This window comes from Arvicanthis niloticus, chromosome 9 (assembly GCF_011762505.2).
Source record: "Arvicanthis niloticus isolate mArvNil1 chromosome 9, mArvNil1.pat.X, whole genome shotgun sequence".
In the NCBI taxonomy this organism is placed as follows: Eukaryota; Metazoa; Chordata; class Mammalia; order Rodentia; family Muridae; genus Arvicanthis; species Arvicanthis niloticus.
Window position 1 is genome coordinate 14,353,010 of NC_047666.1, and position 72,089 is coordinate 14,425,098.

The following is a 72,089-nucleotide window of genomic DNA, read 5'->3' on the forward strand; positions in this document are numbered from 1 at the left end:
TTTGTTCAGTCATATGGCAACACATGCTAATGCAGGGAAATATTAAAAATTAATGACCCTCAGAGTCAAGGTGAATAAATTGAACTCATCCTGTTGGCCATCAAATCTGTTCTTCCCTCATTCCATCTAACAGTAACAACACTTTGCTGTCATCTAGAGTTCCATGTAGTCTTTAAGTCCCTCTCTTCTCTCTCTTTTAAAGAAAACAACAGAACAATCATAATCAGACATAACTTGATTCAAAATCTAGATTTGCTTTTATCTAGCAGATTTTGACATAGCCATATCCTCTCTGCTTTAAGTATTCTCATTTTAAAAACATGTGATGAAGAAACTCTCCTTTTCATGGAATTATTGATGGAGCCAGATGATTAAATAATTATATATAGCTAACAGTAGATGTCCTATAAATGTTACCAGAATTTCTATTATTATGACCAATACTAAATACTTCTGTTCCTCCTTTTAAACTATCATTGCTGCTTTTTATTTTAATTCACACTACTACTATCCTAATGTAGGATTGTCTTTTGCTGATACCCTGGCTTCTTGCAGATAAAATCCACTTATGATCCACAACTACTTTCCCCAAGGATCATGTTTTTATTTTATCTCATTCTCTATTAAAACAACAATAATAAATTCAACAAAAACCTTCAATGATTGTTACCCAGAAAAAAATGAATTGGAATAGTTTTAACTTGGCTTTTTAAGGTCCTCCTTTGAAGTGAATCTGCCTTTTCAACTTCTCTTTGGTTTAATCCTGCATTATTTACTGGTGATGCTATCTTGCATCAGTTGCTAGTATTGGACCACTATTAGGCTTATAAAAAAGATTGCATTATTTAACGCCCCCAAACCCTGCTCTTTGAAAGCTATCTTTGAAATGATAAACAAGCATAGTAACAATTGGAAAAATAAGTTGTTTGCTTTGGGCTTTAACATGGTTGCATATTGAATGATTCTTAGTTGCTAATGGATATAAGAAACACCTAGAGAACCTGTGGATCATGTAGAGTCTACACTGTGTTTCTTAATATCTGATAATCTCTTCATTTAAAAAATAGTGTAATGTATGAAAGGTATATTGTCCAGACCAGCTGGACAATCAAGTGGGACCCTTAGACCCTGTGGAGGACTGAGATGTGAGAGAAAATAAAAAGGCACAGCACGTCAAGAAGTCTGATCAAGCTGGCAAAGATTTTATTGTTCACACAGGTTATATACTCTGAAAGCAGGATATTGGGAGGGGTAGGAAAGGAAAGAGGGCTTTGCAGGTGGAGGAAGCTAGCTGTAGCTGTGGGGTCTAACTAAATTATTCTTACAAAGCCTTGCCATTACTAAAAACATCTATCTAACAGGATGTTGTCTAAATCTAGAGATCAGGAGGAAGGGTTACTAAGGTGTTTGTTTGAAGGCTTTGTTTGAAGTTCTGAGAACTGACAAATGAATCATGGAAGGTAAGCAGAAAGAAGAATAGTAGATAGGAGAGCCAAGGATGAGTAAGGCCTTGCCATGGCCTTCTACAGTATATAAAGTACATTAATAGCAGATGAATATCCTTACTTTGTACATAGGTATAAGAGTTTGAACAGCACCTAGGGCAAAATATAAAACACTTCTAGAAACCACACATCTTCACTGTCTTCCCAGTGGAAAACATTCTCTTTGCATCATGGTTCTCCCCACCCCGACCCCTTCTTTCCTATCCTAGGTACTGGGCTCTCTAACCTCTGGTTCTTGGTCATCCAGACATGCTTTCTTTTAAACAGTTTGCTCCAGCTCTGTTTTTCTTCAGTTCCAGAGAAAATTCAGAAGAAACAGATTGAAGAAATCCATATTGTTGTACTAATTTAGATATTCTCTGGAAACACGTCTCTTTCTCCATTCCCATTCTCCTTTCAAACCAGCAGCACTGGAAAGTCTTCCTTTTGCTTTGCATCCTCACGTCTCCAGACATCATATTCTTCCCAGAATGACCCCTTTCAAGGAAGGCTAGACACACAGAGCACTAACAAGACATCAAGTGTTCTTACCTCCCTTACCTGCTGCCATTTGTTGTAACCAGGAGTATTTTATTCCCAAAGCAATTCTCATAACTCAGACATGACTATAGATATGTCACTATTGGCCATTTCTCTTCATTATAATATATCTCTAACACATTCTGTTGAGGAATTGACAGTCAGTAACCTTGAAGATGAACAAATCCTTTAATATGTTCAGAAATATATATGAAGCTATGTTAAGTATTGATGCAGTTAATCACAAGATTAAATCTTTATTTAGTCTCCTGTTTTATGTTTGTAAGGTACAATTTGAAACAGGTAACTAAGAACAGACAAAGACTGTTTTGACTCAGATATGCTAGATAGGTACTAGCCTTCAAACCAGTCTGAGATCTGTTAAATATGACATTTAATAGGCTTATACTTACTATCATAGATGGAGACTCCAAAATCCTAGTTATGACTTCCCAAGATCTCCAAGAAGAGAAGGGCACAACAATAAAGGACACCATGTGAATTGTTGTACGCTAACCACTGAGCTAACTGCCCAATGTTTTCACCTGTTACCAGGGCCTGGTCTAAACCATGAACAAACAGAGGACACATGGAGAATTGACATGTTGCTTAAGACAAAATGAGATCATCTCTCCCAAGTTCTCCTCCTCAGGAAGGACTCTCAGATTTGTCAGGCCTGGCAGCTGTAGATTGATCCTGACATCAATGGAGCCTGTATCACCAATGGAGCCATCGACATCACAGGAACCTAATGGCCAACATCACAAGCCATCTGGGTAACAGGTATGTCTGTCATTTTAATTGACTTGGGCTATTTAGATTATGACTTATCCTTCTCAGATCTCTGATCATTTTGACAGTTAAGCTAACTATAGCTTAACAACTAGACAACAGGCAACTATGTCCTTACTTCAAGGTAATCCACCATGATGTTAGTTCATTGGTAAATTCATTAGTTAAATAAAACTACTAGGTGTCTTATTTAAAAGAGAAAACAGGTTTGTCTTGCTCACAGTCTTCATATTAAATAACTGTTCTCAATAATCAGCCACCTGTGTTCATTGGTAAAAAAAATTAAATAAAAATGTTTATGTAAGGTCTGAGGATATAAAAGCTTCTAAAGAATATCTAAAAGTCTAGAAAAGTAAGTGATGTTGGTAGTATAGATGATACATGTTAGAGGATATAAAAATAATTTCAGATGGAAGATGTTTTAGAGTTGGTAAATTCAAATTATAAATTTTGAAGAGTCTAAAAAGATGTTTAAGGTTGATAATTCAAGTTTTTAAGACTGGAATGTCTAAGGAGGCATTTTAAAACATATAAATACAAATTATAAAAATATAAGAAATGATTTAATATATATATATATATATATGGGAGATGTTTCATATTTCACTCATGCTATTGTTATATTAAGATTTCAAAAGTTTAAAATTTTAACTTTGACCACTGAAATTCTGATAAGTTACTTGAGTACTGGCTGCTTACAATTCAGTCACAAGCTCAAGATTTTTAATTCTCTTCAGTTGTCTTCTAAATATAGGCTTAAAGATACTTCTCATCATGCCAAAACCATTCCTGTTTAATTTGTGTACCTAACCATCTGGACTGAAGAAAGAATGTTCTATGCCTTCTAACCCAAACCTACAGCACTTACTAATCTCAAAGGCATGAGTCTACTCCTCTTGTCCTACAGATACCTGTTAACTGCTTTTTCTAAAATATGAATTTCATTAATACTAGTGTACATCCTTTTGTAAACTAAAGTTCACATAAGCTTCAGGAAATCAAAAAGTCATAAGATTTGCATCCACCTGGCACAAATCAAATAACATTTACAGCAGTATACCTGCCTGTTCTTGAAAATGGGAGTTTTTCCTTTGGTCTTGTGATTTCTTATCTTCCTCAGTTACTAGACAATTTTAACTTCTGTCCCTAGTCTACATTTGTCTCATCAGATTTTCACCTGGCTGACAGACTCTGTCCAGGTATCACCTGAAGACTGCAAGCTGCTAAATTCTGACAGCTGATGATTAACCAGCCCAGTTGATATGAGGTTTCCTTCCTGTCTTTCAGCTGGCTCACCTAATCAGATGCTTCTGATACATGGCCCATTGTCCAGCCTCTGGGTAGCACTTCAGCCTTCTTGGGCTCCTAAGACAGTGTTCTAATGCCATCAGAAAGCAGTTACAGAAGAAAAGTACAACATCTGTTGTTCCACTTTATGTGGGGAGCCGGCAGAAGGCGGCTATCATCCTTGCAGCCATCTTGAGCCATATACCCTGACAAGAGACTTGATTACATTAGCCTGCAACAGCTGAACATACTCTGATAACATCTTGTTTTAGTTACCCAGGATCTTCCCTTGGGTGTGTGAGACTTAAAGGTGTGTGACTTAAGGGCTTGACTTGGAGATCAGATTTAGAGACAAGACCTAAGGGCATGATTAAAGGTGTGACTTGAAGGCGTGGCTTAGAAGTGAGGCATATAAAGGGCAGAGGCAGAACAGAGAATCAGACACTTCAGAGAGTACAACTTAGAGAACAACTTGGAGTTAGTTATTAGACATTAATACAACTTGGAGTACAACTTAGAGTCAGTAGGAATTAGGTACGTGGAAGAAATAACTTGGAACTTGGAGGCACTAGGGACTAGGAACTCAAGACTTGGGACTTGGAGAAGAAGAGAGACTGAAGAATAAACGGGATTGAACCACACTCTGTCTGGTCTCCATTTTTCACATCCATCCTCACTCTCTCTCGATGAACCCTGACCTGCATACTGGAGCAGCTTGGGGCAGTGTGGGCTAACAAGTTAGTCCCCAAAACTTTTGGCAGTGCGGGTTTCAATATCGACAGAACGGTCCAAGACATTTTGGCCCCCAAACGTGGGGTAGTGCAGTTCTCAACATTTCTGGCCACCAAGCGTGGGGCAGCTGGGGCCACAACAACTTTACAGGCTGAAATACTAAGTAAAAAATTCCTGCACTTCAGCAATAAGACTTAGGTCCCAATTTATCCCTCGGCCAATGACTTGGACCTAGGAAAAAAAAAATCACGAATCAAAGACTTGTTTCAGTTACAATTCAGAGAAGGGCATGAGAGACTCAAAAAAAATTTGTAATAAAACTCTTCAGTTCTCTAGGAAGCATACTGGGCTCCTTAGAAGGAGCCACTGACAATGGGCAAACGTTCAGTCAACAATGGCCCTAACTCAGGGAAGAAAAGTCTGGAGCTGAGACAGTTCCTGAGACACCTAGCTGGAGGGGATAATAAGGCCAGAACTGAGCTGGTTTCAAAAATTCTTCAATGTCTCACCAAATATAACAAGACTAACATAGCAGCCAATCAAAACTGTACTAATGTCACAGCGTTGCCCCTACCAATCATATTAAAGGTTACCTAACCCTTCTGGAAATTTCCCCAAGCCCTGCATAAAAAGGGTCTATCAGCCCTTCAGGTTGTCACATTTTTTGATGAGTGGTTGACCCCTGCATGCTAGTAATTTCTGCAGAATAAACACTCTTTGCTGTTGTATGCTATTGGAATTTGGGGTCTTCCTTCAGTGATTCTTGGACCCTAACAATTTTGGTTTTTTTAACTTCCACTTTTCAAAACTCACTCACAGTTGCTCTACGGTTTTCTTCTGTAGTCCTTGGAGTCAGAATTCTTTATGTTTCAGCAGCTCAGCAACCTGGCTTAGAAGGATACACTGCAGTTGAGAATCAGGAGTAGGGGAATTTACACTACATATGTTAGGTCAACATCTGGAACAGCAATACATATTCCATTCTATGAGAACATATAGAATAGTGTCCTTGTTCACAGAACCAGCTTCCTGAACATGCAGCCTGTATTATTTCACTAGACTTGTAGTCACACAGCCCCATACTTGGCTTGTTGCTTTATTGTTGCTATCCTAAAAGTTTTAATATTTTTTAAACATTCTGATGGGGTTAGATAAAGAAGGAATCCTAGTTTTGACTTTCTCATTGTATTGTACTAATACAATACCTCGATTTAAATTATCTTCACTGACACTCCCAATATATAGCTTTAAGGCTATGTTACATTTAATACTCTTTATAAGTATATGTATATCTGTAAGATTATATAATATTTAATGTATATAATCTAGATCAATAGAACCGCAAACATAATTTTTTTTTATCACACACGTTTTAGAAACAAACCATCTAGTGTTTATAGGAACTACGTGAATTGACAAGTTTCTGTCACTCATTAGGAATGAATCTGGGCCAACCCATGTCTTCAGAGTTCAATACTTGTTACATAAAATTGCCCTTGTTTTCCTCTGGAAAGTTCTGTGCCTCAGATTCTCAGGGTTCAAGTTAAATGGTCCAGCAATATTAACTTCTTCGGTTCCTGTAGTTTCTCTTAGTCCAGTTTCTAGGAGCTGTGGTTCAACAGGATACCCATTTTGCTGACTCATATTTAGTGAGAGTTCCCTCTATTTTCTCCTCAGGTCATTTACTCATAATTGCTCTGTCTGCTTTTAACTGATAATTGCAGCACTTTTTTTTTTCCTACTTAAAGTGAATTATCCTGAGCTTGCATTTTTTTTTTTTAAAGTCATCTCAGGTTAAATTTGAGAGAATTCCAATGCAATCTCATTTTTTCCTCTCTCTCTCGATTATGATTCTGATCTACAGCTAATCTTCAGATCATTAAGGATGTTTCAGTAATTGGAAAGAAATCTCCGTGTTTTTTTCATTAAGTGCTTCTACAACTTGCCAAGGATGCTAAACTAACTTAAGTTGCTGAGACTTGCCTTATTTGACCAAAAGAAATTTAAAGCAATTCTATGAAAATGTGGCTTCATTTGCAATTATATTAGTCAGGGGGAAGGAAATGGAGAGTATAATGTAACAAGGTCATAATGACCCTCTTCATATGGGAAGGCAGATAGTGGCATGGAACTTCATCATTGGCTTTCCCCCATACACTGCAGAATTTAACCCCATGGTTCATCTCGGTCACGAGAAACTGTGCAGTCAATGCCTATCTTCAAGTTAAGATGCTGATGCAGGCTCTTCTTCTTAGAGAACCAAGTCTTAGATATACTCATTCCATGCTATTTGATATAGTCTACTGAAGTTTCCTAACTTCTGGGAATAAAACAAAAGGGCTTGGTTATGATAATTGAATTCCCTTTTATCTGCTTAACATTTACAAGTGAGGTCCAGCCTGGCTATTTTTAAAAAGCAGATACCACTAACCTAGAAATACACTTAACCAGTTGTTCAATCTTTGTAAATGCCCTACCACCTTCCCCACTTACAAATTTAAAAAGCTCATCACTTCCTTCCTACTTATCATTTGTTTAGTTAATAATTCTAAGTCCTGTGTATTTTTATCTCTCAATATACACAACAGTTACATCTCTACACTATGTATTAAACACACGCTGCATGCACATACTACAATTATAAACTATAGCTCAGTTCAACACCTATTCTCAACTGTCATTATAACTGATCCCTCTATAACATTCTCTATGACATTTTTCTTTTAAGTAATATAAATCAGATCATGCAATCATTCGATTATAGTTCACTCTTTTATTCTACTTTTCAAGATAGTACTTAACATTTTATATCTTTTTTTATTTACATAGTTTGCCGCCTCTGCTTCCTTCCATCGCAACGTGAAAAGAACAAAGAAGAATCCTTTTCTGTCTTGCATCGTTTATTATGCTGTACTTAGGATAGTGATGTTATCTAGGGCTGGCAAGAATGTCCAGTGGATAAGGCACTTGCTACCAAACCTGACAATCTGAGTTCAGTCTCATGAACGCACACTTGGTGGAAGGACAGAACTAAATACCGTAAGTTGTTCTCTGACCTGTACATGTTTGTGTATATGTGTGCATACAAACACCATAATCTATATTTTTTACAAAAGAGTAATGACACCTAGCAGATGTTCAAAATTGTTTGTTGAATAAATAATTGAGCCTGTAAGACAAGGCTGACATACAGCTCGACTTTATTTTTGACCCTTCTTCCAACATCCCATCTTTAACTCAAGCCTTAGTAAACTGTTGACCTCTATAGCTGGGGTAAAGTTCAATCTCTTCTTGACTGCTTTATTTAGTGGTAGCTAGATTCTTAATTTAGTCCTGCTTCCTGTCTCTTTGTCTTCTCTTGCTTTCTCAGCATCTCATTAGTGGTATAGCTATAGCAGAAATTATTCTTTTTGTCAGAGTTTAGAACAACAAACTTTCTGTCTGTCCTTTTGCTATAGCCAAGGTCACTTGTCCATCTTGAACAGGATGCTATTCCACTTTGCCCCGCTATCGAACCCTCTTTGAGCCAAGTGGTGTTTGCAAAACATCACATGCACTTTAAATCCTGCAAGGTTCAGGGGCTCCCAGGAAGAACGTGCTTGGTGTGACTAAGCCAGATGAGTGCATTCTTTGAACACAAACTCAGATAAATGTTTCCTTTAAGCTGAGGCTTGCTAGGCTTCAGTGTATAAAGATAAGCATGTGTTTCATTAGAAATGGCAGGTATATTTGTGCTCACTGGGTCTGCCTATGAATCTGTGGCAAGAACACTACTGCTTAACCCCCAGAGAAAAATGGAGCTGAACTTGAATTATTACTCACTGTTCTCTCATCTTAAAACACAACCATTCACTTAACAGTTAAGAAGGATTGCAAGAAGCAGCTGGCAAAGGAGTCCTAATGACAGTGATGGGATGTTGAGCACCACGGCTGACATTTTCAGTGTTTTTAAATGCTTGGTTGCAACTGTCACTTCCATAAGGATTTCATGAAGACTGATAATGCAAGAAAAGGCCATCTTTCAAGTAACTGAACACAGGAACTGTGAGTACAAAATACAAGGGAAAAATCTTTTCCTTGTGTGACTATTTCCCCACAGAAGTGTCTCAGGGAAAGGCAAGTTGTGAGTTGATTAGAGGTAAGGAAACTCTTGAGAAAGCTGTAGTGATGTCTTTTGTAGGAAAAAAAAAAACATTGACATATAGATAAGAGAAGAAAAGATGATTCTTTTCCTTGTGTGACTATTTCCCCACAGAAGTGTCTCAGGGAAAGGCAAATTGTGAGTTGATTAGAGGTAAGGAAACTCTTGAGAAAGCTGTAGTGATGTCTTTTGTAGGAAAAAAATATTGAGATATAGATAAGAGAAAAAAGATGATTTTTGTTATCTAAAACAACCTTTAAGTGAAGGTGGAAAATTGTGTGTGTGTGTGTGTGTGTGTGTGTGTGTGTGTATTTGTTTTTTTGTGTGTTTTTGTTTTTTTGTTTTCTGAGACATGGTCTTGCATTGTTAGAGGGTTATCTAAAACTTGCTATTCCCCTCCTCAACTCTCCAAGTCTTGGGATTACAAGCATTTAGGGTGATATTTTGATGAAGTAAAGACAAAATTCTAAGAACAAAGCAAAAGGGTTAAATTGTGATCTTAGAAACTTAGAAATTGATTCTTATAGTGGTGGGAAAGACTGCAGAGCCAGAGGGGACGAGAACACCACAGGAACATGGCCCACAGAATCAACTAAGCCAAACTCACAGGGGCTCAAAGAGACTGAAGCTACAATCAAGGATCCTGTATGGGTCCGAGCTGTGTCCTTTCCATATATGTTATGCTTATGCAGCTGAGTGTTCTTGTGGGATAGCTCTGACTGTTTTTTGCCTGTTCTTGGGACTCTTCCTCCTATTGGGTTGTATAGTCCAGCCTTGATATAAGGGTTTGTGCCTAGTCTTATTATAACTTGTTATGCCATGTTCAGTTGGTATCCCTGTGAAGCCTCTTCTTCTTTTTTTTAAGGAAAATGGAGGAGGAGTGGGATATGGGGGAGAGGAAAGCAGGGGAGGACTGGGAGGAATAGAGGGAGGGAAACTGCAGTCAGAGTGTAATATATGAGAAAAAAGTAAAAGAAAAATGCAGAAAAGAGAAATTTATTCTTCTAAAAGAAACAAAGTAGAAGCAATAAAATGAAAAATAAATCAAATTTCATTAAACATAAAGTGTCATTTTTTAAAAAGATATAATCAAGAATTTGTGAAGAAAATCTGTAAGATAGTAGAAAGAGGTTATACAAATTATATATTAGATGAGAGTCTAAAATCAAAAATACATAAAGAACAGACAATGTAAAAGCAATCACACTAAAAGGATCAAATTGGATTCCTTTCTTGGATTCCTAAATTCATGAATTAGGCAGGAGAAAAAGATTTAGATGTGTTAGTCCTCACATGGGCTAGAGACTATTGTTCTCATGTTCTACCTCTCCCCATCCCCTAGCTAGTGAGACCATTGGGAGTGGTTTCATAGACAAGGTGTGACATCCCTGGAAGTCCAGCTGTTGCAAGGAATTTTGTGGAAAGAAACAGTAGCCAGTGACACTGGATTATTTCACAAGGAACTGCCTTTGAATTTCAGTTTTCTGTTCTATAAAATGAATGTGAGAAAATTGTTCAGGACCCCTAGAATACTTACTGTTGAACACTAGTCACCAAGAAAGCATGCCTCTATTTCCATGTCAGCCACTGAGGGCTGAGAGCAGATGGTTCCTGAACACTTCCAAGGGAGTTTTATTAGTAACTGACGTGTGTGTCATAGTTTGAATGTGAAATGTCTCCTATAGGATCCTGTTTGGATCCTTACCTGGTGGTGCTGTGTGGGAAGACCATGGAGCCCTTTGGGGGTGCACTCTCTGAGGGGCATGCTTCCAGCTTTATAGCCAGGCTCCAGTTCCTTCTCACTCTCTGCTCCTTTCTTGTGGCTACAGTGTGGTCAGCCAGCCTCCTGGTTCTGCCACCATGCTTTCTGTTTGCTCCTGGATCTGGTCTGTCCCACCATTTAAAGTTTTTCTTTCAAGTTGCTTTGGTCAGGTTATTTTATCACAGCAATGAGAAAGTCACTAAGACATAATGATACCCAAGGTGACAGTCCCATGTTTACAATCAGGATGCACAGCCAAGTTAGCCTTGCCCAAGCGTGCCAGAGAGAAGCAGAAAGGATGGCTCTATGATCCTCTAAAGGATTAGTTCTACACAGCTTTATTAAGAGTTTCCTTCCTCAGATGTGGTTTTTCCTGAAGATTTGCATATCATATGGTTCCTGGGGTTTAGGGAAAGGAAAGAGCTGGCACAACAGTGTGCATTTTTATGTCAACAAAGAAAAGAAATGTGCTGTTTATCCCTTTCCGGCTGAGTTCTTAATTCTGTCTTCTCTCTTACTGTGCTGGCTACTTCTCTGCCTCCTGTGGCATGATCCCCAGGAAGCAACTTCAAGGAGGGGGTTCACAGACAGAGGGCATCACACTATGATGGTGAGGAAATCCGGGAAGGAGTAAGGAGACAGGGCCACACTGTACATTCAGTCGGGAAGCAGAGTAAACAGTGTGTGGGATTGGACTATGAAGCCGCAAGATTACCCCCCACCCTCACTCTCCTTCTAGATCTACTTCCTTTAGCAAGACTCATCCTTGTAAATGTGCAGCAAACACTGTGGACAGTGCCGTCATTGGAGAACAAGTGATGAAGCCCAAGAGCTTGGGTGGAGTACTTTGCATCCAAACCACACCAGCCTTATAATTCTGCTTCCTAAGTTAAATGGCACATTCTCTTTTTCTAACACACTTAGCCTCAGTGAGTAGCAACATGATAACATTTGTGAACATGGTTTGAAAACTGTAAACATTATTTGTCATAGCCATAGACATACTCAGCTTCCATTTTCTTCATTGTAATGACATGTAGATCACTAAACACTGAGACCCTTTGAAAGGGATCCTCTTTCCAGCCCCCACCCCCACCCCTGCCATGCACACACCACACACACAAGGGTATTTTGGCAATCAGGAGCCACAAAGTCACACCCTGCAATAAACCTCACACAAAAGATTTATTGGGAAGAACAGAATACCACATGCCTCTGAACACGGTGGAAGAGTAGCAACCAGAGTAGACACATGGGTGGGGTTTGATAGGGTGTTTGGAGCACACACGGTGAGGTAGTTGGAAGGTACAATGCAACCAGAAGTATTGCTTGACCATTAACTCTCTAACATGATTTAGCTTTTAACTCTGAATTGCTAGGGCACGAATATTCAAGTCTGAGAGTCTGGGGTCAGGCCAGTGGCAGGGTGTTTTTCCACTTGCCTGTTACATTACACACACTCTTCAACTGTCACGTAACTGATTTTTTTTTTTTTTTTGGGGGGGAGACTCAACATACATGTCTACTCTACCCCAGATACGGAGCCCATAACAGACCAAAGTACGGATACCACCAAATTTCAACTTGGTGAACTGGTGAGTTTTATTAGGGTTATTTACAAGAATATGGTTGAGGAGTTACTTATTATAGGAGCAGAAACGATTCAGAGACAGTTGCATCACCAAATCCCACCTCAGCATATGTGACAGAGAGCTTACAAAGCTGGGAACCTGGAACATACTGCATGACCTGCAGGCAACTCAAGAGGGAGAGTGTCCTTTCCATGTGCCTTGGTTGGTCTAAGCCTCATCTTGGCAGCTGGTCTGGTCTCAGAGTGTTCTTTGGAGACTGCTGCTTCTTTTCTGAGAGTGAGACTCACAGCTTTTTATTGCTTACTCTGGCAAGGAGGGGCATAATGAATCTGGTCAGTTTCAGGGACTTCCTGGAGCTCATTTGGGGTTTACCTTCCAGCTTTAAGAGCTCCCCTGCAGGATAGAATACTTCAATATGGAGGGAAACTGTTATACAGTAGCTTCCTTGAGAGCTTTCTGTGCATAGAGAGATATGTGTACATATAGGTAAGTGTATGTGTGTATGTCTGTGTCATTGAGTATATATGTATGTATATATAGTATATATATGTATGTATATATGTATATATAGTATATATATGTATGTATATGTGTGTATATGAGATTGTGTGTATGTATAATATGCACATGTCCATGTGTTTGTGAGTGCTCACATTCATATATATGAATGTGATTGTGTATGTATGTGTGTACATGTGTTTGTATTCATATGTGCCCATGTATGTAGGTGACTGGTTTCTATATTAGTGTGTATATGTGAATGCGTGTATATGTTCGTATTGTAAGGAGACAGCCGTCAGTGCCCAACTTTCTTGAGAGCAATTTTCCCATTTTGCTTTCTCATTTTGATAACAGTGTCAAACTAGGTTTACATTCCCAGGCTCAGAGACCTGTTCTTACTTTGACCCTCCAGATATTGTCTTAATTGTCTCTTAAACTGGTAAAAGAATGTAGAACTTGCTGTAATCTTGACTAAGATGCCTGAGTAGTAAAACCATATAACCAGTTACCTGCCAAGCCCTCATTGACTGCATGCAGCTGATGCACTCCCTTGTTTCCTTATCATCTTGAGCTCCTGCCTAAATGTCTAGGAGGATGAAATAAGGGTGTTGGATTCTGACTAGAGAGCCTAAGGGAATGAGTTAAGGGCCTAGAGGCCAAGTCTGGAAAAGGCCTGGTCTCCAACAGATACTCTTTTGCTTTACCCTTAATGTCAAAATACAATTGGGTTACCCTGCAGCTTACCCAAACCCACCTCATTATGCACTTTCACCCTTTAAATATGCAATATGGCTTCCCCTTGGGGACAGGGTTCAAATGTGAGCTGACTGCCTCCCTCCCGGAGCGCTCAGAAAAATAAAGCTTTCCTTTTTAAGCTTTTCAGTTTCTATCTCAAATCCAACATGCCCAACAATGGTTTTGTGTAATGTGTGTGATTGTGTGTCTATGTGAGTGTGTGCACATAGATCTGAGTATGCATGAGTATATGTTTGTGTGTATGTGTTTGTGTGCCTATGTGTATTTGTGTGTATGCTATGACTCTCTCTGTGTGTGCACACACAGAAGAAAATATTCTTGTGCCCTGAGTATCATCACAGGGCTGGCAACAGTTAAGTGGCAAACTGTCCTCTATTCATACTTTTTAAATCTTCCCAATAAACTTTTCCATCTGACCATGTGGATGGTAATGTTTTGCAAATCCCGCTGCTCCCAGTGATGGCCCCCTACCTTCCACTTTTACTTCAAGATTGCCTGCATGACGCCTCCGTTCTGAAGGGTACAGTGGGAGGATTCCACTGGTGGGGCCATCCTCTGCAAGCCTTCCAGTGGCTTCTCTCTCACATCACACTGAGTTAATTTTGTCGTTAGCATTTCAGGAAACACCCAGTGGCGTTTTAAGTGGAATACAAATTAGAAAACTCTGCTGTTTTAGTTACTCTTTTCTCCAAAATTTGAAAAGAAATCACTACCAAATTACCAAGTCACATTTTCCTTTTGAAACTCCCAAAGCTGCTGTTGTTAGTCTTTAAAACCCTGTTTCTCGCACTTAGACAGAAATGATGCCTTCTTTGGAGCAACAATGCAGAAAACCTAAAGCACTGTGCATTTAAAGAAGAAAGATTTCCTACAAAGCACAGAGGAGGGCTTTGTTTGGTTTGTGGCACAAACTTCTGCCATGCTACTTTCTGTAGATCTCAATGTGCAAATTCACGCTGTACCTGCATTGTTTTACTCATAAGAAGCAATCAGTCAGGTTCAGTGGGCTCACTGGTGGAGGACCATTCAACTAAAATCATGCATAAGAGATAGATCATAAATAGACCCTTTGTGTTTATGCTTAAAACTTCTTGCATTTAGTGCTAATGCACACATGTGTTTGTGTTTATGAACCTGTATATACACAGTCACACACACAATGTTGCGTATGTAAAGATTACAGGGCAAGTAGGAGTAATAGTTTTTTTTATTCCACCATGCAGCTTCCAGGGACTTAACTCATGTCATTATATTTGGGAGCAATCATCTTTATCCTCCGAGCCCCCTAACAGGTCCCCTTTTCTTCATTTAAAAAGGTAATCAATTTATTGATTCTTAAATATGTACTATGCTAAGTATGTTAAACACATTATTTACATCCATTCTATTATTTCACTCTATTATTCCAGGAGTAGTGGCCTTTACAACAGCTAATTTACCAGAAAAGGAACTTACTGGACTATGTTAAGAAGTAGTTAGGGTTCCACACAAAGAGTGAATCCCATAAACTATTAATTAATTTAGTCTTAATTGATTAATTAATTAATGGAATACATTAGTACATATGGTTTATTTCACCTGGGAGATCTTCCCAGCATGAAAACAAGCAGCAAATCCAGTGCCTTTAGAGTATGCCAAGTACTAAGATACAATTACATTAATTATTGAATTCGATTCTAACAACTGGCACATTCAGCAATTTATTACTGAGTACCCACCATAGAAGATGTAAACACTGAAGCTAAGAATATCGAAGGAGTAGATGTTAGATTAGAGAGCCCATGGCCAAACAGTCTCCGCAGTCAGACGAGGGTGAAGCCCCTGTGGTTCCACATTTCACACCGATAGAATAACTGCAAAGGAATCCGAAACACTGACAAAGCATCACCTTCAAACAGCCAACAACACGGAACTTGTCTTGTCTCTGCATGAAGAAGAAGATATGTTGTTGTCACCAGACCACAGTGGCCCATATGACTTGTGTGGCCATGGGACGGGAAGAGTCTCCTAGAGGAAACCAGTCACAAAGTATCATGGTAACCTATATCTTTTCTCACTTTACATTGCAACAGAAATGTCCTTTAAGTCACTAAAACCACAGTAGGCCTATCTTTAATTGCTACTTAATTAGTACCACATGGATGGATTATGACTTAGCACTTGTTTCTCTAGTACTTACTAGGTACTTTGTTATATATATATGTAGTAAATACTGGTTCACATGGAATTACACAGTTCCACACCACATTTGCCGCCTTCATATGCCTTACATGTGAAAGGTCGCTGAAAGTGAATTGTAGGTTTTCAATATTTAAAAATACTATGATGCTTGTTGTCAACCTATTTTCCAAGCACTCTACCATTTTCTCCCACTAATACCAGGCTCACCAGTCTTTAAAGTCAAGTAGACTACGGTCAATGATTACATCAGAGTAGTAACATTTCCCTCACAAATAGTTAAAAAAAATCTTTTGATTGACACAGTAATACATGCATATGTATATATGACATGCATATATCTTACTATTTATATATAATATATTTATTAATTATATTTATTATTTATAGTATTTACATATGTGTGGACTTTTTTTAGTTGTTTGAAGACAGGCTAACTCTTTACAGTCTAGCTGGTCTGGAGTTCTCTGTGTAGCCCCAAACTGGAACTAATGGTCCTTCTGCTGCAGTCTCCCAAGTGTTGGGATTCCAGGCATGCACCATGGTACCTGCCCTGGTATGATTTAATATGTACTGACTAAATCACAGTAATTAATGTTCCCCCTTTTTTAAATTCATCACTTTGTGGTTAGCTCCACATTGTGTGTTATTGTGAACTATTATCACTTCAAAATTCTATAGAATATGAGACCTTGTTATTTCTAGCTATGTCTTTGTACATTTAATCTCACCTCCTGCAATCTCTCCTTTCCCTTCTCAGACTCTAGTAATTTGGTTATATATTTTAATCAACATTAAAATATCTATATATGAAAGAGAATAGGTGTTAGTTAGTCATCTTTCTGTCCTAGTTTACTTAAAATAAGGACCTGCAATTCATTCCATTTTGCTGCAAATGAAAGCTGAGGTGTGGACCAAAACTGTTCTTCCAAGATCTGTGTATCAGAACTTTCTCAGACCTTTAAAAGATAGGACATAATGGGAAATCTCCAGGTAGGTGGAGCTGTGTCTTTAAGAGAACTTTCAGCTCCTTTTTGTTGTCCTTTGCTTTCAGGACGTGAGGTGAGTGGAGCTACCCCACTCTATGTGCTATCCTGATATACCACCATAGGTCCAAAGCATTGAGTCCAATTCAGCATGACTACCATTTACATAAATGTCAGCCCACATGGACCTTTGATATTCAGAGATAGTCTTGAGGTGTGCACACAGAAGGATAGCTCATTTCTGTGCTTCTTCCACTTTGAATTTTTAAGAGAATCTTGTTTTCCGTATTTCTATAATGGCATTGTTAATTTATGTCTGTACCAACAGTTAGGGACATGTCTACACACTTCTCAGCATTTGTATTTGTCAAGTTTTAAATGTCTATAAGCTTGGTAGTGGCCTTTCTAACAAATATCTCACTGTGGTTCACATCATACTTCCCTGAGGGCTAGTGAGGTTGAATATCTTTATTTTATTTATTTATTTGTATGGATCCGTTTGTCATTTGAATTTCTTGTTTTGAGAAAACCCTTGTTATTGTTTTGTGTTTGTTGAGATTATAATGTTGTTACAACACGTTTTTCTTCCTTTTTCTCTCTTTAGAACCTCTTATATATCTCTCTGTGCTCTTTTAAGTTCATGGCCTCTGATTTTTATTAATTGTTATGACATATGTGTATGCACATACAAATGGTCCTAAATATAATGTGCTCAGTTTGTGTAATGTCACTCATATGCATGTTGACAGGGCTGACTATTTGGTATTGGATAACCACATTGTGTGTTATTCCCTGGAGAAGATTTTTTCTCATATTCTCAGCATTCCTCGGTTGCCTGTAGATCTTTATGTCAGGTTGAGACAACATGGAATTTCCCCTATCCACTTTGACATGTCATCCTTGTTCAGCTCATGCTTAGCCGGAGTTGACCCTAATGCCTAGCTTTCACATTACCAGAAATCACCATGAAAGAGTCCATAGGAAGGAGGCCACCAACAGCCCTGCCCAGTTATAACACCTAAAAACTAAAACAGTACAATGTCTATAAAGGTACAAATCTCCCCAGGGTCAAATAGTGGCATACATAACTTAGCAGCAACCAAAAGCTCTTTAACTGGACTTAAGGCACGCTCAACATGACACTAAAAACTTAGACAATTATTTAGAGTCGTGGATCGTGAAGGAGGATATATTATTACTATTTTACTAAAACAGCATAATCTCTAACAATAATCTAAACACTAATTCTTACACGCACAGATAAATGACAATGTTTAGATGGCTACAGATTTGTAATATATTTTGAAATCAGACAATGTGATTCTTCCAGTTTTGTTTATTTAAGATTGCTTTGGGTGTTTGATTCTTCTATAGTTCCATATGGATTTAGAATTATGTATTTTAGGATACACGCATACACGCATGCATACACACACACACACACACACACACACACACACACACACACAAACACCAGAGTTAAATGTCCAGAAACAAGCATATGCATGGGTAGCCAACTGATTCTTAACAAAGGAGTCAAAAACATATTGGAAAAAAGGTGACTACTTCAACAAAACTGAAACTTCACATTGAAAAATAATAAAATCTGACCCAGTTTCTCACTTGTATTAAAAGCAGTGCAAAAGGGAGAAGTCTTAGGAGAGTTTTTATTACAAAGCCATGCTATATTTTACTGGCTGCCTTTCCTGAATTAATTACAAAATCATGATTTTGTCCATCCTGTTCATGTGCTGTTACATATATTTAAAAATTTCTTTTACTTTATTTTCAGTAAGAAGAGTTGAACACAAGGTTTCACAATGTTGTGCAAGAGCTTTATCACTTAGCTATAGCCCAGACTCATATTTTCTTGACTGTGTTCCTTTTGTGTTGTTGGACAGTGTTTGCATCCTTGGAATAAGCTCTACCTGCTCATGATGGATAATTGTTTTATTGAAAGTTTTTCACTTGCATATAATGTGTTTGATCAAATCTTCCCCCATTCTTCTCCAATGCCCCTCTCTCCTCTCCACTGTTTTCCCTCCAAGGTTCATGTGCTTTCCCCCTCTTTTTAAAAAAGACCAGTAAATCCACTTAGTGCTAATATGTTCTCAATCAGGACACACATCTACTGTGAGTACAGGCACAAGATCTGAGATGATGATCAATTATAACTGCTAATATTTTGTTGAGAGTTTTGCATCTGTATTCTTTAAAGATAACAGTATAACCTTTGTTGTTGTTTCATTGGTTGGTTTTAGTATGTATATAATCCTGGCTTTGCAGAATAAGTTTGAAAGTTGTATTCATTTTCATTTTTTTGGTATTTCTTAGCCTTTTTTTCCTACTTTTGAGAACTTTCTGTTTACATCTAAAGCCCACATCTTTATTTTTAAAAATAAAGATGAGTTGTTTATTTTCTGCTGCTTTTTGTTTTTGAAATGTAATAATTTTTTAATCATTTGAAAACTTCATATATCCATATAATATATTTTGATCATATCACCCCAAACATTGTTTCTTTTCATTTCTATTACAAAATAATTCATGGACCCTAATGTTAGCTTCCTGTGTAGTCACAGGTATGGAATCCACTGAAGCATGATCAACCTACCAGGGGCCACACACTTAAAGAAAACTGACTCTCCATACCCAGGAGTTATCAACTGTCAACAGCTCTTCAAGCATGGTGGTGTCCTTTCCCAAAGCGAGGAAGTTGGATCTATAAGAGCTAAAGGCCATTCTTTTTTCAAAAACATAGTTTGACTGGCATCTAGTTTTAGCTTTTCCATATGAATGAAGTTGAATTTGGTGACCAAGCCATATAGTTCTGAACTTTACATTTGTATTACGGACTTACTCTCATTACTTATGTACACTTTCTGTGTCTCTACAGTTAAGTTCTAATAGATTATACCTGAACAGAAGCTTGTACACTTTGTCTGAGTTTTCCAATTTCTTTACATTTAATTTTTATTAGTTTTAAAGGATACTTTCTTATTTCTATGTTATTAATTTTATTATCTTCTTTTCCCATCTACAGTGTTATTTATTTATGTTTTTTCCTCTCCCTGGAGCCACAAATAGATGGAACACTCTAATAACCCATGTGCGTATGTTATACATCATGGTGAAATGGAACAATCATCCCAACCATGAAGATGTTTTTACCTGCGTCTTGGGTGAATATAAGTCAGGCACCTCTGGCCTTGACTGCTCTAGGAGGGATGAAATATTTACAATATTTTCCCTCAGCTGGCATATGACATGGGCTTGCATGTGATTTGATTCAGGGAGAAGCAGTGGTTGGTAATTCCTTTACCTACTCACATATATTGGATAGAATCTGTCTGTGTTTTCAGGGAACCTCAGAATCCTGGTGGGAGTCCAGGCCCATTAACTGCCTAGGATGGGGTAGGTAGAAACAAGGTTTCCTAGCATCTGTCTCTCATTTTCAGATCTGCTAGTAGTACGGCCACCCAAGGGAGTGGGCTGTAGTAAGACAGAACAGTGATAGTATATTTTTTTCTCAGCCCTAGACTTGATTGTGCTAAAAAGTTACATTCAGATGACTGTAGAGGTGGGATGTGGCATCAGATAACTATACCATGCACACTCACAGTTGTGTCAGTGTTGGTTAAAGCCTGCTGCAAGATGCTTAATGCTGGCAGTGCTGGCCGTGAAACCATCTTTATCTTATGCAATGGGTCATGGTGCTTTAGGTCTGAGAGTATACACACCTTTACATCTCAGTTTCCATGTATGCTAAGCCTTGCCATGGTAAAACACCTATAGTGCTGGGAGCCAACTTTTAGCCGATAGGGGCTATCAGCTTTGCAGCCATCTTGAGCCATATACCCTGACGTGAGACTTGGTTTTCAACAGCCTACAACAGCTGAAACACACTTTGATATCCCACATATTTTGTTTTGCTGTTTACTGCCCCCAGATGCAAGGTGCACGTGATATCCATGCCTGTAAGGCATGCAGTTCACGTGCTGTCCACGTGCTATCCAGGCCATACATGCCTGTAAGGCGCCCGTGGTATTCACGCCTGTAAGGCTTATGTCATATCAACACCTGCAAGGCACGTGGTATCCACGCGCCTACAAGGCACGTGGCAAAAGCATATAATACCCCAGATTTCCCTTCAATAAAGGAGACTTGAGACTTGATCAGAACCTCTGTCTTGTCTCCATTCTTCGAGTCTCTTCCCCTTTATCCCCACTGTCTCTCCCGCTAGACCCTGACTCGAAGACCGGACTGGCAGCTTGGGCCGGGAAACAGTGGCCGCCAAGCATGGAGTGGAGAGGGCCGCAACACTATAGTTAGTACAAAGGTCTGTACAAGCTTGGGCTTCCTGGTGGCATTCGCCCTGCTGTACCAAGGTGGGGTTATTGGTTTACAGTGCCTTATGCAAGGATAATGGGATATTGCTGAGATCTCAGGGATTGGGGTCTGTAGAATTTTCTGGCTCCTGTAACAGTATAAACTTGGGTAATAGCTCCTTTCTCAAGATGAGACTAAGATTTTAGCTGCCTTCACTCTGGGGCTTATTGGAAGTGACAGTGTATATTACTTTATTACTTTTATTAAGCAAAGCACTTTTCAGATTCCTATTATCTCTTAATTGTGCAAGCTTCTTGGGCCTGTGAATGTTTCCATGGACATGGGTTACCAGTGTCTTTGTTGAGTTTTCTGGGACTCTCTTCTTTGCTGGTGATGAGGAGTCCTGGTTTAGTTGAGGAGGAGGGAAGACAGATACTGACACACTGTGTTCTTTTGGTTGCCATTTCAAGTCTGAGTCTTACAAGCTTTCTACTTCTCTTTCTGGATTCCAGCATCTTTCTGTGGTTACTCACCTCAAAATATAGCTAGCTAAAGTGCTGCTCTGGTTATTTCTTTTGAAAGAGGAAATACGCCCTTGGAACTTCAACAGAAACATCTGACTATATGCCCATTGCAACATGCCTAAATTCACCCACCGTTATTCCTTACTTACTGAGAAGTTCAAGCTTTTGCAGAATTGACTATGTCACTTTTACAGGTGATATTTCTTCCTGATGCAGAAACAAATGTGTTCCTGAAATAATAAATATAATATTTTAATTCCAATGGAGGACAATTATCTAATCCCACAATGAACTCTTGGTCTGTGAAAATAGCCCTTATCACCTATGACAAGTAACAAACTTTATTCCTTGCTATCTTTAGAGAAGATAGGTGAGAATTACTTAATTCATTACTGAAAAACAGCATATTAGAGATCAAGTAACAAATAAATTAGAGTAACACATATTTAATATACCGTAGTAAGAAATTGCAGTTGCTGCTCAATTTACCCAATACATATGTGGAAATGGAAGTTTCAGAAAAAGATGACTCTTGGCAATGAATAAATTTTACAATTTAATTTAAAAAAATTAAAACAAGTTAGCAGGTTTCAACTCTCTGTGAATATATGACATTTGTTGCTTGCTCAGAAGAAATAAGAGAACTATATTTGCCTAAAACAATAGCAAAATAAGATGATGGTGGTGGTGGTGGTGATGATGGTGGTGGTGATGATGGTGGTGGTGGTGGTGATGATGGTGGTGATGGTGATGGTGATGATGATGGTGGTGATGCATGTCTTGGTGCATTAGCCAGGATTTTAAAAAAAAAGCACAAAAGACAGATCATGTATAGAGATTAAGTTTTTAATTTTAATTTTCACAAAAAGTTTGTTCTAAAAATTGTTTTAAAGCATAATTTTCATTTATTTGAGAATTTCTTACACATATAAAATGCGTTTTCACCAAATTCACTATTTCCTCCTTTATGACTCCCCACACCCAACATCCCATGCCTCTTCTCTCTCCCAGCTTGATGTACCTATAGAAGCATTAGGTAGACACCATGGGTTAGAGTGAGTTATTTTAAGAAATTAACTAACAATTATGGAGGCTTGGAAAGTTTAAATTCTGCAGGGCAAGTAGCAAATGGAGACCCAGGAAATGGAATTGCTGGTATAATTCCTTGGTGCTCAGAGGAGATCATTTTTCCATCTCCTAAGGCCTTTGTCTGATTGCATAAAGCAATCTTGCTGTACGGATTTGTTTTACTCAGACCCCACTAATTTAAATGTTAATCTCATCCAAAATAGAAACATCCATAATAGTTTGAATAGTGTTTTGGGCCGCGAACCTGGGCAACACAGTTAAATAAATTTGACTCATGAAGTTGGTCATTACATTATGGGAACAAGCCTAAACAAAGTTTGTGGATAGAGAGGTGAATCCGTGGATAAGGGCTTTTGCATTACAATTGTGGAGGACCTAAGTTTAGATCCGAGAATTTATATTAAAAAGTAGGGTGTAACTTCATGTACCATCTGAAACCCCAGTGTGATGCGAGGCAGAGACAGGAAGATTGCTGAGGCTTCCTGCCCCCCCCCCCCCCAGCAAAGCTCTAGGTTCAGTGAGAGGCTCTGTCTCAAAGAAATAAGATGGAGAGTGACAGGGCAGTACACATGGTGTCTTCCTCTGTCCTCAGTTTTCTGTGAATGCACATAGGCATACACAAACACCTACTGTAACTAGGCATACATCACACACACACACACACACACACACACACACACACACACACTATAACATTTAATTAAAAATAAGTAAAATCACCTAACTTTAGCAATGGTTGTCAGTTGAGAGTTTTCCTATGATACATGTCATTCAGACATCTTCTCTCCTTTCTCCCTGTCTCCTTTTTTGTTGACTTTAGCATGACTGCTCTCCATCTTCCTACCTTGACTTGACCAAGATGAGAAGCATAGGCTATGAAGCCAGAGGGGTTTGCTGCCTGTCTCCCACAAAGACGTAATGTTCCCCTTCTCTTCCTCACTTGGGGCTTTCTTACACTTTATTTCTAGTTCAGCAGCTATGGTGAGATGAAGCTGATGGATACGGCAGGGAGATTTTCTGGTTCAGATAAGATTATACCCTTTCATTGGCTTATTTTTTTATTTTAGTAAATATTCATTTAGCAGCCTCACATAGCAGAACTAATGATTATAATTTTGTCTCAAACAAAGGAGGCGACAAATACTGTAATTATATAAAGAAGAAATCAAATCACCTAATTAAATAGAGAAAGAAAATCTGCAATAATCATCAAGGTATAGGCCAGTTAACAATGTACAATAAAATAGCCCACAATTTTAAGACACACACAGTGCTGCCTGATTTATCAAGAGGAAAATGCAATAAACAGGTACATTTTTACTTGAAAATACACAGGCTTCATCTATACTAAATTAACCTCAAATGGCACCTCAAGTGCCATTGATTATAGTCTTTATATTTCTTTGAAGAATAGAAAGATATTAATTTAGAGAATAAGAAGATATTTTTTATTTTAGGTAAAAGGAATATTAATACTTATTCATGGGAATTTAAATACTTTTATCTTTATATCCCAAATTACAGAAAGCATTTACAATTGCAGCCAGTTCATGGTATCTACAGCACATTGAAGAAACTTGTCTCTCAGATTCTTGGCTCATGTTAGTTTCTCTTAGCACAGAGTCTCAACCTTTGCATCACCACTTCCCTTAGGGTTGCATATCAGATATCCTATATATCAAATATTCATATTACAGGAATAAGAATTTCAAGAGAAATAAGAGATAGTTTATTCTGGAGCCATTTTGAGTTATCATAGCCTGAGAACACAGATTAGATTTCCTCAAATTCCATGTTCCAATGGAGGCAGTTTTATGGTTTTACATAACAAACAGATCAAGGCAAGTTTAGAATAGATTGGTAGGTACACCAGAGAGGCAGGTACAGAAAGATGGGGAAAGATTTTCTACAGCCCTAAGATGCTATCTAATTACATTCTTAGGTTTTGGATACTTGTAGTCCATTAAGTTGATAAATTCCAAAAGGTCCCTATGTATTAGTCACTATTCTAGTATTGAAGGCACAGGGGTTATTCAGCTTGTCTAGGGTTAGTCTTAGTCCTCTGGAACAGACGTTTCTTGTCTACTTCTATGTTGCAACTGGAAGCGATCACATTCCAATCTCTCTCAAGTACTGAAATTCTTTTGTTTGTTTGTTTTTGTTTTTGTAAACTTGTAATTTTTAATGGAGCCTACCATGAAAAGCAGTTAACATACCCATTGAGACACATTTTTTTTTGTTTGTTTTTTGTTTTTCGAGACAGGGTTTCTCTGTGTAGCCCTGGCTGTCCTGGAACTCACTCTGTAGACCAGGCTGGCCTTGAACTCAGAAATCCACCTGCCTCTGCCTCCCAAGTGCTGAGATTATAGGCGTGCACCACCACTGCCTGGCTCAGACACATTTTTAAAGGAGTTTTCATTCACACTGCCACAGGGAAACTCCTTCTATAAGTCTTAGATTCTCAGATATTAGCTTTTGGGTTGGTGAAAGTTAGGGTTCTGTTCATACATTTCAGGGGATTTTTAGGATGTTAGGTCACTTACACCTTGATAACAAATGGATATTAAAGGTGTTAAAGATGGATAAAGACAGTTTGACACTAGATCTGCAACATTCCAACCTCTTATATCACTGTAGTTCTGTTCAGTCAGTAGGCTTTGAGAGGTACAGCTTCTTTTGGGTACTTTCATTCACAGGTTCCATTTTTCTGGGTTAGGTGAGATAATATTTTGAAACAGTTTGCACACAATACTTGAATACATTTATTAATTTTTAACTCTGTGATACTGAGCAAATGACAAAATTTATTTTACTTTAAGTGGAGACTTGATCACAGTCTCATTCAGATGTAGTAATGAACTGTTTTCTTTTTTTAAAATTTTTTTATTGGATATTTTATCTACATTTTGATCTAATCCCCTTCCCCCTACCCAGAAACCCCCTATATCATCCCCCTTTTCCTGCTTCTATGAGACTATGCTTTCACCCACCCTCCCACTCTCACCTCCCCACCCAAGATTTCCCCCACACTGGGGTGTCCAGCCTTCACTGGGCCAAGGACTTCTTCTCTTCCCCTATGCCTAACACTGTCATCCTCCCCTACATATACAGATGGAGCCATGGGCCTCTCCTTATATGCTCCCAGGCTGGTGGTTTAGACCCTGGGAGCCCTGGTTGGTTGGTATTGTTGCTCTCCTCATGAAGCCCCTTTCAGCTCCTTTAGTCTTCTCTCTCACTCTTCCATTGGGAACCCTATGATCAGCTCAATGGTTAGCTGTGAGCTTCTGCCTCTGTATATTTCAGGCTTTGACAAACCTCTAAGGAGACAGCTATATCAGGCTTCTGTCAGCATGTACTTCCTGGCATCCACATCAGTGTCTACTTTTGGTGAATGCACAAGGAATGAATAGCCAGGTAGAGCAGTCTCTGGACAGCCCCTCTTTCAGTTTCTGTCCCACACTTTGTCTCTATATTTGCTCCCATGAATATTTTGTTACCCCTTCTAAGAAGGGCCAAAGCACACACACTTTGGTCTTCCTTGTTCATGAGCTTCATGAGGTCTGTGAGTTGTATCTTGGGTATTGCGAGCTTTTGGGCTAATATCCAATTATCAGTGAGTACATACCATGTGTGTTCTTTTGTGATTGGGTTACCTCACTCAGGATGATATATATATATATATATATTTTTTAGTTCTATCCACTTACCTAAGAATTTCTTGAATTCATTGTGTTTAATAGCTGAGAAATATTCCATTGTATAAATGCACCACATTTTCTGTATCCATTCCTCTGTTGAAGGACATCTGGGTTCTTTCCAGCTTCTGGCTATTATAAATAAGGCTGCTATGAACAAAGGTTCCTGAATAGAACACCAATGGCTTATGCTCTAAGATCAAGAATTGACAAATGGGACCTCATTAAATTGCAAAGCTTCTGTAAGGCAAAGGACACTGTCAATAGGACAAAACGGCAACCAACAGATTGGGAAAAGATTTTTACCAATCCTACATCGGATAGAGGGCTAATATCCAATATATACAAAGAACTCAAGAAATTAGACTCCAGAAAACCAAATAACCCTATTAATAATGGAGTATAGAGTTAAACAAAAGTTCTCAACTGAGAAAACTCGAATGGTCAAGAAGCACCTAAAGAAATGTTCAGCATCCTTAGTCATCCGGGAAATGCAAATCAAAACAACTCTGAGATTCCACCTCACACCAGTCAGAATGGCCAAGATCAAACACTCAGGTGACAGCAGATGCTGGTGAGGATGTGGATGTCTTTATTGTTGGTGGGATTGCAAGCTGTTACAATCACTCTGGAAATCAGTCTGGCGGTTCCTCAGAAAATTGGACATAGCATTACCTGAGGATCCAGCTATATCACTCCTGGGCATATAACCAGAAGATGCTCCAACATATAACAATGATCTGTTTCCTGATGACTTATTTTTCAAACTGAAGACGTAGCAAACTGGATCAATTGGTAGGCAGGAGGCAGGGAAAAGCATTCAGTTTATTAGTCTACAAAGACTACTAATCTTGCATTTAAAAATTGTGTGAGTGAGAAGGAAGTTACTGCTTTGTTTTAATTAGAGCTCCTTGAAATATCACAGAGGTCTCTGAAAGCAACAGATGTCAACTTTTTGAATGCCTAATCACAAAAGCTCCACTCAGAAAGCAGAAAAGGTCACACTTTCTCTATCCAGAAAAGTTTTCTATTTTAGATCCCATCACTCTGTCTGGGAAGGTAATACTTAAGATTGCTCCTGTAGTTATTCACCCTACAAATTATATATATATATATATATATATATAACATAACTCAAATCTCAAGCTAAGCCATTCAATGCCTCTGGAATTCCCCAGCAAGCAGGTGTGTCACAGTCAGCCACGCAGTGGCGCCAGCTCTCCTGATATGCCATGGCTACTTTTAAAGGGACTTTGGCTCTTGATGGGCATTTCAATAGGAATGACAAAGACCTTGAAGGTTACTGCTCCTGTTGGCACCTTCCTTGAGTGTTTTTCTTCACAGTGGCTGCTAACCTTGACTCCAGTGCTAGCCATGTTCACAAACAATGTCACATCACTTATATGTGTCTGATGACCCTACAGTGATAACTAAGGTTATGGCTGAATTTTAAACTCCCTTTCCCCTTTAAAGCTCTTCTGCTGTCGCATGAAGTTTTCTGGGGAGGGAGGGGAAACTACTTATTCACTTCAGATAGGGCTTTGATAATAGACCAAGAGGAGGAGACAGAAGGGAACAGAAGAAAAGAGAAAAGGTGGGAGAGGAAAAGGAAGGGTAGGAGAGGGAGACTAGAGAAGAGAAGGAGATAAAAAGATGAGACAAGACAGGGAGGAAATAAAAAAAGAGAGATGAGAGGTGAGAAATTCTATCTATCTCCATCTTTATTTCTATTCCTATCTCTATCTATCCAATCATTTATCTATCTATCTATCTATCTATCTATCTATCATCTATCTATCTATCTATCTATCTATCTATCTATCTATCTATCTATCCATTGATAAGATAGGAAAGATGAGAATAGAATCAGTGGAAATTGAGAGGCATGATAAAGACAGAATATTGAACAGTAGATGAGAGATGGGGGAGCTGAGAGAGTTGTAGAAGATAGGGATGGAGAGAGAGAGAGAGAGAGAGAGAGAGAGAGAGAGAGAGAGAGAGACAGAGACAGAGACAGAGACAGAGACAGAGACAGAGAAAGAGACAGACAGAGAGAATTAAAGAAGCAATGGCACAGAGATAAGAAGTTCACCTTAAACTTAATTTGAATTCCCAGATCCAGGTGCGTGATCATTTCTGAATACTACCTGAAAAGAGAACTATATATTTAGTTTAACAATACTGCTTTTTTTTTTTTATCTAAAACCTCCCAACCATCTGTAAAGTCCCTTCCTGCTTTTACCTAGGTTATTACAGAAAATAAATTCCCAGCTTATCTGATCACACACACACACACACACACACACACACACACACACACACACACACAGAGAGAGAGAGAGAGAGAGAGAGAGAGAGAGAGAGAGAGAGAGAGAGAGAGAGTAAATCTTTATTTCATTTTGCTCTGAGACAATTTCCCCTCCATGCACCAAAACCTATCAGTGGAATTTTACAGCACAGGAATCTGATAGCATTTTAATTAAGTCCACTCAGCCTTCCTATTACACCCAGGCTTGGGAGTTTGCAGGTTAATATAGTCTCCTTAATTATAATGATAAGGCATTATAAAAAAATCTGATCTAGTAACAACTTAGCAACTTCATGCTTAATTACCCAGGATTCTGCTTGCTGACCTCCATATCATTAAGGACAATCTGGGAGTGATGCTTGTCTCTGCACCTAGAAAATGTGCTCTTTTGCCATTTTGAACAATGGGTGAACTTTAACTCATGAGATTGGCTTTAGATACAGGAAGACACTAGACCCACAATAAAGCCACAAGCACGTTATTGATAGAAAATCTGTGAATCCTCTGGTTAAAGGGAAGCAAAAAACATGACTAGTTCTCACTTACTGATTAAACTGCTTTTTCGTGGGACATCCACTGTACTCAAGGAATGGGAGTGTGGTGCAGAGATTCTCACCTTTGGCACCATGAATGAACACAGGCTTGAAATAGTCTCTACTTTGTGAAGTTTTCTTGGACATTACGTGGTGTTTCTCAGCATCCTTGCCTCTTTCTCTGTAGATGCCAGCAGAAGCCCCATCTCTACTGTGACGATGGGAATTGTCTCCAGATGCTGACAAAAGGTAATATTTACTGAGAACTGCTACTGTAAGGGAAAGATGTGTGTCTTTAGAGTAGACCCTGCTTCCCTCTAGCAGATGTAACTTTGGGGATACTCTTTGAGCTCTTGCTACATTTTAGTGTGTGTGTGTGTGTGTGTGTGTGTGTGTGTGTGTGTGTGTGTACACATGCATGGTAAAAGTGTGGAGGACAGCTAGCAGGAGTACATTTTTCTTCATGCCATGCGCAGCTCAGGGATTTAACTCAGGTAGTCAGGCTTGGCAGAAGGCGCCTCTACCTATTGAGTCATTTCTCCAGCCCCGTTTGACATCTTATTTTCCATATTTACCAAACCAGACCACAACTCACAGTACATGGTGGTGCTGTGCAAATGATGACTCCTAGAACATAGGAAGCATTCAAAAATATGAACTATTATTAATATTAGTTGTTTTCTTTAACAAAATCTACATTTTATAGATTGTTTTATGTAGGTACAGAATAAAGAGATAAACAAACTAGGACCAGGCTGCTGTCTACAGTTATTAATATCAAATATTCTTAAGGACTGATCCACTATGGGTCATAGATACAAATGCAATTTCTCGTTTTTTTTCTTATTTGGGGGGGGGGCAGGAGAAAGGTTTCTCTTTGTTCTATGACATTCTCCTCTAAAGAACATAAGGCCACGTTTTAAAGATGTACCAACTCATACAAACTTGTAAAACAAATCAAACTCAGACTAGGTCAATTCTTGCTTATTTGCTTCCCTCCCTTATACTAACCTCTAACCTTCACACGCACACACGGACAAGCAAACATACCTAGGGATATGTGTGCATCCACACAAGCACACCCACACAAGCCACACACAAGTAAAAACCAAAAAAGGATTCCAGATCTTTGGATAGCGACATAATGAACTAATACATGGCCCTGCCTATACTGAGTTAATATAGAGTTTGACTGGAGGTTTAGCAAGGAATTTGAGAACAGTTTTTTTTTTTTTTATGTAGAAAATTTAGGAGATTTTATGATTACGTGAACTGAAAGTTAAACCCCTTGGAGCTGCCAGAGACTGTGCTACCAACAAAAGAGCATACACAGGCTGGTCTGCATCCCTTGGTTCATGGGTAGCAGAGGGCTGCTTTACTTGACCTCAGTGGGAGAGGACATGACTAATCCTGAAGAGACATGATGCACCAGGGTGGGAGGGATACTGGTGGGGGGAAGAGCACCCTCTCAGAGGTGAAGGGGAAGAGTGAGGGGGGAGAAACCCTGGGAGGCAGGATCCGGAAAGGGGTAGCATTTGGAATGTCAACAAACAAACAAACAAACAAACAAACTTTTAAAAACCAAAAAAATATAAGTTTTAAGACACCAGATAAATGCATGATTAATTCAATACACTTGGGAAAGATAGTCCTCAGGATTTGGTAGTTGAGGCAGTTTTGGTATGATGCAGTCTATAAGAGAGGGCCATAGGGTCCTTTTATGCTTATAGAACATGCACTGATAATGGAAATTCTGAATGGGCCAGAAGGCTAATACTGGACGTATAGGGTCCATGAGTTAACACAATATGATTGACACCTGATGTTTGGGCAAGAAAAAAGCAAATGGTGATGCAATCTGCTATTTTCTTGGCAGAATTCCACTTTTGTTTGCTTTTTATGTAAATAGACTTGACATTAGAAATACTTAAGTATCTTTGCCTTTGGTAAAATCTCTCTCTCTCTCTCTCTCTCTCTCTCTCTCTCTCTCTCTCTCTCTCTGTGTGTGTGTGTGTGTGTGTGTGTGTGTGTGTGTAAAAGTCTAAACAGGTGGCCACAGCTGTAATGAATGATCATGATGTCCTATGGTACAATGAGCCTGGGCACACAGCTCAGGAGGTTGTAGGCCTATGGGGTAGGGAATCTACAACTACTGATTTGTTAAATTAGCATATTGTCGAGTTGCCTTTTAGGTATTCATATTTATAAACATAAGCTACTGTTACTTTTGGCCTTGGTTTTGGAGTAGGTGTAGACTAATAGAGAGACTCATAACTAGTGAAAGTGCCACGAACAAGTGACTGTGGTTCCCTCAGCCCTTAAAGAGACTGACATCATGCCTTGGAGACTTTGTGGAAAGGAGAGTAATAAGAATTTAAGAGCCAGAGAATGGGGAGATGTGCTGTAAATCTCTGTCTTCTGGACATGCCATAGCTGAATGATAGATTTCTCAAAGAAAAAAGATCTCCCCTCTCCCTCTCCCTCTCCCTCTCCCTCTCCCTCTCCCTCTCCCTCTCCCTCTCCCTCTCCCTCTCCCTCTCCCTCTCCCTCTCCCTCTCCCTCTCCCTCTCCCTCTCCCTCTCCCTCTCCCTCTCCCTCTCCCTCTCCCTCTCCCTCTCCCTCTCCCTCCCCCTCCCCCTCCCCCTCCCCCTCCCCCTCCCCCTCCCCCTCCCCCTCCCCCTCCCCCTCCCCCTCCCCCTCCCCCTCCCCCTCCCCCTCCCCCTCCCCCTCCCCTCCCCCTCCCCCTCCCCCTCCCCCTCCCCTCCCCCTCCCCCTCCCCCTCCCCCTCCCCTCCCCCTCCCCCTGTCTCTCCCTCTCCCTCTGTCTCTCCCTCTCCCTCTGTCTCTGTCTCTCCCTCTGTCTCTCCCTCTGTCTCTCCCTCTGTCTCTCCCTCTGTCTCTCCCTCTGTCTCTCTCTCTGCCTTCCTAAGGGACTAATTTTAAATTCCATAATTATTGCATTAAAATGAGGTGGATATTTTGAAAAACATAGAACTTACTAGTCACATACATATGTCAAGAGATGTTCATATGTTTATGCAGCAGTATTCAAATTACCAGTTGTATAGGCAGAAACTCTAAGCCTCAGGGAGAATATCTAGCTGTCTAGGGTCACAGAGCTAGAACAGGGATGAAGATTCCTTAATTTCTTATCCAGGGTTCTTTGGTAGAGGGATTTAGATCTTGTGATGCTGAGTTCTCACATGTCATGCATGCTCTCATAGGTGCTGAGCACACATAACAGAGCTGCTTCAGATGAGGCCGTGCTGAGATTGTACTTCCAACCTCACACCTTCATCAGTTCTTCAGTTTCTTCTTTTTCCAGATGCAGTTCTGAGGTTTCCCATGGCTCCCAATTGGAAAATGACTGCTCTGGGAAAGGTATTAACAGCTGGAGTCCAATCTGTTGGACTTCTCTACTTCTTTCCTCTGTAGGTAAAGTTGGCAGGCTTTATAAATACAACCCCTGTGAGAAATTTTTAGCTTTTACTTCACCTTATCCAATGCAATTGAAACAGTGTGACATTTGCTGGCAGATTAGTGGAATATTGAATGAATATTTTATCGCACAAGTAAATTTGAATTGATTATATACTAAATACTTTAGGTATACATAGTTATCTTTTTTTTGATGACATTGCCATGCTTGTGTAAACATTTTTATACAGAAAAATAACATAAAATCCAATTGTGTATTTTGTGAATAAGAATCATCACTAACTTTTCAGTATAATTATTTGCAAGAAGTGCATGCACATTACTGACTTTTATGCAGCTACTTAAACATCGCTTTCTCAGGCTAACTTGAAAATGTCTGTTTTATCAATAGTCTTTATTTTCCCTTCAGTTCACTAAAGCATATTATTTATAGCAGTTGTGTAATATAAACATAAATATATATCTGATATATATGAGTTAAAAATAATATCAAAACCAAGTTAAACATGTATTCTTATTCCTTTTCAGCAAATAAAATAAATTCTCCTGATTACAGAAGCACCACATTTTAAAAGGTACCAATAATAGTTAAAATGTCCCCTTGCTCAGTCCAATGTTTGGCTGTGTACATCCACATCTGTATTGATCCAGCTCTGGCAGAGCCTCTCAGGGGACAGCGATACTGGGCTCCTGTCAGTAAACACTGGGCATCAGCAATAGTGTCTGGATTTGGTGTCTGCAGATGGGATGGACCCCTAGGTGGGGCAGTCTCTGGATGGCGTTTCCTTCAGTCTCTGCTCCACTCTTTGTCCTTGCATTTCCTTTTGACAGGAGAAATTCTGGATTAATATTTTTGAGGTGGGTGGGTGGCCCCATCCCTCAACTGGGGACCATGCCTATCCACTGGATATGGTCTCTACAGGTTCTATCTCCTCTTTGTTGTGTATTTTAGTTAATATTCTCCCTGTTGGGTCCTGAGAACCTCTTGGGTCCATGACATCTGGGACTTTCTAGTGGCCACCCCCAGTTTCCCCTCCCCCAATGCCACACACCTATTTTCAAAATTTTCACCCTCTGTACTTCTCCCCCATCTCCTCCCATATCTAAACTGCCCCCCCTTTCCCTCTCCCTCCTCTCTTCTTCCAAGATTTCTCTCTCCCTCTACTTCCCAGAGATTATTCTCTTCCCCCTACTGTGTAGGACTGTATCGCAGGGACCCCAATTGGAGGTTAGGACAAGGACTGTAGGAGCTGAAGGGGTTTGCAACCTCATAGGAAGAACAATATCAACCAATCAGGTCTCCCAAAGCTCCCAGGGACTAAACCACCATCCAAAGAGTACATGGCGCCAGCTGAAAATGTAGCAGAGGATTGACTTATCTGGCATCACTTCTTGGTCCTGTGGAGGCTAGATGACCCAGGATAGGAGAACGCTAGGGTGGGGCAACACCCTCATAGAGTCAGAGGTAGGGAGGAGTGGATAGGAGGCTTGTCTTGTCGAGGGGAAACTGGGAAGAGGGATAACATTTGAAGTGTAAATAAATAAAATAACCAATAAAAAATGAAAATAAAATAGTCAAAATGCCAAAACTAGAAGGATGGCATTGATGTTTCAGATTGTTGTTCCCACAACACGACAGACACAAATCTTATCAGGCGTTGGGATAACTAGCCTCCCTTTTAGAGGGAGGAAATCCTCCACGGTCACCTTTTAGCATGTTCGTAGATTGACCAATGAGAAAATTAGCATCTTAATAGTCTGCTTAAAATTAGTATCTTCAAAACACAACTGTTCTAAAATAACATTTGAAACCTGAAAACAATCTATGTATTCTCCTGTATTTTTGAGTTACAGATATGAGCAAAAATGTTTAACAAATATCAGGAAGAATATGAAAGTGGATTTTTTTTTAAAAAAAAATTATGTGAATGTTTTACCTATACAAATGTGTGTGTATCACTTGCATGTCTGGTGCCTGCAGAAGCCAAAACAAACATCAAATACCTTGGAACTGGAGTTAAGGAAAGGTGTTTTTTGGTTGTTGTTTTTGTTGTTGTTTGTTTGTTTGTTTTTGTCTTTAAATTTTTTTATTGGATATTTTCTTTACTTACATTTTAAATGTTATCCCCTTTCCAGGTCTCCCTTCTGGAACTCCCTATCCACCCCCCCCCCCCCGCCCTTGCTTCTTCACCACTCATCCACCCACTCCTGCTTTCCTGCCCTGGCATTCCCCTACACTGGGAAGGTTTTTTAAACCATCATATGGTACAAGGGATCAAACCATGTCTTCCGGAAGAGTAACAAGCATTCGCTGAACTATGTCTCCAGACCCAAATGTGCAACTTTCGTGAAGTGAAGATGGAGTCTATGCAGACTATCAATGCTTCATTTTGGAGTACAGTTTCCTAGCAAGATAGTAAACATTGCCAATGGAACAAGATTAATACACCCACCCCCCGCCAAGCTTCCCTGCTCTCATTAAACATAAAGTGAAGAGGATTTGAGGGTTCAGAAAGCAGGGAAGAATGAATACTTTGTCAGCTTGGATATTAGTTGTATTTCTTACTTTAAAAGTATACATGATTTAAGTTACTTTTGCTTTGTGCCACAAAATGATTAGTTCTTATTCTTAATGTCATTCATAGAGGGGAAAAAGTGTTGGAGTCATCTTTTCCACACCTTTTCCTTCAACTAGCAACGCCATGTGATTATCATATCTAAGATGTAATAGCTTATTTTGTATTGAGGATATCCTGGAAGGCCTTTCCCAGCCCAACTGAGTGACCTGTTAACTCACATGCTACTTACCTTGTACCTTTATTACCTTAACCTTGAGAAAATGTGGTTCTTTCTGCAAAGGATACATTTTTTCTCCTTTACAGGGACAAAGAAAAAAAAAAAAGGCAAACTAAACTAAACCAAGCCAAAGTAACCCAACCTTACCCAACCTAATCCAACTCAAATCTATATACTAGGGTCTTAGGGAAATTTACTTACATATATCCTAATTGAAGATTCTTCTGATTAATTTGAGTATAGGGATAATCTCTTGTGTGCAATGTATGGAAGTTTCACCTGTCCATAAAAAGCTAATTGGCCACTGAGCTGAGGCAGGATTAGAGGACATAAGGAATGGGAGATTCTCTCCAATTGATGGAGACATCTGATGGAGACAGACACATGAAACTGAGAAGTAACCAGTCATGTGGCACTCATAGAATAGAATAAATGGTCTAATTACTTTACGAGCTAGTTAGGGAACAAGCCCTAGCTTATGGCCTAGGCATTAATAAATAGTCACTTTCAGAGTCTTTATTTTGGGACTTGGGCATGGTTCCATTTGAGTAGGTAGTAGTGGTTGTAGAAGTTATGAAGGTAATGCCTAACATTTTTGAATATATATTATGTGATAAGTCATTATTAAATAATAAGAATTTTAATACATGCACTCATTTAATTTTGTGTGGTAAACAGTAGAATCTTCCACTTAAAGATGAGGAAATAGAGGTAAAAGAGCTTACTTATATAACCTCACATATTAAGAGGTATTAGACAAGTCCTAGACCAAAGCCCCTGTTTTATCAGGTTGCCAAAGTTTTTGTCACCTGCCAGTTATCCTACCCTGCGCAAGTTACTTTACCTCTTTCTATAAAAACCAGATTTTGCTTCTGGAAATGGGTCATTCCCAGATGTAAGCAAGATATTCTCTGTAAACCAAAGCATAGAACCTGAGAAAATGAACTGCTTAAGAGATTCTGGCTATTATTACACACATGTTAATCAAAGTATCCAAAGAATTAATGTAAGACTTTTGTATTCTTGATGGGTGATGGTGTATTACACTTTTTTTTTTTACTACCTTCTGGAAATCTCTTAGGAATGAGGTTATCATAGTAATTCTGTCAATTATTGCAAAAGATATTTGCATTTCTCAAAATAATACTATGTTGACCACATTGCAAATAACCAAAGTATGGGAGGAAGATTAAGGTTTTGCTTTTAGTAATGTCCAGTTGATATTAGATTTGAAGGTATAATTAAACCATCTGAACATTAATGTTTTAGTTTTATTCTTCCCCAAAGTTAGGACTTTCATTTATTTTCCCCCTAACTCTTTAGGCAACAACTGAAGTTCAAGTACAAAGAGAAACTTATTTTAATTTTCTATTCTTTTTTTTAATATAAAAGTTTTTACTTAATTTTTGATTGTAAATGAATTGCCTTCTTGTGCACTGCATGAGGGCCTGAGGCCCTGAGGCCCTCATGCTATTGCAAGTGTATTATATCTCCTGAAATTGGAACTTTGCATGGTTGTAAGCTACCATGTAGGTGCCTGGACTTGAACCCAGGTTTTCTGCAAGAAGTGCTCGTAACTGCTGCACCATGTCTCTAGCTCCACCATTTTCGGTTTTGTTCACACTTCTTGTGTTGGTTAGTTAGTTCTTGAATGCTCACCTCCATATCCTATATTTGATTTATGTCTGTTCCGTAGAGTGTCAGACCAATCAGATGACACCTTGGCTATTCTTTCCAGTTAGAGCTTGGAGTGGTTTTGAATTGGGATAATTTTTTCCCTCAGGAGAAATTTAGTAATGTCTAAATCCATCTCTTACTGTTCTAATTGTGACTGAGCATGTGAGAGGTACCTGGTAAGTAAAAGAATTGCAGTCCTACAGTGTTGTGGGTAGAACAGACAGCGAGGATTTATCCATCCCACTTGTCAGCCATGCTGAGTTTCAGAGAGAGTGTTCCAAGAGCTCACATCCATGTGGTACTTCTTACTTTTTTATTTAAAAAAATATCTCATTTTAGGATTACTAGCCTGTGAGTATGTCTGTGGAGAATTGCCTTAATTATATTTACTGTACACACTCAGTCTAAAAGCAGGCAACTTCAGTCTTTGGCCTTAGATACTACATTGGATGGGAGTGGAGAAAGCGCTCTGAGTTGTATCTAGGTATCCATTACTCTCTGCTGTTGGCTGTGGATCTGAACAGCTGCTAAAATTTCCTGCCAATGTGACTTCCCGGTAGTAATGGGCTATAACCTGGAGCTGTGAGAGAAATAAAGTACTTCTCCTTTAAACAAAGGCTGAAATCACCATCAGCATAGAGCTTTTTCTTTCAGCAGATAGTAATTAATTTCTGTAGGAATTCAGTCACTTGGAAAATAGTATGGGGAATGATATATAATTTTAAATATAAATATTTAAATTTGTAATACTACTTAAATTTTAAAAAGATATTATTTTTCCTGAAAGTGTCTTTCTGTGACAGGATCACATTTTTATTGTTTGAATCAGTTTCTTTGGCCAACCTCTAAAAGCAGTTCTTATTTCAGTATTGTTTTTGAGTCATCACCATTGGAGTGTTTTGTATTTTTAATTGATACGTAAAAGCATAATTATACCTATTAGTGGAGTAATATGATATTTCCAGAAGTATATTGTTTGTATAGCTTTTATTTATTTTGAGTGTGTATCTTCAAGTACATGATCATTTGTATAATCGTGGGCACCTGCATGACACACTTGTGCAGTAGTCCAAAGACAGTCTCCAATATCTATCTTCATATTTCTCCACATTTGAGGCAGAGTCTTGTTACTTTTGTGTAATTCTGGCTAGCTCTCACTTGAACTTCCAGGGATTCTCTTGTCTTCATTTACCATTATGTCATAGGAGCCGTGGGGTTACAGATACCTGCTCTATTGCATCTGTTTATTTACATGAGTTCTGGGAACTTAAACTCATGCCCTCATGCTTTTTGTGGCAAGATGTTTCCCACTAATTCATCCCCAGCCTTATATCATCTTTAAACTAAGCTAAATGCATCTATACCCTCAAATATTTATCATTGTTCTGTGGTTAAGAACTTTCAAAGAGCCGGGCAGTGGTGGCGCACGCCTTTAATCCCAGCACTTGGGAGGCAGAGGCAGGCGGATTTCTGAGTTCGAGGCCAGCCTGGTCTACAAAGTGAGTTCCAGGACAGCCAGGACTACACAGAGAAACCCTGTCTCGAAAAACAAACAAACAAACAAAACCCCCCAAAACAAAACAAACAAACAAACAAACAAAAAAGAACTTTCAAAGACCTTTCTTCTATCTTGCTGATGTGGACAGTACATTGTGCTTTGAGCTCAAGCAGACACATCAGCTTTTCTTATGTCTCACTCATTATTTATAGCAAAACTGTTTCACTCTTGGTAATGTGAATTATTCATTAATATAACTGCAAGACATGATGTTATCAAAGAAAATGACTGGACTACACCCAAGGTATGCTGGATTTGTGAGGCCATGGGAAGATTTTCTTTTATTCCTGTTTTATGACAAGACTCTTTCTAGGGAGATAAAACATGCAAATCTACTTACCCCAGATAAGGAGCCCAAAGTACAGAAACCATCAAAGCCCAACTTGGTGAACCAACAAATGTTATTGCGGTTGTTTTCAAAGTGATGGTTATTTACAGGAGCAGAAATGACTCAAAGACAGCTGCATAACAAAAGCATACCCCAACATGGGTAACAGTTCACAAAAGCATGCACTGCGTAGCCTGCAGGCAACTCAATAGATTGGAGTCCCTTTTCCAGTGACTCAGTTGGTTTAAGCCTCTTTGGGGCAGCTTAGATTGTTTCTACTTTTTCCAGGTTGCTTCTCTAGTCTGACAGTCTTCTTTGCAGCTTTGCATAGGTGACTGACTTTCAGCAGACTTTATTGCTTACTCTGGCAGGGAGGAGACTAATAAATGTGGTCAGTTTCAGGAACTTCCTGAAGCTTTGTGAGTTGCTTACCTTTCTGTTTAGGGGACTTCTCTGCAGAATGGAATGTTTCAGTCTTAGAGAAAACTGTTTATATAATACAGCTTGTAAGAAAATTAAAAAGACATTAGAAAAATCATAATTTGCAGCCTCCACACAAGAAAGGGACCAGTATATCTTTTATTCATCCTCCTCATTTTTGTGATTTCCATACTTAAAACACTTTGGCTAACAGAGTTAAATGCCTTTTTTTTTTCCCTGAGAACATTTGTTATGCCAGTCTGAGAAAATGCATAGTCCCTGGGTCTCATCAAAATTACCACAGTTTTTTTTTTTTTTCCCCTTTCTGTTGCTTTGGTTCTTCACAGTGGGCTGCTATGACTTAATCCACCCAGTGACTTAAATGTCCTCTCTGAATACTCTTCCCTTCTGTTTGCATTTTCATAGAGAGCTGTTTTGGCACACTAGTGTTCTTGCTGTTGATCATGCTGTTTCAAGATAAGTCAAGAATAATTATTGTACCTCAAAGCAAAGAACATTTTTCTGTAGTCTGCATACTTTCCTAACTATTTGCAAAACACTCATATCAGTCTTTTAATTGGCTTGAGAAATAGAAAAGTTCTCAAATGCAGAATGTGTGGGTGGATGTGTGAAGGAGCACAGACACAGAGCAAGCACAGAGCAGGCGCAGTGCACACAGTGGTGCAATACTGGATCTTTCTGTGTGTGTCTTCTCCAAGCCTTGGTGCTGGGTCATGCTGCATTTGCTTAGGTCATACTTAAGATACTCGATACTTGCTAGCGTTTGTGTTTAATCATTAATTGAAAAATAATTTTTGGAGGTTAAAATAACACTATTTATCTCTACCATTTCTCTCTCCAGAATCTTTTATGCACTCATCTTGCTATCTTTCAAATTCATCACTTTAAAAGATTTCTTTTCTCATTTTTAACTGTTTACATGCCTGTGTGTCTGTGCATATACATACCCTGCGGAGACCATAAGAAGATGTTAGGCTCCATGGGACTCTCACAAGTTATTGTGAGCTTCCTAATGTAGATGCTTGGGACAATACTGCTGAGCCACCTCTCCAGCATTTATTAATGTTTTAAAATTTAATTGTTTTTACTTATTTACTTTACACCCCACTCATTGCCCCTTCCAAGTTACCCCCTCCATAATCTTGTCCCCATTTCCTCTTCCCATCTCCTCTGGCACTTCAAATCTTTGCCAGGCTAGAGGCTTCCTCTCCTACTGAGGCCTGACAAGGCAGCCCAGCTAGTAGAACATTTCCCATTTACAGGTAACAGCTTTTGGGATAGACCCTGGTCAAGTTGTTTGGGACCCACATGAAAGCCAAGCTGCACATCTACTACATGTGTGTGGGGAGGCCTAGGTCCAAACAATGTATATTCTTTGGTTAGTGGTTCAGACTTTGAGAGCCTCAAGGGTCCAGGTTAATTGACTCTGTTGGTCTTCCTGTGGAGTTTCTATTCCCTTTGGGGCCATCAATCCTTCCTCCTATTCTTCCATAAGAGTCCCTAAGCTCCATCAACTGTTTGACTGTGGGTGTCTCTATCTGTCTGAGTCAGCTGCTGGGTGGAGCCTTGAGGTTCTCAGTAGCTTTATTCTATAACTTAGAATGCTGAGTAGTAAACAGAAAGTTAAATTTGTAATCAAATCACAGCCAGGGTCATTCAGTTTGAATATTAAATGTCCCCCACAGGCTCCTATAATTGAACACTTGGTCCCCAGCAGGTGGTGCTGTTAGGAAAGATTTTGGAACCTTTAGGAGTCTTGCTGTAGAATGTATGTCACTGGGTGTAGGCCTGGCCTCTTTTACTGTACTTTCTGTTTCTGGAGAACAGATACAATGCCATCAACCAGCTTCTTTTTCTTACTATCATATCTTCCTTGCCTTGTGCTGTACTTGGAAAACTAGTGTTCTTGCTGTTGATCTTGCTGATTCAAGATAAGTTAACAATAATTAATGCGCCTCAAGTAAAGAACATTTTCTGTAGTCTGCATAGTTTCCTATTTGCACATCATTTATAGTGGTCCCTTAGTTGACTTGAGAAACATACAATATACTATGTCACCTCTGGAAGAGTAAGCCTAAATATGTTCTTTCTACCTGGTATTTTTTTTTTTTTTTTTTTTTTTTTTTTTTTTTTTTTTTTTTTTTTTTTTTTTTTTTGCCAAAGAATGTTAACACAACAACAGAAATGTCACTAATGCTGATGGAATTAAGGCAATTAACTTGAGGGGCCAAGTTAGACCACATCGCTAGAACTAATCAAGTATTTTGAGGAAGAAAGTAAAAATTCAACCACTTTCAAGTAAATGAATGTGGTATACTGTAGTTAAGTCATAACTGACCTCCATAGTCTCTGACACTTACTGTTTGATACCTAGTTGGTGCTAGGGTTTGGGGAGATGTAGGTGGTTGCAGCTATGCTGAATGAAGTATGTTTGGAGATGAGTTTTGAGGCTCAAAGTCTTGAGCCACTTTCAGTTCCATCTTTCTGCTTTGTGCTTGTGGTTGACATGTGGTCACAGCTTCCTGCTCCTGCTGCCATCCTGATATTTGCCTCCCTGCTATGATGAACTCATATCCCTCTGGTATTGTAAGCCAAAATAAACTCTCTCTTCATGTTGCCTCTGGTCATGGTATTTCATCAGAGCAACAAAAAAGTAACTACTACAAATATTTGTTGCTGACAAGAAAGAGTATGAATTCTGATGTGTTCTCAAAGCTGAATAGGGATGTAACTCCAAAGACATATATTATAGTACTCAGGAAAAATGGAAGACACAGCTGGTGCCAAGCTGTAGAATATTGTTTTGAGAGGGTGGGGTCCCCTGGGTATCCTCACTCCCAACCCTGGCACATCAATTCTCTGAAGGGCTTGGTGCATCCTCTCCCACTGAGGCCAGACAAGGCAGTCTAGTTAGGGGAACAGAGTCCACAGACAGGCAACACAGGCTGTAGAATATTGAGGCCTGCATGGAAATTGTGTCGATAAGTAGGTGAGACACTAGCATGATAAAAAGTTTCCACTATGTGACTTTTATTCTGATAGAATAGATCTATAACCATTTTTGGCAGAACTCAACAATTCCAAGCAAGTGATGTTCAACCTCTCTTAAAGGCACCAGCAAATCACATTTCAAGGGGGTCTTGATGATTGGGTTATCTTTCCCACTTTTAGTCCTGTTCTTTCCACTTCTGGTCAGGTTATTTAAAGACAAAATTGACAATTTCACTAGAAATATGGATGGTCACCCAAGACCTTCAATGAGATGGGTTTGGTGGCCCAGAACTGTAACCCCAGGGAGTTGAGAGTTTGAAGCAGCATGGTCCCAAACTCATTGTTATGGTGAGATTATCTTAAAATAAAATAAGGGGAAGAAAGAGAGAGAGAAAGAGAGAGAGAGAGAGAGAGAGAGAGAGAGAGAGAGAGAGAGAGAGAGAGAGATATGCTCAGTGGTAGAGAACCTGTTCAGTGTGCTTAAGACTCTGGCTTAAATCTCTGCAAACAGGTTGCAAGGTTGGTAGGAGGATCTCTGGGAAAGTTTTCCTAAAACAAATTGTACACTATTCAGAAATGAATATCTGCTTTCAATACCAGAGGCACTGAAATGCTTGAAGTAATTTTTTTCTTTGTGTCATCTGGAAGCTTCTCTAACACACTATACTGAACAGAACTAAGTTATGGTTTTATTATTCTCCAGAAGCCACATAGTGTATCTATTTGTGGAGACTCTTCTCAGCCACTTTTCACAGACTTACTCCCAGTTCTTCACCTGAGACCATTTTATTCACCTGATAAATTCCTTGCCCTGAGACATTTAATTTGTTATGTATCCTAGTTGTGATTTTATGAAGCAGTAAATGCCATGAACCCATCCATCAGGAGACAGTATTCACTGACGGGTGATGCCTGCAACCAAACTGGTATTTAGAAAATAATAAGAAATACATCATTAGTACAAAATGTTCAATTGCAGATTCTGTCACATCTGAAATACTAAAACATAAATTTGCTCTGTTCTTTACAGAACTTAAGCAGAATTAGAGGAAGCATGCCAGAGGGCATTGTCTTAATATGTAACTGTGTTTGGATGGAAAACTTTCTCTGCCAGAGGCTTTGCTTAGGAACATCGAAGACTCTCAGCAGATGTGAACAGAAGGTTTACTAAACAGAGAAAGAGAACAAAAATGAGAGCATGGAGAGACCCTAGGGCTTAACTTTCCAAGTCTTAGGACAATTCTCAGAATTAAGAGGTCTAAAAGAAGGAGGTAGCAGAGAAGGAACACAAATAAGAGTTTGGGGAAAATACACAAAGTAAGTAAAATTGGTTTGCAGTTAACTACATTGTTGGCTGATGAAAGGCCATCATAATCAATGTTTCTAGAACATTTGATAAGCAGAGTTGGCTTCAGTCCACTGTGAAGTGTAATTACTGTAGTTTATGCCTCCTTAGGCATGAGGCCCACTCTTTTCTTAAAAGATGATAACCCCAGAAGTTTTAATAAAAGAGGGAATTCTGTTTTGTCTTACACCAATGCTATCATTTGAAATAAACATGAAATTATCAGTCAGACAACCGAGGCCCACTTATATAATCTATCGCTTAGTAGTACGTAACTTGGGAATTAGACTCTTCATACAAATTCAGAATCTGGCTTTCCTCCTTGAACGGCTTTGGAAAACTTACTTGTTTCACTAATGTCAACCCTCACATTTAAAGGAAAAATGACAACAGGCAAAATACAATAGGGTTTTTAAAGTGGATTGATAGACGATTGGGGAAGGTGCTTAGCACATTGTCTGACACATCATTAGTGATTAATACATCTAGCCCATTACTAGCTGATTAATTTCTGAGTTAATCAACTAAATCGTTTATTCTAGCAAAGACTCTAATTATGTAAGATTTAATTTAGGCAAGTGCCATAGCTATGAGGTTGTTAGGGTACCGCCTGCTGCACTTGCAAAGTTATGGGACACTCAGGTATAACAAGACTGCTGGTTCCTAGCATCAAGGCTCTGTATTTTCAAGATCACATTCTTTTTGATTGATTCAACTCAACCTCTTGTAGAAAAGGATGGTATCTGAGCATCTCTGATACTCAGAATTCAATGCTTGCTTTAAAAATGGCCTTGAAAACCCATGTTGTCAAGGGTAAGAACAGTAATGTAGCCTGAACTAATTAGCTTGCTCAGTCAACTTCTCTGGTCCAGGCTGCAGTTCAATTCACATTTCTTTGATCATGTTCCTTTTCTAGGTAGTGGAACATAAGAAAGTGCATGGCTCTGCCTTACTTTTAATTCAGAAGTAGAAGAAATCTTTATGTCCATTACGGTAACTCGAAATGCTGCTCGAATGAGTACAGCAAATATTTCTAATTTGTGTGAGCTTTTAGAAGTCATGTGACCAATTCAGCCCAGGCCACAGCAAGGAATTTGTTGTCAGTCCTTTTATTATTTACCTTCTCATGTTCTTTCTAGTTTTTTTTTTTTTTATAGCTTTGTCTACTGTCAGATTCCACATGTTACTTTCCCCCAGTTTGTGAGCTAAAATAAAGGCACATGCCATTTATGTCTCTTAGCGTCTAGTTGGAGAAGATATCAAGAATTGATTGGCATGCTATTTTCTGTTCCAGAAACGTAGGCTGGGCAGGACAGTATAAATGCAAAGCTACACTGCTTTCTCAGCTCCTGCCATCACAGCCTATTGTATGTCGGTTTGTTTTCTCTTTGATTCCCTGTCTAGCACATACATTTCCCCACAGCCTAAGAGTTTCTTCATAAATCTCAATTAACTATATTGTGAGTTTTCTCTTGAGGTATCTTTCTTTGTTATCAGATTTATGTTGTAAGGCTGGAGAAATAGCTCAGCAGTTAGAATCACTGACTGCTCTTATAAAGGACATAGAAGGGAGCTTATAACCCTTTCTAATTCCAGGTCTAGGGAATCCAGTGCTCTCTTAAAAGCCTCCTTGGGCATCAGGCCTACACTTGGTGTACACACACATATGCTAGCAAAACACTTATACACATAAAACAAAAGTAAGAGTTTTATTTTTAATTTTGTGTAAGTATGTGTCTCTCTGTGTGTATATGTGTGTGAATGTGCCCATGGACGTCAAGAGTGTTAGATCTCCTGAACTACAGTTGTGATGGCTGTGAGCTGGTCAACATGGGTCCTGGGAACTGAACTCAGGTACCCCCCCAAAAAGCAACAAGAGCTTTTAACCTTTTAGCAATTTCTCTAGTTAACATCAGAATCTCCTTTTAACTCATTTACTATGAAGTACTGTAGAGAGTGGAGTGTTGGCTCTTGTTAGTCACACTTTGGAAAGACTCACTTTGTGAATCTCACAGCCTAGAATTATTTCCTCTTGCATTTGCCATGACACTGGCTTTGGAGTATGTATTTCAGTCTCCATAAAAATCAAACATGAGTTTCTAAATTCTAAGCTCTGGTACATAGAAGACATACTTTTATTATGTTTCAGAATACTTTAGCTTTCTTTCATTATTTGTGTGTATAAATGTATGTTTATGAATATGATTGTGTGTGTGTGGTATACAAATGTATGTGGGAATGAAGAGTCTAGAGGTCATTGTTATGTATCTTTCTTTATTATAGTACATTTTACTTTTTTTGAGTCAGGGTCTCTCGTTGAGCCTAGAACTTGTAGGTTGACTGGTTGGTCAGTAAGCTCCTGAAATCCTTTTGTTTCTGTTTCTAAACTCTGGGATTATAGGTGTGTATTGCATCCAGCTTTTAAGTGGGCACAGTGGATCTGAACTCAAGTCCTCATGCTTACAGAGAAGCAGTTTATGGTCTGAGTCATCTCCTCAACTTTTCTTCTTATCTTCCATATCCTTGTTTTTCCTCATGAAATATTTATTTATCTGCATGTTAAATAAGAGGCAATTTCTGGATTCTTAGACCAGATACTCCTCTTATTTTCGTAACATAACCATTACAAATTCACCCTGTAAATTAGTGCATAGTTAAGCCCTCTTTCAGTAGATTAGGCAAATGTATGTGCAAATGCCTGCCTGTACAAGTAGAGTCAAGAGGACATGAAGATGGCGCTGAAACTGTACCTCTTATGCTGCATGAATGTAACAAGAAAACTTACTGGTTGTATGCCATTCACATTGGTACTGTTTTGCCTTACTAATGTGAGTATAATTGATTACACCAATTTCTATTTCAACCACAGCACTTGTCATGAAACCTCCGAATATCAGGAATAGTCCATCTTGTGCACACCATAGGCAAGTATCTCACAAAACTATTAATTTCATAAATTTGTATTATATTACACCTGAAGCATTTCAGAAAAGTAAGGGTACTCACAACTGCCTTGTGTCTTAAATGTTGATCTAATTTATTGCAAGATCTTTTCTCATTACTTATACTATTGCTTCCACTGTTTCTAAGTAGATCTATCTGATATATGTCTGTCTCAACTAACAAAAGGCTTTGTGATATATGTCCCAAGCTCTGGAGATGATTCATTGGTTCCAAACAGTGAAGACTAATCTAGAAGACTTAAAAAAACATTTTCAGCCTTACTAGTGCCTCTACTATTAGATGACCAATATGTTGGTTGAAGGAATGTATCATTGCTTTGCCTTTGTAGACATTTTGTACATTGTGTAAAAGTTATCCATGTGTTACTCAAATGCTGATTTCTCTATCCTCTTATCTCATTTCAATCTGGACACAGCATTGTGATGCTTATGTAAAAAATCTCCTGGCTCAAGTTTGTCAAATCAACTCTTACAGTTTATTTTCTACCTTGTCGATAAAAGCTGATTACTCAGTGGCTGGACAGAAATGAGAATAGGTTGGGACTTCCACCAGCTAGGGGAAGGAGAGAGAGGGGAAGACAGATTAAGCCAAAATGAGAAGAGGAAAAATGGTTCAGTAAAAGGTAAGGCCCTAAATTGCAAGATTTATGTGTATTTTGTCTGGGAGGTAGCCAGATTAGTTAAGGGAATAAAATAGATCAATTGACTGCCCAGGTACTGTGATAAAGCTTGAAAAGAAATAGTAGTTTTTCTGTGTCAATATTGGGGAATTAGTTAGGATAACAAAAATTAGCTGCCGTATTAATTTACTGATTATAGCTACATTAAAATTACCATTTTCAGTTCCCAGTTGACTGAAAGAAAAAAACCTGTAGATTTAAACTTGATAACTATATGTCTCTGTATGTCCAGTTTTACAACACTTCTTTTGGTGTGTGTGTGTGTGTGTGTGTGTGTGTGTGTGTGTGTGTGTGTTTGTGTGTTTAAATAGTTATGTGTATGTGCACATCATATCTATGCATGTACAGTCAAGAAGACACTGTAGGTATTGTTTCCGAGGGACTATCCAACTTCTTTTTTTGACATCTGCTCATTAACAGACATGGCTTGCTGGGCTCCCAAGAATCTGTGTGTCTTCACTCCACTCAGTGCTGGGATTACAGGTATGTGCTAATATACCCAAATTTTGTGTATTTTAAACATGGCCACTGGGATCTAGATCTGATCCTCATGTGGCACAAAACAATCACTTTATGAACTGAGTTCTCTCCTTGGCCCCAGAGCAACATCCCTTCTTTTTATCTTTGTTGTTTTCCTTAAAGAGATGCCATATCTCCATCTGAGTGGCATGGAAAGGAAGTGGTAGGGAGTACAGATCACCTCAAATGAAGAAAGGAGGAAGTTTTCAGCCATGCTTCTGTGTTCCAAGTAGAGTTTGAGGAAGGAAACTGGCAACGAAGGGAAACCTATGCTGTGACATGGGGTTTAGAGAGATCCATCTTTAGATTTCCCTCTCTCCTGTTAGGTTGCAGTGGGGTGAAATATTTCTTATAAAAGCGAAAGGTTTTAGAGAAATCACAAAGAACAGAGATAAGAAGTCAGGGATTGATTAGGAAATATTGAGAAGAAAAAGTTAAAACCTGTCTCTAGTAAGAATTAGAATAAGAACGAACACCTATAATCCCAGGACCCAGGAGACTGAGGCATAAGGCTACAGCTGTGCAACCACCCACCTCAGAAAAGTTGCATCTTTGGTAAATAATACAAGAAGAAATGAGGAGACCCAAAGAAGATGAAAAAATTATAATGATAGTGTTTAAAAGTAAAGACTGGTTTTAGATTGTTCTGAGACAGGTATTAATTCCAGAGATATCTTTTGTGGTAGTGGGACCCAATGTAAATCACATGACTTGTTTAAATCTGCTTCTCTACTAATACAAGACAACAACTGTGATCCTGAAACTTGAATGAATGTTTTGTATCATGTATCAGCAAACGTTTACACAGAGAAAGTCATTGTGGTCCAGTTGTAGTAACAGCTAACAGTTATTGTTCCCTTATTCAGTTCAGGGCCAAGTACTTACATAGAGACCTTCATTTCGTCCTTTCATCCACCATAATGAGAAGGTCCTGTAATTACCCTCACTTACAGATGCATAAACTAAGGGTTGGGCAGGTTGAACAGGCTGCCTGGACCACACAGATGTTAAGCAATAAAGCTGCAATTTAAGTACAATCTGCTCAATCCTAAAGTGAATATTCTCCACTACTAGACCATATTGGATTGCTTACCCACTGAAGAATCTACAAGTATAGGTTAAGAAAAAGAGTATCTGACCATAAAATAGTACCACTAGGAAGGAAATGAACTCTGACCAATGAAAGATGTTAACAATATTCAGAAACTACAGGTATAGGTCAGTGTCGGGCTTTGGCCATTTAACCTGCACCATCAATCACGTAGGATGCAGGTAGAGAGCGTGATTAACAAGTCTCCACCTCTATTAGCTATGCCTCCCAGCCTTTAGGTAGCTCATTAATATTTTAATCTCTGGAGGTGGAGACTTGTCAATCATGCCCTCTACCTGCATCCTACGTGATTGATGGTGCAGGTTAAATGGCCAAGGCCTGACATCTCAGCTATAATTGAATAATGCCCAAGATATACTGAACACTTAAGCATGGTCATAACCTCTTCTTTCACAAGAATAAGGGGGTCCTAAGACATTATGCTATATTATTATGGTATATTAATTAAGGATGGTAATTTTTGTGTAATATATCAGTGAGTTTAGTTTCTTTTTATGCATTTATTATTTATTTATGAATAATGCAAAGTTCTTAGAGGTCCTAGCAATATTGTGTGCTTCTGGCTGCCTATTTTTTCTCACTTAGATATAAGCAAAGTTGCTCAAGAGAATTACCAGATATATACTGCTATTCATGTACGCTTTTTCCACATGTGAAGGTACTTGTTCAAAATTGTTAACTTGAATACATAAAATCCTTTTAAAATTATGTTTTTCTTTTGAGATTATAATATGATATGCCACTTCCCCTTCCCTTTCCTCCTTCTAAACTCCTACATGTCTCTCCTTGCTTTCTTTCAAATTCATGGTTTCTTTTTTATTAGTTACTTTTACATACAGTTATGTATATGTATAAACATATCAGTCTGTATAATGCTACATCTACATATGTTTTTAGGGCTGACCACTTGGTATTGGATAACCAATTGGTGTGCTCTTCCCTGGAGAAGATTATTTCTGGTCTCAGCAATCCTTAGTTGCCTGTAGTTCTTTGTGTAGGGTTGAGGTCTCATGGGCTTTTTCCTGATTACTTTAACAACATCTTTATTGTTGTTTTAGTTCAGCTAATTTTTAGGCAGTCATGTTGGTGGAGACTTTACGCATCCACCTACTGACATTACTAGAGATAAAATCTCACAGAAACATGTAAGAGTCTTAATGGATGCTTCCTTACTGTTACTTACAGATAGGTAATATTGTACCCATTGTGTTCTATCTGCTAAAGATGACATCCATCCCCTCTCTATACTTGTATAAGTGGTGCTCTGCTAAAATAGTGAAAGGATTAAATTAGGTGGTCTCTGGGTCTCTCTCTCTCTCTCTCTCTCTCTCTCTCTCTCTCTGTGTGTGTGTGTGTGTGTGTGTGTATGTGAAGGCATGATTTATTCATCATATGTAAGGGCATGTTTGAGCTAGAAAACTGCCTGGCATATGTTAGTACTTAATGAGTTATTGTTTTTTTTTTCTTCTCACTGTGGGCTATGCTATATTAAAATAACAGTGCATAGCATCTGATGCTTTAGGTCTGCCTATTTTTTTCTTATAAACAAATAGATTATAATAAAGTCATGGCTGATACATATTAGGCATGGAACTTACTATACTTATACAATACTTGTACCCTCCCATTGACTTTTGAGTGCTTATGCTTGGGTTAGAATAGTGTCTACCAAATGTGAGGTGCTTGATACATCTCTACTTCGTGTCCCTGTAGCACACAGCTTGGTCTGTGCTAGGTGAGGCATGCAGTTTTATTTCTTTTCTCTCTGTGTGAAACGGTCCTTGTGATACACTTGGCATCTAAAGCATGTTAATTTTCTCTTCCAATTGCAAATAATCACTTAACATTTTCCCATTCATAATTTATCTTATAGCAGTAACTCATTATTAGGTAGTTATCTTCTCTTACATGTGATTAAATTGATACCACAATCTACCTGTTAATACACTGGTGGTTTATTGCATGGGTGCTTTCTTTTACTATGTCTGAGTCATGACATGACATAAAAGTAATACATGGTTTATTAGTTTCTTTTCTTATTGTTACAATGAGAGTATCTGATAATGAGACTAATAAGCAGGTAATGGTTTATTTTGTCTTATGGCATAAGAGAACATAGTTCATTAAGTGTGGGGAGCCGACAGAAGGCGGCTATCATCCTTGCAGCCATCTTGAGCCACACACCCTGATAAGAGATGTGATTACAGTAGCCTACAACAGCTGAGCACTCTCTGATAACATCTTGGTTTAGATACCTTAGGTGTGTGAGATTAAAGGTGTGTGAGATTAAAGGTGTGTGACGTAAAGGTGTGACTTAGAGATCAGATTTAGAGACAAGACCTAAGGGCATGACTTAAAGGCATGACCTAAAGGCACGGCTTAGAAGTGAGACATTTAAAAGGTGAGAGGCAGACAGAAGAGTTCAGAACAATTAGGACAGTACAACTCAGAACAATTTGGAGTAACAGAGAATCAGACACTTCAAGGAGTACAACTAGGAATTAGGGACTAGGAACTCAAGACTTGGAGAGAAGAAGAGAGACTGAAGAATAAACGGGATTGAATCACACTCTGTCTGGTCTCCATTCTTCAAGTCTGTCCTCACTCTGTCTCTTGCTGAACCCCCGACCCTCGGACCTGAGCGGCAGCTTGGGCCGGGATACAGTGGCCGCCAAGTGTGGAGTGGAGAGGGCCGCAACATTTTTGGCACCCGATCAGGGACTCCAGCTTAGGCCTCAACATTTTTGGCTGCCCAAAGTGGGGCAGCTCGGGTTTCAACAATTAAGTTGGGGAAAGCTTGCCACAGGACCAATAGGTGCCTTGTCACATTGTATCCACAGAAAGAAAAGGATGCTGTTGTTTGGCTCACTTTCTTATTTATTTATTTCACTTAATTTATTCATTCCAGCTTATGGCATGGTGATACATGCATTTAGTGTGAGTCTTTCTAGCTCAGCTGTCCCAACCTAGAAACTCCCTCACAGGCACATCCGGGTTTGCTTCCATAGTGATTCTACATGTGATCAGTTGACAATCAAGATCAATCATTGCACACAGCCTACAAAAACTCCTTGACACATACATGTTTCTTGTTTCTCTTTTTATGCATGAATTATGCCAGAAGAATATCTGGTGTACACTAACTATAACAGTTTATCATGCTAATTTTCTTCCCATATATGTGAGTTTGTGTAGCATATGCTAAATTGTCAAGCTTTGTTTCTTCTCCATTCTGTTCCATGCTGTTCCCTTCCTTTCTGTCTGTACAGCCTTGTTCTATTAGGGATCAAAGCATTTAGAAGCATTTATTGCTACATGTTCATAGATTTGTTTTTGTTTTAAACTAGTATCCCTTATATATGAGTAGTACATGCCGATTCCATTCCCTCTTAGTGGCTCATAGAGTGCTGGAATTGTGTCTGAGAGAAAATCTGATGCTCAATCCAGTTTTATTTCCTTACTGTTGGACTGAGTAACTGTTTTGGAACAGTGTCTGACATGCACTGTGCACTCAATTTAAGCTCATTTTCATCTCTATGTGCGAGTACTTAAGATGTACTACGTATTCTCGGCAGGCTCAATTCCTCCTCATTAGAGTCAATAATGCTACAGCAGAAGAGTAGCGGGCACTTGTTAGAAGCTTAAGGTCTGCTTAAATCTTTCTACTCCTATCAGAGTAGATCAGTATTGCAAAAGTATCTGTTATGTGCTGGGCACTTAAACAAGCCTTATGTGCTTCACTGATGCATGGGTAATGGTGTGTAAAATACTTCCTGGAATATATGGAGTGTTCAATGAATGCCTGTTTAGTTCTTTCTTCTAGAAGTAATACTATATTAGAATAGATATTCATGAACTAAGCATGAATTCATATGTTGTTTCAAATAATATATAAAGTGTACACTACCTGTGTCAGAATTTCCTGTAGCATTCCAGCTAGAATGGTGTTTGCTTGATCATTTTTGGGGGGAGAAATAAGAGGGTTTATTCTTGAGTAATGTGAGTGACCATAGCCTAGAAATATGGTCATCCCATAAATAAAGCAACCCCCTCCCCCATATCTCAATATGGAAGTAGTTTCACAAAGATTTTTAGTTACAGAACAAATGATGAGTAGCATAAGCCTATAAGGCAACTGAAGATAAATTTGACTCTAGATCTGTAACATTCCAGCATCCCACAGTCATAAATCCCAACCAGTCAATGTGTTTTATCTTCAAAATGGGCGTGGATTTTCTTCTAGGAATTTCATTTTACGTTTGGCATGACTAAATTCCCTCGCATGCTTTTGGACTGAGTGTAAATTTTAGATAAGAATATATACATAATTATGTTGGGTTGTAGTGTGTGTGGAACCTGTTGTTGGGTTGATGTGTGGGTCTCACACTCCCGCCCCCGCCCCCAAGGGGCTAGGGTTGCTGCTCAGAGAGGCGGTCCCCACACCAGCACCTCTGGGGTAGGGAGCACAATCTGAGGTCCTATGGGGAACCGGGGCTTTCGGCTTGGGGGGTCCCAGGGCCAAAAGGCAGCTGGGAACTGGCTGGTTCTTGGGCTCTTGGGACCCGGCTCAGGTGCCACTGGGGGACCACGGAAGGACTGAGAACAAAGCGGGGGCATACGGGATAGATTGGTCCTCAGCCGAAGAAGAGAGGGGGAGGAATGAGCTCTGGCTACAACCCACAGGGATGAGACTTTTCCCTTGGCTGTGTGGCGGCTGCTCATTTGGCTTGGGTGGCTGGTGGCCTCTGTGCCTGGGCACATAGAGAGAGGTTGTCAGTGGGAGATTAGGCAGAGGCTCTGTGGATTGAGGCCTGCTCCACTGTTTCCCACAGCGGATCCCAAAGAAGAGAAATTGTCCATGGTTTTAAGATGTTTATTGTCATGGCAGATAATAGATGAAAACTATACCCTCCTACCTCCCCATATTTTCAGGGCTGGCCTCTTATAAAGAGAAGGGTCTGGGAAGGAATGTTTAATTGGCTATGCCCCTCTGGCCTCTATGTATCTCATTGATATGGAGATCTGTCTTGAGGCTCTGTGACCTGTAGTCATGGCCTCTACCTGCAGAGGGGCTAGTGGGTGCTGTCCTATGTGACTGGAGGACCCCACTCTATGGAGGTCTGTGGCCTCATGTCAGGAGTCTCGGAGCTTAGCAAAATGCATGCCTTTCCTTAGGATCACCTGGGGTCTCAGGTGATTTCTAGCTGGTGCTCGACCAGAGACCATGCTGTCCTTTCACAGTCCTACATACTTAATGTTCCACGGATTAATAAATGCTCAAATGCTCAAATAATGCATGCCATTGTTTCAGGGAAAGGCCATGAGATGTCAAAAGCATTACTACTACTTTCCATCTGAATTTCTTTATTTAAAATAAATTTTGTTCTTATATGTATATGTATATGATATACATATACACATACATATACATGATGTATATGTGTATATGTATATATTCTGATTAAGGTTTCCCCCTTCTCTAGTCCTTCCAGTTACTCCCCACCTCTTTTTACCCAGATCCACCCTATTTCTGCTTCTTATTAGAAAACAAACAGATTTTCTAAGGGATAATAAGAAAGTAAAATATCAAAGAAAATATGATAAAACAAAATTAACATTTTGGATCTGAGAAATAAACAGGAAGATAAGAGCCCAAAAGAAGGCACAAGAAACGTAGACTCCATTGTTTACACACTCAGGAATCTCATAAAAGAAATAAACTGGAAGTTATAATATATAGATTTAAAAATATAGGGTAGAAAGTGAGAAGATAAAATAAATAAAAAGATTGTAAGAAAGGGAGAAGCCCTGACATGGCACTATAAGGCAAAAAACCTCCAAGGATTTTGTGTTCCTTTTTTGTTGGTCAACAGCCTGGGTTGTTTAGGGGTTTCCAAAAAACCAATTGCCAACAACTCACCTAGGTGTAACATAATCCCAATATTGACAGCTTTATTTTAGTGATGGGGGATGGGCATTTGGGCCTCTGTTTCCACCATTATTCTGGTGGTTTCATTTAGATCATATATGTATATGTACATATATGTATGTTTTAGGAAGCTCCTACTCTATGAGAGTTCTATATTACCCTTCAAGTGGCCTTCAATTTTAGCTACCTCTCTTTGTATTCCCTTCTTTATCTCTCTTTTCCCTTGCCTCTCTTTACTTGATATCCTGGTCCATCCTTCTATCCATCCATAAATATCTATTTTAGTTTCCTTTCTATCTGTACCTCCAAATTTCTTATTCTATACAAATTGATGATCATTGACAATATACACATATAAGGGAAGAGATATGTACCATACTTGGATTTTTTTTTTTTTTTTTGATCTGGGTGGTTACCTCAGTCAGTATGATTTTTTTCTAGTTTCATCTATTTACCTGTGAATTTCATGATTTCCTTTTTATTTTTTTAAAAATAAAACAGCCAAGTGTTTACATTTTAAGTGGCTGATTGTTTAAGTCCATTGTCTAAATGAACCACATTTTTAAAAAATTTGGTCTCCTGTTGAGGGGCATGTAGGTTGTTTCTAATTTCTGTCTATTATGAATAGAGCAGCCATGAACATGGGTAAGTAAGTGTGTCTATGGTAAGATGAAGCATCCTTTGGGTATATGCCCAAGAGTGGTATAGCTGGAACTTGAGGTAGATTGATTCTTATTTTCCCGGGGAACCACTACACTGATTTCCACAGTGACTGTAAAAGTTTGCATTCCCACCTACAATGTATGAGTGTTACCCTGACTCTCCAACCCCAGAAGCATGAGTTGTAACTTGATTTATTGCTTATAGTCAATCTGGCAGTTTTAAGATGAAATTTCAAAGTAGTCTTTATTTGCATTTCTCTGATGTCTAAGCATATTGAACATTTCTTCTTTATGTTTCTCAGCCATTTGAGTCTCCTCCTTTTTTCTTTTTAAAAGATTTCTGTTTAGATCTATACCCCATTTTATAACTAAGTTATTTATTTATTTTCTAGTTTTTGAATTCTTTCTATATTTTGGATATTAGCCCTCTATCAGACATGCAGCTGGTAAATTTTTTCCCATTCTGAACTTTGTCTGAGACAGTGTTCTTTGGCATGGAGAAGCTTTTCCATACTTCCTAGGTCCCATTTATTAATAGTGACTGTGCTAATGCATTGTGTTTAGAAAGTCTCCTGCGCCAATGACTTCAAGGCTGTTCCTACTTTTGTTTCTATTAAGTTTACTATACTTGGCTTTATACTGATGTCTTTGATCTACTGGGAGTTGAGCTTTGTGTAAGGTGATAAGTATGGATCTGTTTGGGTTCTTCTACATGTGGCTTTTCAGTTTGGTCAGCACCATCCGTTTGTTGAAGATTCCTTCCTCCCTCCCTCCCTCCCTCCCTTTCTTTCTTCCTTCCTTTCTTTCTTTCTTTCTTTCTTTCTTTCTTTCTTTCTTTCTTTCTTTCTTTCTTTCTTTCTTTTCTTTCTTTCTTTTCTTTCTTTTGTCCTTCCTTCCCCTCTGTCCACTTGTCTGTCTGTCTGTCTTTTTAATTTATGTTTCTGGATTCTTTTTTAATAACAAATATGATGTCCATATATATGTGGATTTATGTCTGAGTCTTCAGTTCTATTCCATCAATTAATGTGCCTATTTATTAAAAAAAAATTACCATAGCTCTGTAGAACAACTTGAAATTGTGGATGGAGATGCTTTCTGCAGTTCTCTTATTGTTTTAGCTATCCTGTTTCCACCAATATTTTGGTGGTTTCATTCAGATCATATATGTGTATATTTTAGGAAGTTTCTACTGTGTTAGGATTCCATATTACCCCTCAAATGGCCTTACATTTTAGCTGTCTCTCTTTGTATCCCTTCTTTATCTCTCTGAGGATGGAGATATTTCTTGCAGTTCTCTTATTGTTTTACCTGTCCTGGTTGTTGTGGTTTATTTTGTTGTTTGTTTTCATATGAAGCTGAAGTTTGTTTTTTCTAGATCAGTGTTGAATTATGTTGAAATTTTGATAGGAATTGTATTGAATCTGTAGATAGCTTTTGGTAGAATGGCTATTTTTACTATATTAACCCTACTCTTCTATGATCATGAATGATCTTTCTGCTGGAATTATAACTCCTGTGCTCTGGCTTTCTTCTGTTTGCTTCCTCCATGCTTGAATAGGCCTGTAGTGGAACACAGCCTTGAGCACACTAACGTCTTAGTGCATGCTCACGTCCTTTTTAAATGAATTTGTAAGGGTTTATTTGGACAGACTTTAGGTCAACGATCATGGTTTTTTTGTTATCTTGTGTGAGCTACAGAAGAATGTTTGATATTTTGTTAGATGATATTTGTCAACCTGCTAAGTACTTAATTCTTGCTGATGATTTGTGTTATATATGTCCGATCCAGGTCATGTGTAGCCTGTTATAGTTGCTCATCTGCTGTTCTGCCATCCTCATATTAGTTATGCTTTATGAAAATACAGTTCAAACATGCTATTTGAGCTATACATCCATTTTTCTTTGCTTGTGTGTATGTAATTTTGTGCATAATAGAATCTGACATTTACCAGGTGCCTATTACATGCTCCTAACATTCTGCTCTGTATCAGTAAACTTACAATTAATAATACTTTATGTATGCTGGACCGGATACATGATCATTTACCTTCACTGTGTTTGAACAATATTGTTCCTGGCTTCCATCAGGTAGATCATCCAGTTAATTTTTCCCCTTATATGTGCGTTATATACTAGAACAGGCAGTGGATGATTTTAAATGATTTATTCATGATTTTGTCCTTTTATTCATCTGTGAACGATGACATAAGTGTTAGAACCTAGATCAAGAGCATAACTAAACATGTTTCTCTCATTCTTCTGGGTGGTTTATGCTGTCCTGGGGCAACCTGAATGATACATATGAAAGAGATATTTGGTTTCCTTTCAGATGGGATTCTAGTATAGCCTTACTATTGTGTTAGAAAGAAAGTAAGCATGTGCGAGAGGAATGATGTACTGATACATGTTCAATGTCTGATGTGAGCTCTTTTCCTTGCCTTCTGATTGAGAGCTGGTTTACTCTCAGAGCACATGATCTGTGGGAAGCACTGGAAAAAATGCTTGCTTCTTTTTCTTTATGTGTGATAATGTTAGATTTTCAATACAGAAGCTTCTCAATGGTTTATTTCCTCCTCTTTATGCCCATGAGTAAAATTAGAATAGAGTGATGGTTGGCTTAACTAGATGCTAAGGCACTCTTGCCTCTTTCCTTTATGCTCAATAATCATTATACTGGAATATCATCTGTTCAATATTAGGCATTTCTAGCATGGTGGTACTCTTTCATGAGTCTATTTTATAGTATTGTATTGTGTCTACTTAGTTTTAAAATAATTTGTATTTCATGTCCCATACAAGACTAACATACTCACACACAGCCTGACATATAGTGGCACTTAGTGGATGTCCTATTCATCTTCCCTGTGTGTGAGCAACACTTTGATAAATGCAGCCTGGTTTATAACAGATACTGTATGTTACAGAATTATTTTTCCATATTAACGTCTACTGCGTGCTTACTTTTTCCTGCTGTGTAAAATATGTCATATTACAATACCTGGCCTATGCAACATCTGCCATTCTTGACTGTATCTGCTTTTTGTTGGTAAATTTGAGTTTGAAACTACCTGTCATATTAAAAAAAAAAAAAAGCACATAGTGATGGTTGCTTCTTTTCTTCCATTGTGAGGACTCTAGCTAATGTTTTTAAGATACTCTTTGGAATTGTTTTCTTTTCTCTCTACATAAATAGTCCTATACTAGAATAGTGTTTGGCATATTTAGGGTACTCAATGTATGCTTATACCCTTTGTTTAGAACAAATTGATACCAGAAATATTGGTGACATAAACAGACACCTAATGCATCCTTGCTGCTTTCTCTTTGATCCTAGTGGGTGGTATACTCCTACATTAGTGGCAACATGGAAAGTTCCTGCCTGCCCAGTTCCTCCTGGGAGGATGCAGCTGAATCACAGCAGCACCGTGTGAATACTAGTGGCTCATTTATGTTGAGCAACAATGTGGAACTGTAGCATCTCTGGTTTATTAGGTGATCAAAACAGGTTGATATGCATAACATCAGCTTAGACAGCTCCTGACCTGTCAGTCATCTTCAGTGCAGTACTGGCCTCCTTCTCTCATGTGAATAATTTTACTAGAAAATGACTTGACATGAAATACACATTTGGCATGTGATTGTTTCCTTCTCCTTGTGGTGAGATTTGTTTTGTTTGTTTTACTAGAATGAATCTTAGTGTAGGCTAGGTGTTTTGTGCATCACGTCTCCTTACCTCAATGGCAGTTTTGTAAGACTTTGCATGCTCCAAATGCTTTGTGGAGCACTTTCCCTTCCTTTTATGTGTAAATGTTAATAAGCTCTAGTATGCTTATATAAGCTCTTTCCTGCCTTTCCCTGGCACGTATGTGAGATTTCTTCCTGAGAAAGACTAGATATATGCATGTCTATTTGATTCCCATATATAGAAAAAAGATGGTTCTAAAATAGTGCCTTCCCTGTGGCAGCCAATTAATTCACTCCATTCCTTCCTAATGTGACAGTAGTGTCATGCCTATTATATTCCATGCACCCAATGTCTTCTTGTTCCTTCCTCTCAATGAATAGCATTTCCACCCTTTAATAATATTCAGTCTAAACTAATCCTGAATTTATATTTAAGTTCCTTTCCACTTGGGCATATTCTATGTTGTAATTGTATAGGTATGTGTGTTTGTGTGTGTGTGTGTGTGTGTGTTCCAGAATATCAATGCATTCATGTTTGTGCTTACCTATAAAAGTCTGTAATGATATCTGTCATTGTTGGGTGAGGCTTTTCCTGGGAAGACACAACACACACAGGTCTATAAGCTGCAGTCAACACTCACAACAGACCAAACTTACAATTACAGCAAAGTATAAATTGGTGAATCAATGAGTTTATTGGACTTACTTATAGAGGTATATTTGAAAATTATCTTCAGAGGTTAATATGTCCATATTTTATCACTATCATTAGAGTACTATTTTATAGATTGCTTATGCACACACTCTGAACTAATTTTATACTCTTCCACTACTTCTATACATGAGTAACGTGGTGGTAAAATACCCTCTGATATGCAGCTGTGTAATATATGCCTGTTTTCATTACTCATTTTCTGTTATGTTTTAAGAGGAAAGTTCCAGTATATACAATGTGCTTAAACAAACATTACTCCTGTCTTATGGTGTGTGATTACTACTGTAGTAGGACAGCAGATATATTTCACATACTTCATAACACTCCAATTCCTAAGACTATGTATGAGCACATAGTACAATGGTGTCTAGCAGAAACTGAACCACCTGTGTAGGTTTGTTCCACTGTGGTTGCAAGTTGCATTTAAACACTACTTGGAACTTACAAGGTCTTCAAAACATGTTGTGTTATTCACTTTCTCATCATGTGACCAAATAAACTGACAAGAAACAACTTTAAGAAAGAAGGGTTTATTTTGACTCATGGATTGGGGGTATAAGGTGCATCAAGGCATAAAAAGCATGGCAGCTGGCAGGACTGGCTCATGTCCATGGTGCGTGCAGGCTACATCACACCAATAGTTAGGGAGCAGAAATAATTGGAGCTGTAACTCCTGGATGGAGCCAGCTTACAGCCCATAACACAACCTCCCAGTAGCACATTTTCTTCAGCATCTTGGCCTTAACTCCTAAATGTTTCACATCCTTAAAAAAAAGTAACATTAACCAGCTGAGAACTAAGTGCTCAAACATATATATCTGTGAGGGACTTTGTACATCTAAACCAAACACATAGTCAGTTATTTACCATAAGCATGAGAAAGCATGGAATGGAGTGTACTCAGTAGATATCAGTGCTCAAGCAGTGGAAATGTGCTTCATCTCTGTGTAAGGAATCTTGGTCCTCTATATCAACTGGAGTACATGGGGCTTACAAGCATACTTATTCAATGTGTGTGGATATTGTTATATTATAGAAGTACTTAGAGTGTAGACATTCCTTACACTTTTCTTTGTCTCTGTAGGTGAAGAGTATGATACCATAATCATGTCTGGTGTATACTCATTGGTTTATCATTCTCAATATTTTTCCTATGTGGCTGCAACTATATCAGGATAGTATTATATACTGAACACCTAATCAATAAAATGTGTGAATGCAAGCTTTTCCCCTTCTACCAATGAATAATTGTAACAACATTTATCTAAGACCATACATCATAATATTTTCTTGATATACAAATGGTGGAACTGGGAGATTACTTAGATGATTTTTAATATTCAATGTCTGTTTAAGAAATAGCCAGACATAATGCCTGATTATCAGTGTTTTCTTATTTAGTTAGTTGTGTATGGCTAAAATTCTCAACATACTGTCAGCTCTTGAGGCACATTTCCTTCCCTCCCCCATCAGACATATCATGCATAAGGTATACGCTTGAGTGCCACCAGGAAGACACTAGGCAGTCAATGCATATTTTTTTGCTCATCTATGAGTGAAGTGATGAACTAGTAGCTAACAATCACTGAACAATGAATGCAAGCTTGTTTTGGTTTTTCATACATGGATTTTATTTTAGGAGGCTAACAATGAGCAAACTACTAGTTCCAATTCTGTGCAACTTACTTTGGAGTAGAATCAGTGTGCTAGCTAGATACTTAATGAATGCAGCTTCCATTCTGTGTTAGAAATGCCATCTTAGAATAGTTCATGTTTGTCAGGTACTTTTTACACTCTGTGACAAAATATCTGACAAGAAGAAACATAAGGAAGGAAGGGTCTATTTTGGCTCATGGTTTGGGGTTTTATGATCCATCCTGATGGAGAAAGCATGCTGGGAAAGAATGGAGGCTCATTGGTTCTTCTGCATCTGCAGTCAGGAAGCAGAGGGATGTCAATGGCTTCTTAGCTTTCTTGCTTCTGTCTATTCACTCTGAGAATCTTCTCACCCTAACTAACCTATACTAGAAAATCCCTTAGACAATCTCAGAGATTCGTTCCCATTGTATGTCTGAATCCTGTCAAGTTGGCAATCAAGACATGTACTAGGTACTCAATCCATACCTATTTCTTTCCAAATATATGTGATTGATTCTCTTCTGGAATATTGATCAGTATATACTAGTTGTTCAGTGAAGGATCTTTCTCTCTAGTGTGTGAGTTATACATTAAAATTTTACCTGGTATCTTTTCTATTGCTGTAACAAAACAGCATGATGAATGCAAGTTGCAGAAGGAGGGCTTTATTTGTAGTTTATAGTTACATACGTATAGATGTCCATCCTTATCATGCTAGTGAAAATGGCTACAGATACGCATGACACTGGAGAAGATACCTAGAGCTCACATTCTTATCCAAAAATATGAAGCACAAAACACTGAGTCTACATTAAGATTCATTCTAGTAAAACTCAAAAATGACAATGTCAGGCCTTGGCCATTTAACCTGCACCATCAATCACGTAGGATGCAGGTAGAGGGCATTATTGACAAGTCTCCACCTCCAGAGATTAAAATATTAATGAGTTATCTAAAGGCTGGGGGGGGCGTAGCTAATTAAGTTATTCCCTCCCCCTTTCCCCTTCCCTATAAAAGTCAGACTTCCCTGGCTTTTGGGGGGAGTGTGCTCCATCTACACCCACTCACCATGTCATGAACAATAATAGTTTTGGAAAACCAGACTCCACAGACTCCACGTGTCGCCTGGGCCTGCCACTGCCAGGTTCCCAGCCTTTGGAAACCTGGAACAACCGCTGTCCTGCCTATGGCAGCTGCTTGAATGTGGGACCCTCTGCTGGCGGTGTGGGAAGCCTGCCTGGGACCCCACTGCTGGACCGCCATGGGACCACGCCGCCGGACTCCCCACACAAGGTTTTTTTTTCCCCCGCATGACAAGAGTCTTTTGAAACCTCAAACTCTGCCCTCAGTGATATATCTCCTCCAAGACCACACTTCCTAATCTTTGTCAAACAGTGTCACTAACTAGAGACCAAGTGTTTAAACATATGAGCCTCTGGGAGCCATTGTCATTTCGATCACAATCCCTGGCATATCCTAGGCAATCAATTCACTTTGTTTCTTTCTAACCCAGATGAATATTGTACTGATCTGTTTGTGGTATATAAAAGATGGTGGCTGAGTGCTTGTTTGATGTATTCTTTATATGAGAGATGTTATACTTATTTTTACCTTTAGAAGTATTGACAAAAGCATGATTTATTATCGAGATATATATGTAGAGTCACATAGCAATAAATCATATCATACAGTCTATTGAGGTATAATGGAGAACTATCTTCATCCAGACACTGAAGAAGGGATAAAAATTTTACTATTATGCTAATGAAGATTGAGCTGTGGAGATTTCTCTGTGGTTAGCTATATGGATATAAATATCAAAGATCATATCTCTAGAACCTTTACAAATGTAGGTAGGTATGGAATCCTTCCAGCATGTCAAGTCTCAAAAAGGTAGAGATAGGGGCTCCATAGAGCAAGCTAAATGATGAGACTAACCATATCAATGAATTCTGGGTTTGAAAAATTCTGCGTCAGTAATAAGGTGGGAAGACAATGGAGGATGATTGCTGTCATCAACCCTCAGCTTCTACATACAAAAGACAAATGCCCTGGTACATATTTGTGTGAGCATACACATAGGAGCATATATATATATGTGTGTGTGTGTGTGTATGTGTGTGTGCATATATGTATATATGCATGTACATCTTATGTACATGGATATTAAATGGCAGGGAAAAGTATGAAGAACATTACACAGGTAGAGATCAATGAGGAAATAAAGCAGATGAGTTGGAACATGACATCTGCAGGCTTTGAATGTAGAGAATTGTCTCTAGCCTTCACTCTACTCCCATGCAGAACTATGCATGGCATGTGTTTTATCTTCTAATTCTCAATATTGTTCTCTAAAACTCAAATGAAACAACTGGTAAATGTGTTTGAAGGAGACTTTCATTGTCGACCTCCAGTCTTCATATGTATGTTCACACATATGCATCTATGCCTGAACATACATGCATAATAAACACATATAAATTATCTAAAGAATAAATGCTAGTAGACTATAGAGTATGGAACACAATTTGACTACTAAATGATTGTTATAGACCCTAGATTAGAACACTTGCATTTAGTGCATGTGTATGTGTGTATGCATGTATGTATATGTAATTGGATATATATATGTATGCAATAATGCATTATGTAATATATGTATATATAATATATACACATCTGTACACACATATATACATACATATACATGTAGAGACACACATATATGTACATATATAAATATAAATATGCGTGTGTATGTGTGTGGAATAAAGAGATGAACATGTTTTGTCAGTGGAACAAAATGAAAAAGAGAGTTAAAAATTATAGATGTGATGAGAATAAGTTTGGGTCCTACTGTATGTCATTGTGAGGCTTCTTTTTGCCTGTCCATCAAAGGTGAATTGTGTGGCTTTCCCTTCTGGGAAGTCTTTGTCCTGGTGATTAAATTACCTATTTGTGGTCCTTCTGTGACTGCTAGTTTATGAATAAGAATCTTGAGATTATGAAGAACAAGTAAGGGAAGCAGGGTAAACGTTAACATTGTCTGGACAAGGCGTCACTAGATTTAACCTCACCAGTTAGTGACTAGGTAGAAGCATTTCTTTTTTCATTGAAGGACCAACTTGAAATCCTGACAGAAACACTTTCCAGCTGAACACTTTGCAAGCAGCACGAAACTCTGTCGTATAGGAGGAGTAGCTTCTCGGATTCTCCACTCAAAATTGTCTAAGATATGAATTTAGAGCTCTTGAGTTCAGGGATTATGTTCTTAGCTTGAAAAGGCTTAGTGTCTACCTCTGTAAAATTCAAGGACCTGTTTGCTCCCATAAAACCTTGCAGATTCTGAGCTAAGGTACTGAGCTTGGGAATTAATAGAACATCTTAGTTGTGTCCACACTATTCTCCAAACCAAGAAAAGAAATGCCGATGGCATTTTTTCCTGTGATATCTCCTCACAAAAGGAGTTTTTTAAGGAGGAGAAAATGAAGAAAAAGGCAGTGTAAAAAAGAACACAGGCACTGCAAAACCAAGGGATTAATCCATTTCTCAAGGGTCGCAAGCTGGGGATGAAACTGGTAGATGATTTAAAATTCTTTTTTTTTTTTCTTGAGACTGTAGTCAGGAGGATAATATATTGCTTTTACTGGACTGAAGACTAAGTTGCTTTCCTGACGATTGCAATGTAAGGGCTTATTTAATTTGCAAGTTTGGATATATAAAAGGTCTAATCCTGAGATTATTCTTGCCCAAGAACTTTTATTGCAAACATATTTAAATATATTTATATTTAAATTTTAAATTTTAAATAAATTTTTGTTTTATTGCAAACATATTTAAATATATAAATATATTTAAAGATATATTGTGTGTAGATAAATCAAATAGAAAAATGGCCCATCCTCCAGAGGCACACATGCACACGTGACTTACGTATGGCATAGAATAATTAGCTCAGGGATCTTTGAACAACACTCACTTCATTTAGCTCTTTCAGTGTTGTTTGAAAATGAAAATTATAGTGTATTGTATTTTTTTCTGAATATTGAATGCTTTTCCACTCAGCTCAGCACTCAGCCATCAACAATTTTTGTGCTCATGTTAACAGATCAATATATTTTATGACATGAACCTACTGTAATTATTTATCCTTATACCTTCATTTGGGCCCTCAATATATATATATATATATATATATATATATATATATATATATATATATATATATATTCTGTCATTCTAAGGTTCTCTGCTGATTTCAAGTAGTGGGATTGTTCCAGGAATGAATGCATTCAGTTTGTTTCAGAGCAACTCTGCACTTACAAAATAACTGTAAGTATAACTAAAAAGAACATTTCTGTTCAGTGTTGTGATACCACTGAGTTTGTATGTGATTCCTAAATACAAAATGATGTGTTTTTCTTATAGGGCTACCGTGCAATCATTCAAATCAGCAAGTTAAAATTTACACATTGCTTCTATATAATCCTCAGACCATTCCAACAATTACCTCAGGATAGTATAATTTTTATAAAAATGTCTATTTTGGAAATGTACATTATATTTAATTTTAATGCTTTTTTTGTTATCCATTCCTGGGGGGAAAATGTCTATTTCTATGACTTTTATGACCTTGACATTTTTAACAAAGCTACTAACAATTAATTTGCAGCATATCTTTCGAGATGAGCTGTGAAACGTCTCTTTGTGATTAGAGTTATGTTATGCAGATTTGGCAGGGTCATCACAAAAGTCATGTTGCATAGCAACCATTAGGAATTACAGGATTTCAATTCCCATTACTGCTGATGATGCTTCCTTTTTATCATTTGATGGCCAGATTCTCTCAGACACTTTCATTTTGATGTTTCTTCCCTGCTCTTTGCAACTGCAAAGTATTTGGTGGGAATATTTTGTAACTATTTTTTTTTGTTATTGTTGTCTATTTTTTATTGGATGTTTTATTTACATTTCAGATGTGATCCCCTTTCCCCATCTCCCCCCCAGGAGCCCCCAATTCCATTCCCCCTCCTCCTGCTTCTATGAGGATGTGACCCCACCCACTCCTACCTCCCCACCCACAGATTCCCCCACACTGGGATATCTAGCTTTCACTGGACCAAGAACTTCCACTCTCCCCGTATGCTCTACAATGCCATCCTCCCCTATATATACAGCTGAAACCATGGGTCACTCCCTATATGCTCCCAGGCTGGTGGTTTAGACTCTGGGAGCTCTGGTTGGTTGGTATTGTTGCTCTTCCCATGGGGCCACAAACATTTTCAGATCCTTCAGTCTTCTCTCTAACTTCTCCATTGGGAACCCTTTGATCAGTTCAATGGTTAGCTGTGAGCATCCACCTCTATATATTTCAGTCTCTGACAGACCTCTAAGGAGATAGCTATATCAGGCTCCTGTCAGCACGCACTTCCTGGCATCCACATCAGTGTCTGTCTTTGGTAACTGCACAAGGGATGGATACCCAGGTGGAACAGTCTCTGGACGGCCCCTCCTTCAGTTTCTGTCCCACACTTTGTCTCCATATTTGCTCGCACGAGTATTTTGTTACCCCTGCTAAGAAGGGCCAAAGCACCCACTCTTTGGTCTTCCTTGTTCATGAGCTTCATGTGGTCTGTGAGTTGTATCTTAGATATTGCTAGCTTTTGGGCTAATATTCAATTATCAGTGAGTACATACCATGTGTGTCTAGTTTTTAAGATTCACTTTTATTTGTATGCATGTGTATTTGTTTGTATGAGTATATCCCATGTTCATTCAAGTATCCCCAGAGGCCAGAACAATCTGTTGGATGTGCTGAAGCGTAAGCTACTAGCAGCTGTGAGCTTCTGACATGGGTACTAGGACACAAACTCAGCTCTTCTGCGAGAGAACAAGTGCTCGTAACCTCTGAGTCATCTCCCAGCCCCTACAGGGACATTCTTGAAATTACATAACCATTTTATTTAATATAAAGCTTTGCTTTTGAATGTGTTGGAATGTTTTGACTGTATGGATGTTTATGTACCACATGCATTCCTGTGGAGGCCAGCAAAGGTCCTTGGATCCCCTGGAACTGGAGATACAGATGGTTGTGAGCCGTCATGTGGGAGTGAGTTGAACCTATGTGCTCTAGAACATTCAGTGTTGTTAAGTGCGGAGCCATCTATTCAGCCCCTATCTTGTAAAACTTTTAAAAAAGAAACATTAAATGGAAATGAATCCATCTTATCAAGAGATGCCAGTGTACCCGTGCTTACTGCAGAAACCCCCTGTATCCTTCTCCAGCACTAGCTGTCCATCAACAGATGGCTGAGTAAAGACAGCATAACAAATGCATGGTGTGATAATGTTCAATGATAAGAAAATGATTAATACATTTTTATATAAGTATTTGGAACTGAATGATAAGACCACATAAAGAAGCCAGACACAGAAAGGCAATACCTCACCCTCACTCTCACATGTAGAAGCTAAAAATACTCTTTTCAAACTAGAAAAATGAGAACCAGAGTTGGAGGAACATGTGGAATGAGACAGGGTAGTGATAGAAGAAGTGTGTGGAGTTGATGATACATACTGTAATCTAATGGAAACACCACGCCTAATCCCCTACATATGTAGAGCTAATCTATTAGTAAAACACGCTCTTAATAATTCTCTTCATAAATTACAAAAAAAAAAAGAGAGAAAAACGTTAACTATTAACTTGCTCATTAAGTTATATCTGTGATATGGATCAGACATTCTTTGCATCCTACTTATAATAATTATGTCGAATTAGTTTCATTAAACATGGGCACATGCTTTCCTATTGCATTTAGAGGGTCAGCATGGATGTTTTTAATTGTTTCTTATTTTCTAACACATTAAATGTATTTTAGGCTCATGTTATACTTGCCTGTTCTATACTTAGAATCATCTCTTCTTCTACAGGCCCTCAGGTCCCTTTTTGTAGAGCCTGACATTTACAAAACAAAAGGTGAGTGTAGAGATGCCTACTCATTGCTATTAGGATGCAGCTAACCATGCAGAATTACTGACTTAATCTAATTCTCTCCGTGCTTGTGTATTTTTCATATTATTTTGCAATTATTTAGTTGTGTGTGTGTGTGTGTGTGATACTTACACTCATACACACTGACTCATGCCAAAACGTGCACTCAGTGGTCAAGTACAACTTGCAGACATTGGCTCTCTTCTTCTCCCACTTGGACTCTGAAGATCAAACCTAGGTTGTCAAGTTTAGCATCAAGTGCCCTTCCTTGCTGAGAAATCTCACCAACCTCTTTGGTCACATTGTTTTAAGTTAAGGTCTCTCACGTAGGACAGGCTGGACTCAAATGCTCAGTCCTAAGACTGCTGGGGCTGCAGCAGTGTGTACCTCCCATCTCCTAATGGTGCACCAGACATTCTTTTGCGTGAGACATCTTTGTCCTGAGACACCTCCAAACTCCATTATATTTACAAAGAATTGAGCAGATATAGATGGCTTTGTGATTGCAGGCTCCAGGCAAAGTTAATGGCAGTCATTTAAGCTACATTGGCAGCTACATAGAGTCGACATTTGACATGAAATGATAGGCATTAAGATGCCATGTAATGAGTAATAGTGATGACATTAATAACAGCCATCGCAACACACCACACTTCTTATGGAGCTACAAAGATTCATAGCTGCAGACAAAAGTTAATTTAAAATAAATCAACATAATGGCTTTATGATACTATAAAATTTACAATAATACAAAAAATAATACAAAAATATTACAAAATTTTTACAGTATTACAAGCTTTACTATAGAAGCCTTGATTAACTTTATGTGGGAATGGTGGTGAGCTGGCTTTCTGTGCAAACTTGATAATTGAGTTTGATCTCCCAAAACCCAAGGTAGAAGAAGAGATTCTTCATAGCTGCTTTCTGTCCATCACATGTGCAATATGGCATGCTTATTTCACACAATCACACACACACAAACACACACACCACATAAACATACATGCACAAACAGTACTACTACTAATGAAAAAACAAATTAAAACTGTGCTTTTTTGTCAGTGTAAACAGTCTTGTGTCATTCACAATACACAGTGCCAAACAATGACCTGATTCCTTGGGATCTCTCAGTTACTTGGAGCCAGAACTGAGGAAGGGGAAAGTAGGGCTGAACTTCTTTTAGCTAAGTGGCTTTCATGCTCCGTGAAAGTAACCACAAATGAGAACACTGTATTCAATTTGATTGGGTGCTCTTTGGCAACTTAGCAGATAAAAAATATATTTGTAAAATATTTGTATTGATTTTTTTTGAGAATTTCTTGTAATATACTTGATCACATGCTAACCAAATATCCTCCCAAGAATTTCTAACCCACTTCAGCTCGTACCATCACTTATTTCCCCAACATGGTGGGTTTTTTTTTTTTTTTTTTTTTTGGAGGTCAGTAGTAAAACATCGAGTTAATCTTTGTTGCCCCTTTACTACTGGTGATGGGTCATCCATTGTTAAATGCACATAATATTTTTATTTAATTATTATTTTTTCACTCCAGTATCTACATGACAGGTATGGAAACTTATATTTTCACATAGGTTTATATTTTCCAAATAAACCTAATCTTTAGGTAAATCTGTCACATTTTCAGATGTTTTAGAACTTCTGTTCTGAGTTCTTGTATGGTTCTTTTAGATTCACTTTACATTTAGAATTCCAAAGAGCCTTAAACTTTCTCTCCCTTGAGATCTGGACAAACCTGAAAGCCTGTCATTATACTCATCTCCAAATTTGCCAAGGGCACTTACAAGAACATCATACATTTATATATGCATTTCCTTCACTTCATCCTGACACCTACAATCATTCACTGGATTCAATATTTATTGAGCACCTGTTATGGTCCAGGCAATGTTCCAACTGCCAAGAGAGGGGAAATTACGCAGGTGTGCAATGCATCATGTGTATATGAGATGTCTCAGGAGCTGAATCAGGTATGCATGCTGCCCTCGAGGAGACTGTAAGAATTCACAGAGGATAAGACTAACACATAAATAACTGTAGCAAAAAGGAAAGGGTAAGGGTACAGTCAGTGAGAGGTGTTTTATTAAAAACAAAATCTAGAGAGAGATGGGACTAGTGAGCGACTTCTTGTTGGAGACTGGACATGGTATGGAAAGTAGAGAAGTAGGCAGTGTATGCTTACGAGGGTAGCTGGAAAATATCTGTAGCTCACTGAAAATTCTGCAAGTGTATTTCAAATATATCTTCTTTTAATTTTTTTCAGTTAGAGATTTTTTAATAGTATGATTTTTTAATTCACAATTTTATACATGTACATTATGTATTTGGATTCGTCTCACACTGCCTTCTTCCATTTCCTTCCTTACTCTATTGGCACCCACCCTTTTTTCCACAAATCTCTTCCCTATTTACTAGTTTTGGTTTGGTTTAGTATCCAAGAGAGTTTAATTGGAACCATCTGTGTAATACCAGTTTGGAACAAGCTGTCAGATCCTGGTGAGCTCACCAGAATGGAGCATAAGTAACCCAGATGGTTTCAAGTTTGGAGACAACAGAGTAGGATAGAAAGTTGGCATGATATTGAGAGCTTCTCCTTCTAACACAACATTGAATCCTTCTAGGCTTCTCTCTCACTCAACACTGTATCATCATCACCTTGAAGAACACATAGAACTTTCCAGAAGCTCCATTTGCATTTGAAAAATTAAATACCAAACTTGAGTATGAGAATATTATGATTTAGGGCTTTTCATCCAGAATGGAGACATGTTAAAAATAATATAACATTTCAGGGCTAGGCATGGTAGCACATGCCTTTAATCCCAGCACTCAGGGGTCAGAGGCAGGCAGATGTCTCTCAGTTTGAGACCAGCCTGGTCTACAGAACAAGTCCAAGACAGCCAGGGCTCTGTTACAGAGGAACCGTGTCTTGAAAATACATACATACGTACATGTATACATACATACATACATACATACATACATGCATGCATGCACTCGAGCATACACACACACACACACACACACACACACACACACACACCATTTCAATATTTTCATATACTGGCAAATCAATAAAAGTTCATAGAAAAAGTGACACCTGAGGCCAGACAGATGGCTCAGTGATTCTAAGCAGTTGCTGCTCTTTCAGATTATCTGAGTTCCACTCCAAGAACCTATGCACAGTAGGTCACAATCATCCATGCATCCAGATTCAGGGATATAATAAAGTGTTCTGGCCTTTGTGCATGTTGACATGCACATAAACTTATAAAGGAGTACACACATACACATTCTTTTGCTTTCCTAAAAAACAATTATCAATTAAAATTATTTATGCTAAAGCTAAATTTTCATGAGTCTCTTCTCCCAT